At 38.7% G+C, this 70,811-nt stretch overlaps 6 protein-coding genes and 3 long non-coding RNA genes across 10 annotated transcripts; 3 read left to right on the forward strand and 6 right to left on the reverse strand.

Annotated features, from left to right (window-relative positions):
- The first annotated feature begins 17,116 nt into the window (after positions 1-17,116).
- On the forward strand, positions 17,117-21,034 carry LOC147567855 (protein FAR1-RELATED SEQUENCE 6-like). The gene is made up of 6 exons (XM_086670100.1): positions 17,117-17,254; positions 17,696-17,769; positions 18,037-20,174; positions 20,261-20,392; positions 20,505-20,579; positions 20,666-21,034. The coding sequence occupies exons 2-6, from the start codon at positions 17,724-17,726 to the stop codon at positions 20,774-20,776; spliced, it is 2,502 nt and encodes an 833-aa protein (XP_086526226.1). The 5' UTR covers positions 17,117-17,254; positions 17,696-17,723; the 3' UTR covers positions 20,777-21,034.
- Positions 21,035-27,859: 6,825 nt separating this feature from the next.
- On the forward strand, positions 27,860-28,393 carry LOC147567856 (uncharacterized). The gene has a single exon (XM_086658619.1). It carries the CDS (start codon positions 27,860-27,862, stop codon positions 28,391-28,393), a length of 534 nt encoding a protein of 177 aa, XP_086514745.1.
- On the forward strand, positions 28,286-30,958 carry LOC147567857 (actin-depolymerizing factor 4-like). 2 transcript variants are annotated; one of them, XM_086654385.1, is made up of 4 exons: positions 28,478-28,615; positions 29,079-29,350; positions 29,422-29,573; positions 30,671-30,958. In XM_086654385.1, exons 1-3 carry the CDS (start codon positions 28,613-28,615, stop codon positions 29,570-29,572), a joined length of 426 nt encoding a protein of 141 aa, XP_086510511.1. In that variant the 5' UTR covers positions 28,478-28,612; the 3' UTR covers position 29,573; positions 30,671-30,958. The 2 variants fall into 2 exon arrangements, with proteins under 2 accessions (XP_086510510.1, XP_086510511.1); XM_086654384.1 differs by lacking the exon at positions 30,671-30,958 and having other exon boundaries at positions 28,286-28,615; positions 29,422-29,824.
- On the reverse strand, positions 29,874-33,067 carry LOC147567858 (cytochrome P450 93B2-like). Its single transcript, XM_086654383.1, has 2 exons — positions 31,118-33,067; positions 29,874-30,754 (listed from the first exon to the last, which is right to left on the reverse strand). The coding sequence occupies exons 1-2, from the start codon at positions 32,027-32,029 to the stop codon at positions 30,107-30,109; spliced, it is 1,560 nt and encodes a 519-aa protein (XP_086510509.1). The 5' UTR covers positions 32,030-33,067; the 3' UTR covers positions 29,874-30,106.
- A 1,250-nt stretch (positions 33,068-34,317) lies between these two features.
- Positions 34,318-34,806, reverse strand: LOC147567859 (uncharacterized). The gene is made up of 2 exons (XR_015230880.1): positions 34,745-34,806; positions 34,318-34,633 (listed from the first exon to the last, which is right to left on the reverse strand). It is a non-coding gene; the product is annotated as an uncharacterized LOC147567859 (long non-coding RNA).
- Positions 34,807-36,044: 1,238 nt separating this feature from the next.
- LOC147567860 (uncharacterized) lies at positions 36,045-37,011 on the reverse strand. The gene is made up of 2 exons (XR_015230879.1): positions 36,538-37,011; positions 36,045-36,261 (listed from the first exon to the last, which is right to left on the reverse strand). It is a non-coding gene; the product is annotated as an uncharacterized LOC147567860 (long non-coding RNA).
- Positions 37,012-44,807: 7,796 nt separating this feature from the next.
- Positions 44,808-45,698, reverse strand: LOC147567861 (uncharacterized). The gene has a single exon (XM_086658623.1). It carries the CDS (start codon positions 45,696-45,698, stop codon positions 44,808-44,810), a length of 891 nt encoding a protein of 296 aa, XP_086514749.1.
- Positions 45,699-57,909: 12,211 nt separating this feature from the next.
- LOC147567862 (uncharacterized) lies at positions 57,910-59,605 on the reverse strand. Its single transcript, XR_015237925.1, has 2 exons — positions 59,388-59,605; positions 57,910-58,198 (listed from the first exon to the last, which is right to left on the reverse strand). It is a non-coding gene; the product is annotated as an uncharacterized LOC147567862 (long non-coding RNA).
- An 8,988-nt stretch (positions 59,606-68,593) lies between these two features.
- Positions 68,594-70,710, reverse strand: LOC147567863 (cytochrome P450 93B2-like). Its single transcript, XM_086670113.1, has 2 exons — positions 69,756-70,710; positions 68,594-69,466 (listed from the first exon to the last, which is right to left on the reverse strand). Exons 1-2 carry the CDS (start codon positions 70,665-70,667, stop codon positions 68,819-68,821), a joined length of 1,560 nt encoding a protein of 519 aa, XP_086526239.1. The 5' UTR covers positions 70,668-70,710; the 3' UTR covers positions 68,594-68,818.
- Between the last annotated feature and the right edge of the window lie 101 nt (positions 70,711-70,811).

Here is a 70,811-nt window from a genome sequence, read left to right on the forward strand (position 1 = left end):
TCCTTCCATCCCCAAAGATTATAAGGAGAAGTTCCTTTTTGTTCGTCTTGCTCTTGCTACCGAGGATTTCGGTTTTGCTGCTCGTGCTACCAGTATTTCCCCTGATCAAACCCAAGTGATTCCCTCTCTTCCATGTATGTCAGTTAACCTTTCGCCATGTTGTTTTAACTTGTTGTCTCTTTTTTCTATAAAAGTGGTTATTTCCGGAATTTGTTTTTGTTGTTAGTGTTTTTGAAGAAAAGGGTCAGGACTAACGACCCACCATCTTCCTCTACTGCCAAGAAGTCTCGTATTAAGTCGATAGCCGGTCGAAGTTCCGCCAGTATCATTATTCGCGAACTCGGTAGCCCCGCTACTCCTCTGGCTCCTTCATCCTCCTCGTTTAGGACGACGCCTCCACTTGGTACAGTTGCTTCTCGGACCACGGCTGGGATCCATTCCTCCCCTGAAAAGGGTAAAGCTCTGCCCGTCCTGGGTTTGTCGTTAAAGATGGCTCGTTGGCCTAAAGGTGTTCCTCGTTTCGTGGTTTCCTTGATTAACGGTCTTGATCACTATTTTTAGGGCAAGGTACTATGTTTTTTCCTCCTTAGCCCCTGCCCCCGACTCATTATTTATCGACTAGTTACCTTTTTTCTTTCTCTTTCAGGGCCCCCTAGCCAGCCAGGATCTTGCGTCTTACCTAAGCAAAATCGAGCGTCTGGAAGTTCAGTTTTCCCAGGCTGAAAGAGAAGCCCTGTCATATAAAGTTGAAGCCAAAATTTTGACCAATGATTTGAAAATTGCTGCCGCCGACCGAGACTCCTAGAAGCTAGTAGCGAAACATTCTCAGGTTGGTGCTGAACTCCAATCCTCCAAGTCTACTGCTCGCGTTTCTGCTCTGGAAAAGCAGCTCGAGGCTCTTAAGGAGAAGGAGACTGCCCTGGAACTTCGGAGGGAAAAGGTCAAGGCTGCCCTTAAAGATTCTCGCCGTAAAAATTTTGAGCTTGCTGAGTTGAACCGGGCAAAGGTGGTGGCAACCTTCAAATGTGGAAACGAATTTTCGGCCATCATAAGGTAGCAACGCAAGTTGGGGTTCCAAGTTGCCTGGGAGGCAGCTCGGCGTGTTTATGCTCCCAAAGACTATATCCCTTTGCGGCATATCGACAAAGACAAGGTGGCCATGTTCGTTAATGCTATGACCGCTGACTGGGGTTCCAGGGAGGACTTCCCCTTTAAAGATGATGAGTGGGATAGCGAAGTAGCTGCTTCTGTGGTTCTGGTGGTTGACGATTTTGATGAAGGCTTTCTTTTCTCTGTCCCTCAACCCAATCTAGACGATATTCTCTACCCTCCTCCTTCTGAAGAGGAGCTTTAGTTTGTTTTGTTCCCTGTCATTCCTTCCGTATTTTGTTACAGACTTTGATTGTTCATGTATGGATCCCATTTGGGTGTTGACTCTACTTTTGTTTTTATTTATTCCTGCACTTCCTTCGTTTAATGATGCATAAGAGATCTCACCAAACTGATATTAGTGTATCCTAGGCTTACTAATGTAATTCTCCTATGTTACTAAGCATGCTCCGCGGATGATCGTTCCTGCGCCAAAGAAAAGTTAGACAAATTCTAACATGACCTAACTGACTGATTCCCTCTGTAAAATATGGCCCGAATTAGCCCTTTGTAATTGTTTTTGAATCATTTTCGGATCTGAATTCTGCCCTTGGTCGTGGCCTTAGCTAGGAGGGTTGCTTCGTCGGCGTGAGCACGACTAGTTTTGCTAGGACTTGTCCTTAGGCCTCTGGTCGTTGCTTTCGCTACCAGGGTTGTTTTCATTGGCTTGAGCTCAACTAGTTTTGTTAGGACTTATCCTTGAGGCCTCTGGTCGTAGCTTGGGCTACCAGAGTTGTTTTCGTTGGCTTGAGCTCAACTAGTTTCGCTAGGACTTCTCCTTGGGGCCTCTGGTTGTGGCTTGGGCTACTAGAGTTGTTTTCGTTGGCTTGAGCTTAACTAGTTTCTTTAGGACTTCTCCTTGAGGCCTCTGGTCGTGGCTTGGGCTACCAGAGCTATTGGGGCTACTAGATCTGCTTGAGCACGACGAGTTTAGTTAGGACTTCCCCTTGAAACCTCTGGTCGTGGCTGGGGCTACTAGATCTGCTTGTTTTTCACCGGCTTGAGCATGACTAGTTTAGTTAGGACTTCTCCTTGAGACCTCTGGTCGTGGCTTGGGCTACTAGAGCTGCTTGTTTTTTGTCGGCTTTAGCACGACTACTTTAGTTAGGACTTTTCCTTCAGACCCCAGACGAGAGGTCGCCTTTTAGTAAAATGAGGTTAACTAGGTCTCCTCGTATTTTTAAATAAAATATCATTTTTATTGGAAAAGTACGCAGCTGGTAACGTTCCCGCCTAATGTCTCTTATGGTTAGGTAAAATTATATTTTGAAAAGTATTGTGGTGAGGTCCGTTGTACCTGCATGTCCTCCCTATGTTCCTGAGGGGTGGCCTTTTTTCGCCCATGATGGTTTGGACAACCGTTCTTTTGCTGCAGTTCCGGGCGGGTACGACATAACATTCCCTAGCCGTTGCCTGATCTCCCCTCACGACTCCCACGAGCTTCATTCCTGAGATCGGGAATTTCATCATTAGGTGGTTCATGGATATGATCGCCTTTAATTCCCTCAGAAAGTTTCTTCCTAGGATGATCTTATAAGCTTGTAGTCTGTCGACTATTACGAAGTTCAGCATTATTGCTTTGTTGGTCGTTCCTTCTCCGATGAGTATGGGTAAGGCGATTATTCCTCCGGTCTCCACCCGGTTCTCTCCGAGTCCTGTTAGGTATCGCTCATAGGTTTTCGTATGTTATGCCCTTACTTGGAGCTTTTGCAGGCATGGTCTGCTTATGATCTCGATGGAGCTCCTGGTGTCAATTAAGATGTGTCAGATGCTCCAATTAGCTACTAGTGTTGTTATTACCAAGGGGTCGGTATGAGGTGTGATTATTTCTCTTAGATCCTCATCCGTAAAGACCACTGAGGATATTTTCTCGACGCGGGGCGCCGCAAACGTTATATTTCGTTCTCCTGTTTGCCCCTTTTGTTTCCTCCTCTTACTTCGTGAACCGGGCCTCCGGCTATGACGTTGATGTCGTCCCATATCCTTGGCTCTCATTCTGCTATTTTTCTCTTTTGGCTTTCCTCTTGGTTGACTTTTTTCTTTCGTTCGAGGCTTCGAGGTCTTCTACCAGTGTTTTGGTCGTGTCGTTGAGATGTTGTATCAAATCCGATTGGCGTTAAGCCAATGTCTCGGTAAGTGTTAGGTTACGTATCCGTTCGAGGTTCGCCTCTGCCTTTTGGAAAGCTTCTGGTCTGACCATGGTGTTGTGATTGTTGAAGTTTGAGGCTCTGTGATCGCCATGGCATCCTCTCTTGGGGGCGTTTACTCGTCCTTCGACTTGTTTATCCATGAAAGCCCTGAGAAAGGCTTAGGCGAGTTCTTCGAACGACTTTACAGACCCGGGAACCAACGACTGATACCACACCTGTGTTGGCCCTATCAAAGAGGTAGCGAAGACTGCGCGCTAGAAGTCTTGATTAATCGTGTAGTAGCTCATTACCGCCACGTAGTTCATGAGGAATCTCCCTGGGTCCTCCTGTCCTTGGTACTGTTCCAGACTGGGAATCTTCAGGTCTTCGGGGCTCCTGGATTGCAACGCCTCCTACTCAAGAGGGGACTGGTCAGATTCCAGTGCTACCCTCCTCATTATCGCCTCGACTGTGCGGAGGTCTTCTCGCAGCCGTGCAATCTCCCTTTCTTGTTGCTGGCGCTCGACTTTAAGTCGCTCAATAGTTGCTACGAATACAGTCTGGTTAAGACATCTTCTGGGCCCTGCCAGGTGTGTAATCTTCCGACTACATGTCTACCTGGTGGACTTTGAAGAAGCGGTTAGTTCTGAAAAAGTAATGAAAAGAGTTCTGGTTACCGAAGTGGTGATTTTGCTGGCGAGATGCGCCTCAGTCTTGCGCCAAATGCTGATGTCAAAAAATGACCTTCTGATGCACCTGAAAAGGTTGCAAACCCAAGCGGAGGTATCAAGTAGTAATCCGGCAAAGTTGGGATCGATCCAAGGATGGGAAGGTAGTTTGGATATCGAAGGGTTTTATCTACCGGTTTAGATATTAAATGTTAACTTAGAGTAAAAAGTAAAGGAACAAAGATAAACGGGGGTGTTGGATAGATTAAGTAACAAAGGAAATAACTAAACTTAGACTATTAACTAAATCTTAGTGTGAGGCTAGGGTTGTATTCTAAATATGAGAGAGGTCAAGGATTCCGGAAAGCTATTTTGAAGTGATCATGCATACACTTATATTGGTCCGAATTCGAATTCGAGTTATTCTCGACTCTAAGGTAGGCAACCTAAATACTAGCGTATATCTCTTGATGATACCTAGTTAGAGGATGACATGTTCACGTAACATTGAGTCTTCATCGAGAATAATGCCTAACGAATAACTATGATGGATGCATGACATACAACATGAAATGGGTTTAGACATTTAATCGAAAATGAGATGTGAATCGAATTCAAGAATCATACCAAAATAAACACACACAATAGCATATCAAAATTTCATACCTAGACCTTAACAATTTGATTAGCTACTCATGTTCAAGCACATATTGAGATTCAAAGTTAAAGAAGAAACCACATACATGATTTTGTAATTTTGGAACACTAAAAAATCTCAATTAAATTGATATGAGTAACTTAACAAAACTTAATATGCTCTTGGAGTAATTGAATAAGATAAAGAACAAGTAGAAATGGAAGAAAAAAAAAGAGTGAAAGTTGAAGAAGATGGGGTTTCCTAATTGGAAATTCGGTTTCCTTGTCGCAGCCAAACAACTCCTTGAAGAAAAGTGATTTCCTAGCTCAAACTCCAAGCCAAACAACACCCTTCTTCTAATAACCAGCCAAGACCACCTCTAAATGTAAGCCAAAACCAGCTTTTAATCTCTAAAACCACCTTAGCAAGCCCACCTAAATCCTCCTGGTTCCTTCTCTCTCGGCCTCCTTTCTCTCTCCACAATCTTTTTGTCCCTGAAGCACCACCACACGAGAGATGTATATGTGCCGGCCAAGCTTGGCCGGTCCTTGTATGATGGCCGGCCAAAGCTTGGCCGGTTCCTTTCTTTCTCTTTCTCTCTCTTAGTTTCCTCAAGAGCAAAAACCCTAGAGCCTCAAAAAAATGGAGAAGAAGCCCAAAGTCTGATTTTCTTTTCTTTTTAATCTTTCTCTCCCAAGTCTAAATGGAAAGCTTGGCCACTTTCATTAGACTTTGACTTGAACTACTGTGGTGCTCATAAGATATCTTTTTGGTCTTCTTCCTTGGACTCTTGGGTATTTGGGATTGGACTTGGTTTTCATTTAAAATCCAAAGGGTGCTTGTAACTTTGTCTCTACATCCACTACTTCCCGGAAAATACAAAAATGACCATAGACTTCTTTCTTTGCTAATTTCTTCGTCCGAGCTCCGATTTGACTCCTGATTTCACCGTTGGGTTCACTGTTGACTCTACTTTCCACTGATCCACTAAATTTACACAAGGTTACTGAATCACCCTGGTCCAAATGACCAAATTGTCCTTCGAGCGCATTTCTTCTATCTCTACCCGTTTTTTCTTGTTCAACTCCATAGATAGTACCTAATCAAGAGAAATCTATAACTTATCAAAATAAAGGTGTAAAATAGACTAACTCGTTTAAATTAAGTGACATAAATGTGGTGAATTCCATATCACCTTTCGTTCTGGTTCTCTGTTTCTTTGCTCCTGCTCCTCGCTCCTTGTTCTTGCTCTTAGCTCCTTGCTCCTGCTCCTTGATCCTGCCTACTGCTCTTGTTCGTCTGTTTCCAAAGGGGGAAAAACCTACAAAGGGTTCGAAAACCGCTCCGACGCTCAAGACAGTCAGGGTGTTCTTTGCAGTAAAAGAATGAATGTTGATCGATCTTTTTGGGGGCGAGTTGTAAGAAGTCAGAGTTTCTTGTGATCTTCTCGAGTTTTCAGATGACACAATCCATTCTTGTGCTCTGACTCAGCTTTATGTATATCCTGTCTTTCCCAGTATCCGCTTTTATAACCTCCTTTTATGGCGCGACGTTTGGTGGAACCAAAGTCAGACATTACTTACATAAGATGAGTAAAACACTCATGTTTTGAGGAATCTCTCCAACCTTGTCAACCAGAAGTGTTTTGACGTCCATCACGATTGATGTACTTCTCGTTTTGAGGTTTATCCCGTGTATATTCCTAATAGTACACTCACGTAGTCGATTAGAATACTCCTATTCCTATAGCCCATGAAACATAGTTATCTCCTCGACTCACGTGCTAGTCTTCCTAAGTCATTGTTGTCCATGCAATGACCTGGATTAAGGAGATGATAATTAAATATTCCAAGTTCACTTAATAGGGTTTCATTCATCAGATCACGTATCTGACAAACCTATTCGGAATGTTTTATTATCTGTGGACTGTCATTTAAATACTAAACCAAATTTAGACTAATGTGAAATAACTAACTTATTTTCGATAATGAGAGTTGGTAAATTTGAGTTTCTTTCGTAAAACACCTTTTACATACTCAATCTTACTAGTCAAGGTTATTTCCGAAATTACCTTATGCCTTGGACATTGTGTATGATTCTCATACTTTTGTCAAGGTTATTTCCGAAATTACCTTATGCCTTGGACATCGAAGGTTGAATCTTTTGATTTTCCATTGATAGTTTCTAGTAACCCTTTACTAGTGTCAAGGCTTCCTGTTGTTTCTTTTTTAGAGTCTGCAACAATTTCCGGTTAGAAACACTTTCTACCTACTTTCCTTCCATGTCTATAAGTTTGCATTGACATGTTCAACTTTCTCCACTCTAACTTATTCTAGCAATTTTACAAACCTTTCAGGATGTTAGTTGTGGTTTCAGATTATTTTATTTTAGTTCGGATGTTTACATCTCTTAATACTCTAAGTATTCACGATGTCTCGGGCAAATGCTAAATCATGTCTTAAACGATCGATTTTATGCATATAGCATAACTATCTTTCTCATGCATGCTTACTCATCAGAGTCCCCCGACTCTGAGTCTTGCCTAGCTATGTGTCATGAGATTTGGGTCGAATATCTCTTCTAGAGTTTTTCGTCTTTGAACTTACAAGAGTCCCAAGTTTTCATATTTTAGTCCTATCATCTTTTGATCTATACTCATAGACCTTTGATCCCTAATAGCATTTCATCCTTTTGTGGTCTTTTCTTAATTGATTCCAACATCACTATGTTGTTCTCAATTTTGGTGTGTACACTGCACACCGGACCTAAAAAGAGTTTCTCCCACTAACCTTCTTGAAATCCTGAGATTCAAGATTTTCTTCATTCCTTCAGAGTCAAACGCCTTTGATTTCCTCTTTTGAATCGAAAATTCCAACTCTAGCTTACTTCAACCCTTGATTGATCATTCGAGGCATGCTTGTTTACTAATCACTAAGTCGGCGACCGTTACGATTTTTGACTTCCTCGTGTTTAGTTATGGACTTAAACATAGACTAATATAGGATCTCATTCATACGTGATCTGATGAATGAAACCCTACTAAGTGAACTTGGAGTGATTCATTATCAATTCCCTAGTCCAGGTCATTACATGGACAACAATGACCCACGAAGACTAGCACGGGAGTCGATGGGATAAGGCAGTTTCATGGGCTATAAGAATAGTGTATTCGATTCGACTACGTGGTTGTGTAATAGAGATTATACGCTGGATAACCCTCAATATGAGAAGTACATCAAGAATGATGAAGCGTCAAAATACTTCTCATAAAAGACAAGATTAGAGAGATTCCTCAAAACATGAGTGCTCAGCTCATCTTATGTAAGGAATGTCCGACTTTGGTTTCGTTAAACGCCGCGCCGTAAAAGGAGGTTATAGAGGCGGATACTGGGAAGGACAGGATAGACATGAAATTGAGTGGGAGCGCAAGAATGGATTATGTCCTCCTAATTATATTAGGATACAGTGTCCTCGGGCCATTTGACGAGTAACAACTGGAAAATGCATGGCCGTGCTCAAATGTATTAAAAGTAAATCATTTGTTTTAACAGTTGTACTCGAGATCAAGAAAGTCTGAATGACGTGACGTATCAGATAGGATACTAAGTGACATGGGAATCGAGCATTGCACTTGTTCTAAGTACAAGTGGGAGTCTGAAGGAGATGTCCTTCGACCAAGGTTACAATGCGATCAATTTGTCGGATAGGAAAAATTTGAAGAAGATCATCAAGTCCGGTTGATTTAGGGGTCGTGGAGTTTAAGCTAGAAACCAACTAGAACGTCGAATTACGAAGTAATTCGCGGCTAACTTCAACCGGATCCTACAACGGGTTAGATACAACCATGGGAGTGTCCCATAAACATATCTCATAGGCCTAAAGAGAAATTAGGCAAAGATAGTACAAAAAGCCCAAAAACGGGGTTTTGGGCCTAAACCGATTGGAGCACTTTTAGGACTCGGATTGGGCTGAAAATTGGAGGGTCGGTTGCTCATGTTAGGAACATTAAATCTCACAGTTTTGGCTTGTTTTGGATGTCACATCCTCAAGGAATTGAGAAAATATCAACTAGTTGCTATTTTCGGCAATTTCCTTAATCTTATTCTAAAGGGTCTTTTAGGAAACCAAATTAGAGGTGGACTCTTATTAGGGTTCTATATAAAGACTCTTAGGGAAGAGAATAAGGTGTGGAAATTCTCTCTAAGCTTTCTTACTCTACCACATCAGTAGAGAGGAGAAAGTGAGCTAATTCCCAACTATCTATCTAGTCAAAGAAGAAGTAGTTCTTCATCCAACCACCATTGGAAATCTAACTGACAACAAGGTGGGAGATCTAGTTGATTGCTTGTGTCTCAAGTAGAGGAGCTACGTTTGAAGCTCTTGGTATTCTCAAAAGCGACTGGAAAGGTTCGAGGGAAAAACTAGCGATTAAGGTAATCATCGAACTAGTTTTACTTACTTAGTATTATTGGCTTATGCATGTAATCCTGGGGATACTAATGTTAGAAATATGATGTCTTAATTCCGCTATAAACATTAGTAGACGGGTGTAAAACCCAACAATTGGGTATGGAGATACGGAGAGACAGATCTGTTGGGAAACTGTTCTTGTCTCAGAAAACGTACATCGAGAAGGTGTTGGAACGTTTTGGCATGACTGAGGCAAAACATGTCGGTACTTTGGCAGCACACTTTAAGCTTTCGGGGGAACTGTCACAACTGATGAAGAGACAGAGTACATGTCTCGGGTGCCTTATGCAAGTGCAGTAAGTAGCATTATGTTAGCTATGGTGTGCACAAGGCCGGATATTTGACATGTTGTTAGTGTAGTAAGTAGATAGATGGGCAGACCTGGGAGAGGTCATTGGCATGCTGTGAAATGGATACTGCGGTATCTGGAAGGAACTCCGGAAGTTGGTCTTGTTTACGACAGAAGGGCTGAAACTTCTAGTTCGGTAGTTGGATTTGTAGATTCGGATTTTTCAGGGGATCTTGATAGGAAGAGATCGTTGACAGGCTATACGTTCACACTCTGCGGGAGTTCCATTAGTTGGAGAATAGTGCTACAGTCGGTAGTAGCCCTGTCTATAATGGAAGCTGAGTACTTGCCAGCAACAGAGGCGGTGAATGAGGCAATGTGGCTGAGTGGTTTAGTAGGTGATTTGGGCCTGAAGCAAGAGGTGACAGAGGTCTACTACGCCAACCAGAGTGCCATTCAAAAATTGAATGTATCACGGGATAACTAAACACATTGACGTCAGGTATCACTCTATCAAGGACGTGATTGAAGAAGGGAAGATCACGATGAAGAAGATGTGTACGGAAGATAATCCAGTGGATATGTTGACCATCACACTAACAACTTTCAAGTTTAAGCATTTCTTAGACTTGATTGGGATTTCCAGATGTTGACCCCTGGCAGGGGCTGGAGTGACGAAGGCTCAGAGGCGCTGAGCTATGATTGTGGCAGGTTTAACTCAAGAGGAGTTATTTCAAGTCAAGGTGGAGAATTATTGAAAGTGTCTTGAACATTGGTTGATATCGAATCGGTTTCGTTTCGACGCGGAATTTTGGACCCGTTCGCAAAGCTGATTGCTGAGACAGGGCTGGTATGCGAAGCAGCACTGTGAGACAGAGCTGGACTCCGAGACAGAGCTGGAATGCGAAGCAAAGCTGGAATTTAGAAAGAGAGTCGGTGAGGTGGTGGGGTTAGGGTTTTAGTGTCTATATAAACTAAAACCCTAGGAGATATATTTGTCTTATTCTCACAAATATCTTGTGTAACTTGTTTGCTTATCATAATGGAAATCATCGCGCCGTTGTCGTTGTGGACTAGGTCTCACCAACCGAACCACGTAAATCTCTGTGTTGCGTTCTTGATTGTTCTTTATTTCTTATTGCTTTTCTTGGATTACTCGTTACTGATCACATAAAACCCCAATTGGCATAACAATACTTTTAGACATGGCTATCTATCTAATCAATCATGGATTAGTCTGAAACTTAGCAAAAATTGGATTTTTCCAAGAGGCTCTGATACCACTGTTGGGTTATGGTGTCACCTAGTGTTCTAAGAGGAATCTCAGACATCTCATGTCTAACACTAGTATGGTCTCAAGATCATCATGCATAAACTAATTATCAACTACGAGTTTAGGATTACCTTAATCGCTAGTTTTTCCCTCGAACCTTTCCAATCGAATGCGAAGACCAAGAGCTCCACATGTTGCTCCTCTAATCAAGAAACCCAAATGATCTATTGATCTCCGACCTTGTAGCTATCAAGAACTCTAATGGTGGTTCGATACGAAGAACACCTTCTTCTTTATTGACTAGTTAGATAGCTTGGGAATAGTTCACTTTCTCTTCTCTACTCGATGTGGTAGAGTAAGAAAGCTTAATGAGAAATTCGACACCTTATTCAAAAACCCTAAGAGACATTATATAGAACCTTCAATTAGAGTCTCGCCCTAATTAGATTCCTAAAAAGTCCCTTTTGAATAAGATTACAGAAATAGTTGAAAATAGAAACTAGTTTCTATTTTCTCAATTCCCTTAGTTGTGGCCGTTACATACACATGGGAATATCCAGATCTAGCCGGCCCCTTATGGGCAGCCCATTGATCATGGTCGGTCACTCTTTTGGGCCCAAAACACCCTTTTGGTGCCCCGGCCCAAAAACCCTTCTTTTGGGCCTTTTGTGTTATCTTTGTCTAAACTTCTTTTAGGCCTATGAGACATATTTATGGGACTCTCCCATGATTATATGCCTCATTCCCACTAGTCATATCATCCGATCAAATAGACATTCTTATGTGTAATCCGATGTAGGATCCGGTCGAAGTTAGCCGTGAAATATTTCGGAATTCGACGATCGTAGTTGGTTTCTAGCTAAGCACTACGACCCCTAAATCAACCGAACTTGATGATCTTCTTCATCAATTGTCCTATCCGAAAAATTGCTCGCATTACATCTTTGGTTGAAGGACATCTCCTTCAAGGACATCTCCTTTACAAAGGAATATCCTTCATATCTATCGTGGGATCCTCGTAGATAGTTGTCGCGGGATCCTCGTAGAAAGGTCCACCTTCCTCCGCTTCCACGGATGTGAATTTTTTCTTTTTTACAGTTTCGAATCAAAATCAGGTAGCATTCCCGAGCTACCTCCTGATTTCCCCGGACTGTTCCTACCAGGTTCATCCCCGACAACTTCATCATCAAGTGATTTATGGGGAAGACAACTCCTGATTCTTTAGGAAGTTCCTTCCCAGGATGACATTGTAGGCGTTCAGCTTTTGGACCATGGTGAAATTCATGTCTCTAGGCTCGAACTCCCCTCTATCGTCGTTGGGATTTGGTAACTGTACTTCCTCCTTTTTGACAAGGATTCGTAGGATTTCTTCTCTTTTTCGAGTTAAGGAGTGAAAGAAGTAAAATCGGGGCTCCCTCGCCTACTTCGATCCCGTTCTTTGATAGGCCTGATTTCTCCACGTTCTTTCTTTTTGGGCTGATCGATTTTGTATGAGATTCTGGCGACCTCTTTCATCTTTTTGTAGTTGTCTTCTTTCCTTGTGAAGTGTTGAATTTCTTTTATGAGTTCCCCGAGAGTAATGGGTTCCATGTCAGAGATTTCTCGGACAATTAATGACGTCTTACCTGAGGCATCTTTTGAGGGCGACGAGAGTAAGTTTCTGATCAAGATCGAGAACTTGCACCATAAGGTTTTGAAAGCTTTGCCAATAGTCAGTTAGGAATTCACTTTTTCCTTGGACGACGTTAAATAGATCTTCAATTTTTCTTCTTATAGATTACTTCATTTACAAGCAACACAAAAGGTATGTGCCAATTCGTCGAAGGACCTTATCGAGCCGGCTTCCATGGTTTGGTATCATGATTGCGTTAGACCTTTCAGGACCGTAGCGATACACACCACACGTTCTGGTCGAGCGTGTTCAAACTCATCAAAGAGACGTAATTATTTATGAAACCACGTTGGTCCTCTATGCTGTTGTAGTGCTCAAGGTTGGGGCAGTTGAAGTTTTTGGGCTTCAGAGCTTCCTGAATTTTCGTGCTTAGAGGCAGGAGGTTATTATTGCTCTTGTCGAAGTATCTTTTCCTTCGCATATCCTGGTTAACTCCGCCACCTGGTGTATGAGTACGTCACTGATGATTGGATCGCTCGTGGCTTCTGGCCCATCCCCTAAGGGCCTTGGGATGTATTGTCGTCGCAGGTCCAGCATGCCCGCTTGTTTAACTCTCTTTCCAGATAAAGTTGGGTGAGAGTGTCTGCACCGTTCGCGTCTTATCGGGTCGAGAAGGCGCTGACTAGTGTGGAAAAAAATTGGCGGGAAAGACTTTTTATCCTCTCCATGTTTTCTTCTGCCATTTGTTCCTTCTCGCTTGAATATGCCTCTTCTTCAGCCTTGCGGAGGTTTTTCGAAACTACTGCGTCTCCTCGTCTCACTATAACTTATCGGCCTTGAGTTGCTCCATTTCAGCCATTAGCTCTTCTAAAGAGGGGCTTCTGGCCTGAGACTCACTAGGAGTGTGATCTTCTGAGGAGATCGTCGCTCGAAAGAGTAAAAGCGGTTTGTTTTAGATAAAGTCAGGTTTCGGGTTACCGAATGGATGATATTGCTGGAGTTCTGCCCTCCTTGTAGCGCCACTTGTTGATGTCAAAAATTGGTTTTCCGTTAATCAGTCAGAAAAGCGAGACTTGATGCATGACAGTGTCTGCTATGAATGAATATTCCATCTGGGTGATTGATACTCCTTTCTCCTGCTCCTGCGCCTTGATCCTTAGAAACCTAGAGGAAAACTCATAAAAGATTCAGAAACCGCTCTGTCGCTCAAGACAGTCAGATTGCTCTTTGCAATTAAAGAATGAATATTGAGTGATCCTTGTGGAATGTATTGAACTTACTCAACTTGTCTTGAAGGAGGCAACCTGATGCCCTTTCATAGGCCTAATTGGACCATTTGTGATAAACGGTGTAAATGAGGCGGTTGTGATCCACCGTTAGGGAAGTATTCTATTGTTCGTAGTTAGGGTTTCCCTTTTGGTTTATCTCGTATCTAGGATAATTAGAAGTTCGTATGTTCATGGAGACTTCGTAGATATCCTACAGAGTTGATAGATATTCTAAGAGATGTTTCCTCTTTTAAGGCTCTTGAAGACCAAGTTGCTTAAGCACTTAGTAACCGACTGAGATCTTTAGGAAGATTCGGGATTAAGTCGGTAAGCGTGTAGCGCGTTTCTGCCTTCCCAGTTTAGGGCGTACGACATCGACCTTGCTTACGTGAATCCCCTTACATACATTCTAGAGAATCCAAGGGCTAACCTGATTGTGTTTTAGGCGAAACAGGGCTGGAGCTCCTTAGCTGCTCTTTGCCGACCTCCCAGTTTTGGGCTTAGGTGGCGGATCGTTACGGCTCCAACAATCCTGTTGTCTTAAGCCAGGTTGACCCGTCAGACTTCTGGTCTATTATTGACTTATTGACGTTAGTCAACGACTGAAGTTTTGTGCATCATTAGTGGGGAAACCTAGTTGGGTTTGGTCTAGTAAACCAAATTCGGGCTTAAGTCCAGTTTCTAAGGGTCGGGTGGAATTAGGGTTAAAGGAGAGTCTATAAATGTTATGCCCAATCGGGGTTAATGTGAACAATACGAGTAATCAAGACAAGCAATAGGAATAGTAAAGAACAATCAAAGAACAGAACACAGAGATTTACGTGGTTCGGTTAATGAGCCCTACTCCACGGCGACAACAGCGCGATGATTTCAACTATGATAAGCAAACAAGTTTACACAAGAGATTCGTGAGATTGTGTCTTACTGATATCTCCATAGAGTTTAGTTTATATAGCCACTAAACTCTAATCCCACCGCCTCACCAACTCTCTACAACCGACATTATACACAGATAACACTAATCACCGACATAAGCCTAGCTTCCGCATTCCAGCTCTGTCTCGGAGTCCAGCTCTGCCTCACAGCCCTGCTTCGCATACCAGCTCTGTCTCAGTAATCAGCTCCGCTAACAGGTCCAAAATTACCAATCCATATTCGAGTCACTTCTAAAAATAAATACTACCGTAATCTAATTTCATAGTGTCTGAGAAGCACCAAGAGAACACAATTAGAAACACACAAGAGGAGAGAGAAAGAGGTCTGCCGAGAGGAAGTTGTCAGCGGGGCGGAGTATTTTTAGCACGTACAGTCGTCGGTGTTACGGACATCCGACTGTGAGATCTTCTCCGATTGAGCGGAAATTTTGCAGAGGTATTCCTGGCTTTTTTTATCTAGTATATGGACAGAGGGATTGATATTTGGTTGCTAGAATCCTAGTGAATTTAGAATCTCTTTTGGACTCATATTTCAGGACTGTTTTACTCTTTCTTGTGAGGTTTTCTTCGTGTTTGAGATTGATTCTTTTGGAGTCTGAGTCTCGGGTTTTGTTCTATTGATACAAGGAGGGCGTAGTTTATAACTCAATTGCTTATTATAGTTGATTTGGAGTGGACTACTTGTCCCGTGGTTTTTACTTCTCATATTGAGGAGGTTTTCCACGCTAAAAATCGTTGACTTTTTTACTTTCAGTTCTTCGTTTATTGCCACCACGATTTTACATATTTTTCTCATAACTAACATAAAAGAGGAAAATTTATATTTCGCTGCGCCAATGCGTCTATTTTTCCAAACAAGAGAATCAACAGGAGAGAAACAAAGATAAGAGAGTGGATGAGGAGGGGAGGTAGAATAAGAGAGAAGTAGATGAAGATTAAGAGACAAAGTGCAATCAAGTGAATGTTTATGCTAAAAAAATAAATATTCTCTCCTAGTCAAAGATGAGGCCTATAATTTCCTACAAAAATTTCCTACTTTGAAAAGGTATTGCGTGCAATTGACGCCCATCCAAGAGCCATCCCATTGGATTTTTCTCTTTTGTAAAGCACAAAAGAAAAGGAAGCTTCTCTTTTCTCCCTTTTGATCCCTTTTCAATGTTCACAATTTAGGATGCCTCACTAAATGTTCGGTTGACTTTCTTGGTCTGTTATTAGGCAATTCAAGTCCGACTTTGGCCCGTTTTGATGACGTGACACCTCACGTCATCAAGTCAGACTATTCACGTGATTTTGTGTTTAAGAAAATAGAGATATTCAAATTAGGTCCTTCAAGAGTTTGAGTAATTGACGTGATGTCCCTATGTTATTATACCAATCAAAAACCGGTGCAAACCATTTGAGGGTCTCCTTTGGCCCTGGTTTTTTTTTTTTTTGCCATGGTTCTTTGTTTACTATTCCCTGTTATTGAAAGGGTTCTTTGTTTACTTAACTACCAAAAAATATTGGGTCTCTTTTGCCCTTGTTTAAGTAATCTATAGCTCCAATTTCTTTTCGAGATGATTTCTTACATTTTTTCTCGTCGTCTAGACGATTTTTTTTATTAAACTCAACCGATATAACCGATATAATTGGGGTTGATTTGTGTATCCAAGTTATGTGTTCACATATTTGGGCATATAGAGATAAAATATACTCAAATTCCAGCATTTTGATTTGTAAATGATCTGGTAAATTTATTTATTTTAGTCATTCTCATATCTGACTTCTAGTAGAATTTCGAAATAGCTCACCATTCTACTGTTAATTTACTTTTATTTCTATTGATCTCAAAAATTGCTAACAATTTATGTACATAAATACATGGATAATGAACATCCAATTTAGACATAAACATCTACTATCTTGTACATATTAAAAATAACGGATACTTCAAAATACAAGGTTCATAACTCCAAATAAGATCCAAAACTTTCTTGAGCAAAAGAAAGAAAAGAGATAATGTAGACCAAGAGATTGAAACAAAATGTTACAATGACCATCATCTAATTCAAATATCACCCTACATGTAGGTTCCCAAGCAATTGCAGAAGTCCCTGCTTGGTAACAAAATGTTACAATGACCATCATCTAATTCAAATAATCTTTTGTCTTCTTCAATTGGGAGGAAGAAGATATCAGACGGGAGAGTGAGAAGAAGTTGGAGCTTTGAGTTACTTAAACTAGGGCAAAAGGAGACCCTCAAATATATTGCCCTAGTCAAGAAAAGATCCTGATCATTGAATGGTTTGAATGGTTTTTGATGGGTATAATAACATAGGGGCATCACGTCAATTACTCAAATTCTTGAAGGACCTAAGATGAATATCTCTATTTTCTTAACAAAAAGTCTATTGAGGGCGAATTGGAGTCCGACTTTGGCCCGTCTTGATGACGTGGCACCTCACGTCATCAAGTCAGACTATTCACGTGATTTTTTGTTAAGAAAATAGAGATATTCATCTTAGGTCCTTCAAGAGTTTGAGTAATTGACGTGATGCCCTTATGTTATTATACCCATCAAAAACCATTCAAACCATTCAATGATCAGGATCTTTTCTTGACATTTCAACAAAAAAAAAAAAAAAAAGGATCTTTTCTTGACTAGGGCAATATATTTGAGGGTCTCCTTTTGCCCTAGTTTAAGTAACTCAAAGCTCCAACTTCTTCTCACTCTCCCGTCTGATATCTTCTTCTTCCTCCCAATTGAAGAAGACAAAAGATTATTGGGTCTATTTTCTATCCTACAATTTTCTTCATCATCCTATCTAATCATCAAAAAAATCTGGTAAATCAATTTTATATTCAGTTTTCTCACTTATTTTTTTTTTGAAGATTATTATTATATTTGCATATATTGTATCAATTGCACCAAACTTGGTCTAATCAAATTGATGCACACAACAAAAATGGATATTAACATTGTTTGCTAGAAGTAGATATTAGCAATCATAGAATAAATAATGGGTACTGCAATCCCTTGTTGTTCCACTTGAGTACCCCATTACAGTGTAATTTAATAATGGCTAAAATTTTATACTCAAAATTATATGTAATTGAGTTTAAACCAAAAAAAGATTCAGGAGTTAGCCTATTCAAGATTTTACTAATCTTTCATGATTGGTATGACTATTTTCTTTTTTTTTTTGTATATCTATTTAGTACAATTCATATTTGTTATAATTTTACTATTTTTAAGATCTAATTATGGTTTCTTCTTATTTTTTAGGTTATTTTGTCTGATTGTTTCCTTCATAATGACTTACTCATCTTCACCGGTTTGTCATTCATCCTCTACAGCAGGTGAGATTCATATTTCATCTTATTATGTTTTATATTGGTTTAACCTAGAAAGTATCCCACTCAAAGTTCGAAAAACAAATTAGATTGTCAGTAACTTATAGTTTTTAGCAACATCTAGTGAACTATAAGTACAAACATAAGCATTAGTTATTAATGAAATGTAGGTACAAGTTGCTTTAAAAGTTTTAGTGAATATTTTCTAAAATTTTGTTGTATTTTTCTTTCAATGTGAATTTATGTTTGGTTATGTTATGTTGAATATAAAAGTGCATCCTAATAATGAAGACACTGACGCTTGTGAGTTAGTGTCCGAGGGGGAACCAAAAGAAGATGTTGCAGGGGAAGCAAAAGATGATCAAAATATAGAAGTGCCTACAAAAGGGATGGAATTCAATAGTGTTGAAGAATTTTATGATTATTGTATTCGTTATGCTAGAAAAGTTGGATTTCCGGTGAGAAAGAAATCTTCGAAAAAAATCGATGGGGTTTTAAGATATACATCAATAGCATGTGGAAGAGGTGATAAGAATAAATCCCAACGAAATAATCTAGTTCGACCACAACCTACTATTAAAAAAGGGTGTAAAGTTAAAATTAGGGCTAAGGTAGAAGATAATGGAAAATGGACTATTACTGTCGTCCGTCTTGATCACAATCATGATCTTAGCCCTGGAAAAGCCCGTTATTATAGATGTAATAGGTCAATAAAGCCACATATTAAAAGACAACTTGAAATCTCGGACTTAGCAGGGATTAGAGTTAATCAAAGTTATCGACAACACGTGGTTGCAGCCTGTGGACATGAGAATATGACATTTCTAGAAAAAGATGCAAGGAATTACATAGAAAAGGTGAGGAGGTTACGTCTTGGTGAAGGTGACAGTGCGGCAATCCAACAATACTTTCTCAGCATGCAAAGACAAAATAACGGGTTTGTATTCAGTATAGATTTAGATGAGGATGGTTGCTTACGTAATGTCTTTTGGGCAGACAGAAGGAGTAGAGAGGCATATAAAGAATTTGGAGACGTTGTGACATTCGATACCACTTATCTTACAAATAAATATGGACTTCCTTTTGCTCCTTTTGTCGGTGTTAACCCTCATGGGCATTCCATTCTACTTGGATCTGCATTATTATCTTATGAAGACAAGGAATCTTTTATGTGGTTGTTTAAGACATGTCTTTCTTGTATGGATGGTCGTGCTCCAATCGGCATTATTACCGACCAAGATAAAGCTATGAAAAATGCTATTGAGGAAGTATTTCCTACTACAAGACATCGGTTGTGTATTTGGCATATAATGAAGAAGATTCCTTTAAAATTTGGTAGCCATAAGCAGTTTCACTCTATAAGCTCTGATCTTCATGATGTTATATACGATACATTTAGTCCGGAAGAATTTGAAAGTGAGTGGAGAGGTATGGTAGAGAAATATGGATTGAAAGATAACACTTGGTTGAATGATCTCTATGCTGAAAAAGAACGATGGGTTTCCGCGTATGTGAAAAGATATTTTTGGGCAGGAATGTCTAGTATTCAACGTAGTGAAAGCATGAATGCTTTTTTTGATGGATATGTAAACTCTAAAACCACATTAAAGCTTTTCGTTGAGCAATACAATGTTGCTTTAAGAGACAAGATTGAAAAAGAATCTAAAGCAGATTTCTTGTCATATTCGTTTGAGCTTGAATGTGTGACTCCTTTTGACATTGAAATACAAATTAAAAGTGTATACACACTTGAAAAATTTAAGGAGTTTCAAAAGGAAATGATTGGAAAATTGTCATGTTCCTTGGACTTTGAACAAGTTAGAGAATCTGGGGAAGTTTCTGAATATGTCATTGTAGAGTGGAAGAAGAATATTCGTGGAAAAAATAAAAAATATACTTTCAACGTCTCATATCATCCGGGTACATGTGACATAAAGTGTGAATGTACTTTATTTGAGTTCAGAGGAATATTGTGTCGACATTCACTTGTGGTATTATGTCGAAATGAAGTAGAGGCGATCCTCGATAAATATATTCTAAGGAGATGGAGAAAAGATGTGAGAAGGTGTCACACCAAGATTAGTGTGAACTATGGGATTTGGGATACTACACCTGAGCAACAACGTTATGACATTTTGTGTAATGAGTTCACAGAATTGGCCGATGATGCAGTTGTCGATGAAAAGAGTTTCTCTCATTTACGACAATGGATGAAGGAATATAAGTTGAACAAAAAATGTCATGAAACGTCAACTAGTAAAGTTAAAGACTCGGGATCCCGGAGATCGAGTTATATTGTCGACTGTGAAGCCAATGCACGACCAGACATCCGTGATCCCGTGTATTCTAAATCAAAAGGGCGTCCTCGAGAAAAAAGACTACAAAAGAAGATTTACAAGCCTCGAAAGAAGGTATAGTGACTTAAAATTTTAAAATTTTCATTTATGTTATATTCATTAATCATTATTTAATAACTTGTTACTTTATATGTTTATAGTGTACAGTCTCTTCAATGGCAACATGTGATCCCATGCCAAGAAATGATCCAGTCCAAATATTTGACCCGATGCCTATTCAAGAAAGTGTTACGAATATTGGATGTACCTATAGACCAAATGATCAACAAGTGGTAATTTCTATTGCTTTTTTATATATTTTTTAGTTCATCATGATAATTAGATCCCGTAATGATATTCTTTATTGTTATATGTGATCTCGTGTTCACATGTGATGCGGTTCAGATATTTGACCCGATTCCTACTCAACAAAGTATTATGAATTTTGGTTGTAACTCCATACCAAATAATCAACAAGTGGTAATTTCTACCGCTTTTCTATATATTTCTTACTTCACCATGATAATTAAATCTCGTAACAATTTTGTTTGTTGATATATGTGCAGTCTAATATGGAGTTGTTGATGGGAGTTTATCATCCTGACTACAATTATTATATTTCAAGTGAAGCAATGGCTGATGGTAGTACATCAAAGTCTCAATTGAGGGAAGAATAACAGTTGCCTAAAATTATATAATGTGGATTTGTCTTTAGATTCTAGCCTTAATGCATTAGAGGGTTAGAGTTCGGTTCAATTTATTCTTTAAGTTTTAGAATATTTAGATGGAGACAGTCGATTCAATTAATTACTTGGTTCAATTCATTTTCATTATTTTAGTTTTTTTTTTATGAAAGGTCTTTCATTATTTTACTTGACATTTAGATATACAAGTTTTCTTATTGAATAATTAGTTGGTTCAAATTGATGTTCATTCATTTTAGTTTGGTTCGATTTAGTGTGCAATATAGTAGAATTAAGTTGACTTACCGTTACACTTATTAAATTGTCACCAAGCAGGGACTTCTGCAATTGCTTGGGAACCTACATGTAGGGTGATATTTGAATTAGATGATGGTCATTGTAACATTTTGTTTCAATCTCATGGTCTACATTATCTCTTTTCTTTCTTTTGCTCAAGAAAGTTTTGGATCTTATTTGGAGTTATGAACCTTGTATTTTGAAGTATCCGTTATTTTTAATATGTACAAGATAGTAGATGTTTATGTCTAAATTGGATGTTCATTATCCATGTATTTATGTACATAAATTGTTAGCAATTTTTGAGATCAATAGAAATAAAAGTAAATTAACAGTAGAATGGTGAGCTATTTCGAAATTCTACTAGAAGTCAGATATGAGAATGACTAAAATAAATAAATTTACCAGATCATTTACAAATCAAAATGCTGGAATTTGAGTATATTTTATCTCTATATGCCCAAATATGTGAACACATAACTTGGATACACAAATCAACCCCAATTATATCGGTTATATCGGTTGAGTTTAATAAAAAAAAATCGTCTAGACGACGAGAAAAAATGTAAGAAATCATCTCGAAAAGAAATTGGAGCTATAGATTACTTAAACAAGGGCAAAAGAGACCCTCTATTTTTTGGTAGTTAAGTAAACAAAGAACCCTTTCAATAACAGGGAATAGTAAACAAAGAACCATGGCAAAAAAAAAAAAAAAAAAAAAAACCAGGGCCAAAGGAGACCCTCAAATGGTTTGCACCGGTTTTTGATTGGTATAATAACATAGGGGCATCACGTCAATTACTCAAACTCTTGAAGGACCTAATTTGAATATCTCTATTTTCTTAAACACAAAATCACGTGAATAGTCTGACTTGATGACGTGAGGTGTCACGTCATCAAAACGGGCCAAAGTCGGACTCCAATTCGCCCTCAATAGACTTTTTGTTTTCTTAAACACAAAATCACGTGAATAGTCTGACTTGATGACGTGAGGTGCCACATCATCAAGACGGGCCAAAGTCGGACTCCAATTCGCCCTCAATAGACTTTTTGTAGGCAATTACAACTCACCAATGCCATCTTGATCCTTCTGTTAAAAGTATCTATTGACTTCCATTTATTTTGATTCTCATCACATAATTCTATTGGCAAAAGAATTAAATAATGATGGTTGGGAACTTGGGATACTATCCGTATAATGAGCCTACAAAAATGAGATTATGGTAAATAAAACTTTTCCGTAAATATACTACATGATATTAGCCTTACATATATCAGTAATAAATTACGTAAGCGTACAACGCATCTCTGCAAATATTAAGATGGTGTCGTCTATTACCAGGGGCGGACCCAGAAATTTTCACTTGTGGGGGTACATTTTAGTAGGAGATAAAAATTTAAATGAACAGGAATAATTCGTATCATATATATAGTGTACATATATAGTTGACCACACCGAATTTTTATTTTTTGACACAAAACTAGATTAGAAAATTATGAGTTTATAAAAATTTAGTACTATATTTATTTAATTTATTCCAATAGGAATGTGAAAAATATTAATTCGCCCGAGAGAAAATGAAATAAAAGTAAAAAACATAAATTAAAAACGAAACAAATTAAACAATGATAATTATATCAATGATCGTTAGTTCATTAAAGAGATGTGAGTGTGATTGGAAAAAAAAAGTGTATGTTACCCTTATGAAATAAAAGTAGGTTCAAAGAATTGAGTTTAGAATAAACATAAATTCATTGACTAAAAAGAACCCGCAATGGGCAGAACAGGATCTTAAGTCAATCCTGACCAACTTAAAATCAGTAAAGTGTAAATTTTCACTTGTCATGTAGATGCATTTGTAAACTATAACTTAAAAATATTTTTTTGTGCATATACTATCTCTCTATCATTATTCTAACATATATTTAAAATTTTAAATTCAATTTCGTAAACTTTATTAATGATTAAATCATCATACAAACGCATGAAACTAACAATTTAAGATCTGTTGATAAATAATAGATGTCATAGATAATTTTCGGACAATAATATAACAGTAGCAAAACTTAAATGAACAAAACTAAATTACAAAAAAAAATTGGCCAAAAAGTTGAAAAGAAGTACGACATGTGGGACTTGAACCTGAGTTATGTAGTGTGTAGAACATTTAAAGAACCACTTGACTAACTCTAATAATTGTTATATTTATCACCTATTAAACGTAATATAATTTTATTCTGGCCAGAGCTAAGGACTCACGCATCATCGCGCAGCTACTGGAACCCAGCTTTGTGCCGTGGGGGCACGAGCTCCAACAGGCCCCTTGTTGGGCCCGCCCCTGTCTATTATTAAGGAACTTGTTTTCTTTATCCAGATCCACCCATGTAATTTGTTTGTGTTAAATAACTTGTGCAAATCTCTCATATTGCATCATGGTCTGGATGACAAATAATTTCGCGACAGTTACATATTTTTAAAAAATGAAAAAAATACTGCAGAAAGTAACGCCTTGGTTACCGCTTCAAATAAGACACTGTAAAATGCAATACCGCCCAAAGTAACGCCTTTCAACAAAAAAAACTAAGAAAAATGTGCAAAATTATCACTTTACACATTGTCTTATTTGAAGTAGTCATAACGTGTTACTTTTGGTCGGTTTACTGTATCAGCTCTACATACTTTTTGTATCTGCAAGAAGGTATAGTTAATGTCACAAGGATGTATGAAGTTAGGATGTGTTGATATGTGGCATAACATTTTGTTTTGGTTTTTTCTTCACGCGAATCCATATTTCATTCATAAGTGATACAATCACAGATTTACATGGATATAATTGATTATTCCTCTCGGTCATCAACATGAGAGTTACATAAGTAAATTCTCAGAACTTTGAATGTAAAGTACCTCATGAAGTGAAAGAAATTGACTAGACACTGACGAAAAGAAGAAAGATGAAAAATGAAAAGATCCTAAAGATCAAAGATGAAAAGACCCTAAAGATCACCACAAAACACTAAGACTAAACTACTCCAGCCGATTGAGCCACCGCCGCCATTACCAGGAAAGTCGCCGCCGACACTGAAGAACCACCAATTTATTGTACTAAGTATATAGAAAACTAATAACTCTCTCTTCTCCCTTGCTCCGCAACACCACCACCACTTAAAAGACCCCACAAAACCCACCATCACCACCATAACCTTCAACTTCTTCTCCACCCCACACCACCACCACCATCACTAAACACCAACACCCAACACCATCATTAAACACCAAGACCCAACACCATCACTAAACACCACCACCGCTGCCACCGAACCCTCCACTAGAACAAACCACCATCGCTAAAACACCACCGCCCACACAAAGACAACAGGACCCGCCACCACCACCATTAAAACCCTCTTGTTTTCAATTCCCCACACTACAACCACCACACCACCACTAAACTACAACTCCACCGCCATCACCATTAAAACACATCTGTATTCTTCACTTCTCCACACCACCACCACCACCACTACCACCGACAAACAGAAATCGTCACTAAACACCACTTAGCACACCACCAGATCCAGACACCAACACCACCTCTAATCACACCTAACAACCAGATCATGTCATTAAAGCAGAACCCTCCACCACCATATCCTAACCCCATCATCACTGCCACTAAAACACCACTAGATCTGCAACCCAACATCGCCCCTCAATCCACCGCCACAGCCAGATCTAATCAACGATAAAAGAGATAAAGAGGGAAAGAAACGAAAAAGGAAAGCATAAAAGAGGAAAATCCGGCGAAGGGAGTCCTTTTGCCGGATAACTAGATCTCGAACTCTCTTTCTCTCTCTACGTATAAACGGTTATGCCGAGTCCCTCTATATTTTCTCTTCATGATCTATATTAGAAGATTCTTAACATTTTGTTTTGTTAACCACATGTGGCATAACATTTTGTTTTGTTAACCGCATGTGGCATAACTTGCGAGAACCTATATTTACCCGGAGTGGGTTCTGATCACACTCCGATTCTCTTAACCACTCAGGTTCCCTCGAACCTGGAAAATAGACCTTTTAAATTCCTCAGGACCTGGATGTCTCACCCTGAGTGTAGTGAGTTCATTCAGGACCACTGGCCTCCCACTTCCAACTCTATTCAACCCAAATTGAATCACCTAGCTATTCAGCTAGCCAGGTGGAACAAACGGGTGTTCGGCAACATCGATCATCGCATTCGCAACCTTACTGAGGCTATCCAAACCACGGACAGTCCGGAGCGCTACCAGGAGCTTAACAACAAGCTCGAGGAAGCATACATTCAGTTGGAGAGTCTCTGGAAAGAGAAATCCAGAAATGATCATATTCAACTTGGAGACCAAAACACTAAATTCTTTCACGCCAAAGCCATTAATCGGAATCGGAAGAATCGTATATCCGCCATCAAAGACAACAATGACCACTGGATCCAAGAAGCCTCGGACATAGCCAATGTTTTTTCGGCCAATCTGCGTAACATCTCCACCACTGACAACCCTTGCTGTCCTAATGAGATCCTCAACCTCTTTCATGCTCAGATCACCGATAGCCAGAATCTTGTTCTCACTAGCACCCCAACGGAGAAGGAGATCCACAATTCAGTCAAATCCCTGAAACCAGAGGCGGCCCCGGGTCCGGATGGTTTTCCTCCGTTTTTTTACCAGTCTAACTGGAATACAATTAAACCGGATATCATTCGGCTGGTCTCTGAGTTCTTCCATCATAACCACCTGCCTGAGCAAGTCAATCACACTCACATCTGCCTTATCCCCAAAACCAAAACCCCCCAGTCGACGGCCGACTATCGTCCCATTAGTCTGCTTAACACCACTTACAAAATCATTACTAAAATCCTAGCTAATCGGCTCAAAACAATCCTTCCTCACATTATTTCCCCGTTTCAAGCGGCCTATGTTCCAGGTAGGCAGATCACGGACAATGTTATCATCAGTCAAGAAGTGGTCCATTCGTTCAAGCTTTGTAGAGGAGCAAAAAGTTTCTTTGCTCTCAAACTCGACATGTCCAAAGCCTTCGATCGCGTTGAATGGTCGTTTCTTTCAGACATCATGAGGAGTATGGGATTTGACCCAAAATGGATTAGTATGATCCATACGTGTCTCTCCACTTCCACCATGGCGGTCCTCATTAATGGTAGGCCAGGCCCTACCTTTAATGTCAGTAGAGGCATTAGGCAAGGTGATCCCCTCTCCCCCTTCCTGTTCACCTTGGCCATGGAAGGCTTGAGTCGTCTTCTGGAATCAAATCATCTGAACTCGCCTTTCCATGGCTTTCCCATTCCTGGCACTAACATCAATCTCAAACATCTCCTCTTTGCCGACGACTGTATTATTTTTGGTCAGAATTCGTTAGTCAACATCTCCTCGCTGCAAAATATCCTTGATATCTTCTGTCGGGCGTCGGGCCAGATGATTAATTACAATAAATCTACGATCTTTTTCTCCAAAAATACCCATCCAAAATTCAAGCGTATGATCATTCGCAACTTTAAAGTGCATCAATCCTCCAATCTCGATAAGTACCTGGGTACTCATCTGTTCATCAACGCCAACAAAAAGAAAGTCTTCTCGACCCTCACCACTCAAATCCAAAATAAACTCTCTAAGTGGCAATCCTCTCTCCTCTCTCCGGCTGGCCGCTCTGTTGTTATCAATACAATAGCAGCGGCCGTTCCCCGATACCAAATGCAATGCTTTGCCATTCCGAAAGGCATAAGCAATCGCATTGAAGTTCTGCAAAGAGCTTTCTGGTGGGGAAAAACTCGTTCCATCCATACCATTAACTGGTCCACCATCTGCCTCCCAAAGAAGCCGGGAGGTTTGGGTTTTCGTTTCCCGCACCTCGACAACCAAGCCTTTCTCAGTAAACTAGTCTGGCGCCTTTTGACTGATTCGGGCTCTCCTTGGGCGGGAGATCCTCAAAGCCAAGTACTTCACCAAAGAGCACAGACCAAAAACCGCGAAAAATCATCACTCGTGGCTCTGGAAATCACTAGCCAAACACGTTGAGAAAGTAACCACTTTAACTTTTTGGGACATCAATAAGGGCACGAATATTAATATCTGGCATGATTACTGGATTCCCAATTACCCTCCTCCTCTCAGTAATCCTATGAATAGTACCCTCACGATTGTCTCTCAATTAATTACTAATAATACCTGGAACTTAACGATCTTAAACCAATGTTTTACTCGTGATATATGCAATGCTATTTTAAGTATCAATTTACAGGAACATATGCAGGATATCCCCAGATGGTCACTTACCAAGACAGGTAAATTCTCTATCAAATCTATGTATTACTATCTCCGCACAGAACATTACCCGGTTGAAAATAAGGAGAGGGCCTTCATATGGGATATGCAAATACAGCCAAAAATCAAACTATTCCTATGGAAATGTTGTACGAACAGCCTACCGGTTAGAGAGAAAATTGGTAAGTATGTGGGAAACAAATTTAATTGTGAATTCTGCCCACAGACAGAAACTCTGATTCATATGCTTTTACACTGCGATTTGGCTCAGGTGATTTGGTTCCATTTTAATATCTTATCCACTAATATCACTAATCTTGTTGATTGGATCATTTCGTGGAAATCTCTTGACGATCAAATCGGAAATCTTTTTGCTAACATACTTTGGCAGATTTGGAAAGCTAGGTGTGATAAATGCTTCTCCAACATACAAATAGTACCAATGAAAATCATAGACCAGATTAAATGTATGGCCCTTGCCCCTCTGACTCAATCCACCAATAGCAAGATTGATAGAACTACTCCTTGGGTTCCACCGGCTCCACCGTTCAAAAAAATCAATGTTGATGCCTCCTTCATCACAGCCCAGGAATTTGCAGGGATTGGTCTTATCATGCATGATGACAGAGCAAACTTTGTCGCAGCAATGGCTTGCAATGTGCGGGGTCAAAATGCGGAAGAATGTGAAGCTTGGGCGATCTTTAAAGCTCTCCAATGGTCGAGAAAAAAGAACATTCATTATGTACATATCGAAAGCGACAACAGTTGTCTAGTGAAGTGGCTCAACAGGGAGGCTTCGGAGATATCCTGGCAATCAAGCAAAGTCCTCGATAAAATTCTTCAGATGGAAGCACAATTCACCAGGGTGATCTACTCTCACATCCACAGAGAAGGCAACTACAAAGCAGATCAACTAGCCAAGTGGAGTAAGATTTATATAGGCTCCTGGGTGTGGCTATCTTTATCGGACCTTCCAGCAGTGTTGTACCAGTGTTGGTCGTAGTTCTGTCGGTCGGCTTGGTGTTCGTTTATGCTCAAAAAAAAAAAAAAAAAAAAAAAAAAAAAAAAAAAAAAAAAAAAAAAAAAAGAGCTTCAGCCGGTCCCAATTTCTAGTTGAATCGTCTCTATATTTTCTCCTTCTCTTTTCTAGTGCCGTACTTCATCTCTCATCATCTAATCCGTTTCACTACTGCTTCTCCTCTCCGAACATCTCATCAAGAAAATGGTGAGTTTTTTCTACTTCATTTTTTTTTTGTTTCCTTCATATGGTTGTCATAGTTTATCTAGGTTTAATTAGTTAACTTATTGATTTGATTGTATAGGTTCACATGGTTTTTACTTTTTAGCAAGCATCATATAGGGACCTTAATTGTTTCAGACCCTAATTTTGATCACAAGATGATGTTTAATTTGTTGTTGGAAATAGAATGTAGGGTTTCCCTCTAGCTCGTCCTTTTCTAGCGGCTACTTGAGCTGTCATTTGTTGAAATTTGTACTATTTCACTGCTATCACTTTCATTTTTAGGGTTTTCTTATTCTTAGCCATTTGTTTCACTTCAGACCTATTTAAGTAGTAATCTTGATCATGTTTGAAATCATAACTCTAAAGGGTGATATGATCAGATGCCTTTGGATGTTGATATGTTCCAATTGCTGATTGTCTGTGATTTTGATTCAATCTTTCATAGGCCAATGCATCCTCTGGGATAGCTGTTCATGATGATTGCAAACAAAGGTTCTTAGAATTGAAGGCGAAAAGAACTTTTCGTTTCATCGTATTCAAGATAGAGGAAATAGACAAGCAGAAGCAAATCATTGTTGAGAAGCTTGGTGAACCTGCAGAAAGCTATGATGATTTCACAGCTAACCTTCCTGACGATGAATGTCGATATGCCATCTACGATTTTGATTTCGTAACAGAAGAAAACTGCCAAAAGAGCAAGATTTTTTTCATAGCTTGGTAATTTCGACTATCTACATATTTCTACGAATTCCCTCTTTCATTGTTCTTAGTATTTTCTTATTATATAGGTCTCCTGATACATCGAAGGTGAGAAGCAAGATGATTTACGCCAGTTCAAAGGACAGATTCAAGAGAGAGCTAGATGGTATTCAAGTGGAGTTGCAAGCAACTGATCCCACTGAAATGGATCTCGATGTTATTAGAAGCCGAGCCACTTAAAGTATGTTACTTACCTACTCCATAATGGAAGCTTTTTGCTCTATGCATTTGCTTAAGTAAAATGTTTATCATGTTTGAATGGGAGATTTGGCTCGATAGAAATTCGCATGTCAGTCATGTTTAGCATATAATCATATATAATTGTAGAGCATCAGCGATTTTCAACTATTTTCTTGTCATCTGTTTTCTCTGACAATTATCTCCTTGTATTCTGATCTACAATCTATAAAATGTAAAAGTTTGTCTGAGTAAGACAGTAAGTAACACCCTTTGTTTGTTTCTATAATTTAGAAGATTTCACTTCACTCGTGAATCATGATTTCTTTATTTAGTATGAAGGAGTTACATTTTTGTAATTTTTTTTTGTGAATGATATTGGATGTGCATTTCCTGCAGTCCTGTTATCATTTATAGTGCATCCAATAAGATATACACTTACAAATACACATGATATTTCAAGTTTTAAATCATAGAATTTCGACCATTGGATAAGTCTGTGATCCTTGTATATATTCTATTATTTCATGTTCATCATTAACGAGCACTTTTAGGGAATGCTTCGAGGCGAGTAATAGGAACAAGCCAGAGAGGATCAGCCATAGGAACACTCAATCTAGGCCGTTCATTCATATTGACTACATTGCGATTGCCATCGCCCATGATCTTCCAATCGAAGCATTGTATCATTGTAGCTAACACGGTAGGAGCCTCTAACAGAGCTAACCCAATACCAGGGCACCCTCTTCTCCCAGTCCCAAAAGGCAATAAATCAAAGTTTTGGCCCTTAACATCCTTAACAACACCTTCATTTCCACTTGAATTTATGAACCTCTCTGGTTTGAACTCTGAGGGGTCTTTCCAGTACTTAGGGTTCCTGTTAATGGACCAAACATTGACATAGAGCCCAGTTTTCACTGGGATATCATATTCACCAATCTTGCAATCTTGGACACATTCTCGTCTAATTAGTGGTAGAGGAGGATGAAGTCTAAGTGTTTCTTTGTAGATTGCTTGAAGGTAAGGAAGATTTGGAAGATCAGACTCATCAACTAATCTCTTCTTCCCCACAACTAAATCAATCTCCCCTCTTGCTTTCAGATATATATGGGGATGGTTTAGAAGCTCTCCTAATGCCCATTCTGCTGATGCTGCTGATGTGTCGGTTCCCGCATTCATGATATCCTAATTAGCAACAGATTAACATTGCAATTAAGTTTATAAATTAGAAATAACATTTAAGGATTAAGTAAATATTTGTTTTTTTGGACAAAAAAAAAGTAATTATTGTTTTTATCTCATGTTATGAATCTGACTCGTCTGAGTGTAACTTGCTTGAATCTGAATCATCTGAATTTGACCATAGTCATGGGTACAATTGTCATCTCAGACAACGTGTCTTTCGTTCATACTGAAAGTAGACGGCGGTTAAGACAACTTAGATAAAAACAAACATTTTGATGAAATTAGAATACCGTTGATATCTTGAGTCAGATTTTATATTTGATTTGAGGAAAATGAAAAATAACATCAAATAAGAGATAGTACCAAAAGGAAAGCCTTGATGTTATCTCTGCTCAGTTTGAGCTCTGACTTCTCATCTTCTACTGCATCGTATAAGATATCTAGAAAATCTTTTGACCCATCACTCTGTATATCTTCCTTCAACTTTCTTTCTTCTTCTCTATTCTTCATTATCCCTTCCAGTACAACATCATATCTTCTTCGTAAATCAATTGCCTTCTTTAGAAATCCTTGAACATCAAGATTTCGTAAGAACCCAAAAGAATCTGAGAGGTTAAACTGACCAAACATCTCAGTAACCTCTCTTATAAGTTCTCCAAGTTCCTCAGCCTGATCCTTCCTGCCACCCTGCCTAATACTCAACATCATTCGAGTAACTATATTATTTGAAAGCTTCAGAAGCTCATGGGAAACATCAACTGTTTCCCCGTGTTTTGCTTTAGTCATCAATAGTTGAACTAATATATCGATCTCATCTCTTCGAATATGCTGATGTTTAGAAAGAACTTGACCACCAAGAAGTTTAGTGATAAGAACTTTTTTCATGAACTTCCAAGTAGGTCCAATAGGAGAAACAGCAAAGCCAGATGTGTTATAAGTGACATGGTTAATGACTCTAGAAATGGGTCTAGAAGTAAAATTCAGTTCTTTGTTCATGAGAAACTCTTTGGCTAGGTCAGGAGAAGAAACAATTACACAAGGAGTCGAACCAAGACGAAGATGAATCAGAGAACCGTATCGAGATGAAAGCTTGTGGAAGGATTTATAAGGGACTGTATCGATGAGATGCATATGGCCAATTATTGGTAAACTTGGTGGACTAGGTGGAAGATGGTATTTAGAACTTGACCTGTTCTTATAGAAAGCCAAGGTGAAAAGCAAAACTAATGCAGAAATGAAGAAGGCATTAGTGGAGAAGAGGATGTCAACTGCCATTGTTGTCAGGTTATAATGACTAATAGACAAGAGGATGTCAGATTATATAGTGGGGTGAAGAGGATGTCATTGGCATACAGAGAAAAACCAGGGAGAAAGGTCAAATGACAAAACAAGTCCGCAACTAATTTAATTGAAATAAACACTAATTCAATACAAGGGAATAGAGAGATAGATAGAAGGGGAAAAGGTTATAGAAGGAAGAGAAGAGGAAAAATAAGGATTGGTGGGAGTTACAAGGATTGGTCGGAGTTACGTTAAAAAAAAAAATGACAGAGATAAATGAAGGGGTGAAACAAGACAATCGCTCCGGTGAAAAACAAAATCTTTAGGATACAAAGTTTTGGGTTGAAAATTTTAGTCAAAATTTAGTTTTCCTCCGAACAAGAGAGAGAGACAGAGAGATTTGTAGGTGCAAGTAAGAAGGAAGAGGAGAAAGATAGCCAATGACGGCATTGTCAAATGGTTTTTGATCTATTCCAGAAATTTAAAACTCATAAGTTAAATTTGCAGTGGAGATATAATACGTCATTTATTGATTTTTTTTTGTTAACACTTCATTTATTGACTTGTGATACAAACAAAATCACATCCATGCAGCAATGCAGCGGAAAACAATCAGGTGAGAAGGAAGAGGACGAAGATAGATTCGTGCGGCGTTTGGTGTGCGAGTATTTCAAAAGTGTGGAGATATTCCTTTTAATGTTAGAAATAATATACAATAACAAATGACTCTTAGATAGCATAAGAAATATAACAAAAATCAAATCCATGCAGCGGAAAACAACCAGGTGAGAAGGAAGAGGACGAAGTTAGATTCGTGCGGAGTTTGGTGTACGAGTATTTCAAAAGTGTGGAAATATTCCTTTTAATGTTAGAAATAAAATACAATAGCAAATGGGCCTTTGCTCAGCATTTGCATTCTTCTCTTAAATAGTATAAGAAATATAACAAAAATCAAATCCATGCAAGAGAATACAATTTGGTAAGGAGGAAGAAGATAAAGATAGACTCGTGGGAGTTACGTGCAAAGAAAAAGAAGGGAATGAAATAAAATCGTGTACGAATATTTCAAAATGCGGAGAAATTCCTTTTGCTGTTAGAACCAAACTACAACAGCAAATGGGCCTTTGCTCCCGTATTTGCATTAATTTCTTAATATTCATGCAATCATGCCATTTGCTTATAGGCAATGAACAAATTGCATGTTGTTCACGTTTAGTATATAATAATATCCCATTCTAGAAACAACATCAGTGTTTCTTTCCCGACAACTTTCTTCTTAAATAGTTTTCCGTGGCAAGCATGAAGCATCATCTTGTATTTTTTGGGGGGAATTACTAAAACCCCCACTTTTTCATAATGCAGATTACTGAAACCCCCACCTTTCATTTATAATTACAAAAACCCCCACCTTTTTTAAAATTCTGTTAGATTTAACTTTATACTTTTAAATATTACTTTGTTACCCCTCTTACTAAAACCCCCACCTTTTCATAATAAACTTACTAAAACCCCCACCTTTTCTAATACACTTACTGAAACCCTCACCTTTTCTAAACAGACTTGGACTCTTACTGAAACCCCCACCTTTTCAATATGCACATTACTGAAACCCCCACCTTTCATTTATAATTACAAAAACCCCCACCTTTTGACCACTTTTGACTGCTTTTTGCTCCTTTTTATGCAATTTTTTTTTCTATTTAAACCCAAGTTTGAGACCACCATATAAACTTCACCCCTTCCATCAACAAGTTTTACTTTAGTTATTTAATGGCTTCTTCAAGCTCATCAAATATGTATCAAAATGCAAGATCACAACAAGAGGTAGTTTTTTTTACTTTAGTTCTTTTGATTGATTTATATAATTACTGATTTTTCAATATTCACTATGTTTAGGTTATTTGTCAACTTTGCGATCAACAAGGACATTCGGTGTTAGACTGTTCATGGATGTATTCTAGATGCACAAACGACAATTGCAATGGAATTCGGAAATTGATGGTATTCGGCAAACCTAATTCATTTGGTGAAAAATTTCTTACTCGCCAATTTCCCGAATGCGGTGGATTTTGGTGGTTCAAGAATGAACTCAACAAATTTCTCTGGTTGTCCGATGTTATATCGAAGAAAAACAAGTCCAAATTAGATATCACATTAGATGATATATGCGAAGGAATTGCACAAAAACTTAAATTTAGGTTTTAATGTCTATTGTGGTAGTTATGTCTTTTAGGTTTTAATGTCTACTTGTAATTTCATTTTATGTCTTTTAGTAGTTGTAGTTCTTATTGTGGTAGTTGTAGTTCTTATTGTGTAGTTCTTATTGTGGTAGTTTTAATGTCTGTGGTTTTAAATTTAAGTTTTAATGTCTACTTGTAATTTCATTTCATTGTGGTAGTTGTAGTTCTTATTGTTGTAGTTCTAAGATCTGAATAATGCGAGTTATGATGCCGAATGATAAAAAGCCGAGCTTATCTGATCTCAAAATGGTCAAAACAGTTTCACTGTCTGTGGTTTTCCCAACCACCAAAGCTCTCGCCAGGGTCATAGTTCGTAAACAGCCGGAACTCGATTCCTAGCTTGTTAGAGTGATTAGGCCTGAAACAACATGGATACACGCCCAATAGTTCAGCAGCTCTCTCCTCTTGTACTGCCCCTGAATTGGTAAGTCCGGACAAAGTGTAAATATAATATCTTCTCACCACTCACCAGATAAGGAGGATCTGCTACAATGACCTGGTAAACTATGCTTCAACTCCTCTGGTAACTCTTCTGGTACATTGTAATCGTAAAATGTAAAATCACTTCCGTATTGCTCAAAACGTTTGTCATACTCAAAGAGCCGTGCAGAAATACTAGGATCACTTTTCTGAAATTCAGGTAGAGTATAACCATAACTTTATTGGAAATATCAATAAATGAAGGCAGAGGAAGAAATTTCATTGACCAAAAAGGATAGAGTAGATTCAAAACAACACAATGAGAAATAAGTATTATTTTGTACATAGAAAGTATGAATGCCGAAGTCCTATTAACTCCCTCCACTTTCCTTCAAATCGCAAGTTAAAACTTCCACTCGAATCTCTCCTAACTACACCCTCGGTTTGATATCATATCACACTAAGTCTTAGTATGCCAAAAACTAAAGTTACTTCGAAAATAGTCAACCTTTTATTATATTAAACAGAAAGATTGAATGTACACAGGCTTACCTTAGAAAAGTGTAGATGTAGGATTCTCCAACTTTGTCCTCCCCCTATCTATTAACTATGTGAGCATCCTAAGTTACCATATGGTATGTAACAAAAACTCGGAGAGTCAAGCTCTTTGGAAGTCCATACAACACGTCATCTTTCGGTGTATTTGGATATCCCACAACAAAGCGATTTTAAAAGGGAAATCAGTAGCCTTGAGTTCGATCATACACCTAGTCCAAAGGGCGCTGGGGAAGGATTGGGCTAAACTTTTAATCTTTACGAGGTCATGGTAGCACATGACGCGTTGATGAAATTCTTCTTTAGGGCGTGGACAACTACAAAAACAAAATGGAGGTAGACAATACAATAACAGGGGTAGGCAACTACATCAACAAAACCTTCTTGCGTCTTAACGCGGGTGTTTTTTTTTTCTTGTCCTCCAGGAGGGGTGTTGCCTGACCTCCAAGAGTTTTTCTTATTTATATTGATTCAAAGTTCCAAGAAAGAAAAAGACCCAGAATCAAGAGCATCAACTTAGACAAGTGAACAAATGGGTTCAGCTGGATTTAGTACGAAGCCATTGTCGGGCTATACCCAATAAGAATCGGACCCGAACTACATAAAACCATCATAATAACTACAAATAGTACTAAATCCGATCCGATCATTGGTCTACCTTCGGGGTTTCTTTCGTTAATCCATCTTATAAACATGGGTAGTATCTTAGCAAAGAGAATAATGATAAGGATTAACCCGAGTAATAGAAGAAGATGAATTACAGTGAAGTAATAGAAGAAGATGAAACACAAGAGTAATAGAAGAAGATGAATTACAGTAATAGAAGAAGATGAATTACACTATGTTTTAGCTTAATACCCTTAAACATAGCAACCCCTAATTTCCCATAAGAAGATGAATTACAGTAATCTGGAATTTGAATGACAGCCGTGTAACCCTAATTTCCCATTTCATTTTCCTTTTTTGATTTCTCCATCATCGTCATCAAGCAAGCAAGCAAGCAAGCAGATTCTAAAAAAAAGAAAAGAAAAACTGGATTTGTGGACGAAGTAGTAGTAGAGATATATAAATAATACCTAAGAGACTTCAATCTTTCAACAATTGGTACTGATTCATCATCATTATAATCATTCGTGTTTTCTCCATTAAACATAGCAACCCCTTTCAATTCTGAGTTTTAGGGTTTTGATTTCTCCATTAAAATCGGTAGAGTTGTTAAAGGTAACACATTTACCATTAAAGATTCTGGAATTTCAGAATTGAAATCTAGAGAGAGAGAGAGAGTACCTTCGGTTAAGGGAGAGAGAAAGAGAGAACCTTCAAAGGAGGATGCCTTCGAGAGAGATAGAGAACACCTGAGAGATAGAGAGAGAGAGAGAGAGAACACCTTCGGTTAAGGGAGAGAGAGAGAGAACCTTCAATGGAGGATGGGAAGAGAGAGATGGAAGGAGAGAAGATAGAGCTGGTTTAACCGTGATTTCCCTGCTCGGAAATCCATTTCCCGTGGGGGCTTGGTGGGAGAAGATAGAGCTAGTTATTAGCCCCCACAGGGTTTCTCGAAGGCGCCCAGATTTTTGACTTTGTAAAGTATGGGCTTGTTTAACAAATGGGCAATTCGGTCAATACACATCACTAACGGCCCCATGCTGTTAAATATGACGGAAAAATTCAAAAAGGTGGGGGTTTTTGTAATTATAAATGAAAGGTGGGGGTTTCAGTAATCTGCATTATGAAAAGGTGGGGGTTTCAGTAATTCTCCCTATTTTTTTTTTCTTTTTGCATATTATAAAGTGGAACCATTTCTGTTGCTAGATAATGTTAAGGAAAGAGTTACTTTCTTTTGTCCAAACAAAAGAAATAGGAAAGAAATTATGTAGTATGAAATCTACTTTTTTTTTTTTGTCGCGTTAAACAATATCTTCATGTCCCTATTTACTTTTCATTTTTTTGAGAACTCTACTAAGAGTTAGTCATTACAAGGCATTGATACATTATCAAGACTAAGTTCCCGCCGTGTACCGTGGACGCAACAGATTTCTCTTGGCTAACACCTTCGAGGAGGAGAAAATTAAATTTAAACTATAATTAAAATGAGGAATTTATCTCTGACATTCTCAAATTCTTCCGTGCAAATTAACAACAATCTAACAGAAAGTACACTTAATTTATTTAACTTCACTTAATTCTTAAAATATCAACCTCATTTAAACAATTTTAGTCATCTTTGTAAAATAGATTTCAAAATTAATAAGAGTTATTTCCTTTTTGGCCCCCTACTTTGGGACCAGCTTTCCTTTTGGTCTCCTATTTTTCGTAAATTCAAAATTGACTCCCTTTTTTAAAAACCGTCAGTTATCTTTAACTTGTAACTATTTTGTTTCCATAATTGCCCCCGGGTAACCCTTTGGCGTATTTCTAGAAAGAGAAATAGATAAGAGAGATAAACTCATCTAATCCTACACATTTCTCCTTAACTCCCTATCTTTATCTCTTCCACCAAAACCATTACCTATATTGACTAGGAAGGTTTAACAAAAAGGCAATAAATCTTCATCCCAACAAAATAGGAAAAAAGTAGGGTATCCATTTTCATTTGTAGAGAACAATAAATGACCATTACCGTCGTGAGAAGTTAACATTGAAGTCTAAATATCACCAAGGCCAGTACCAGTGATTAAATCAAAGAAATCAGAGATTCCTAAGTGTAAAACTCTGGGTCTAGATTGGATCTGATCTTCAAGCTTCCTGATAATATCTAAGGTTATCTTATCAAGACCCATCACTTTCTCTCTCTAAAACTGAATGTTTTTTTTATTTGGTTATTGATTCAGAGAGATTGAAGAATTTAGATGGAGTATGGGAGCTTATTTATGATGGATAATGTTGATGTCAAAAAATGTTTGAGTTAATTCCTGTATGGCCCCCTACTTTGTGACCAGCTTCCTTTATGGCCCCCTTTTTTTCGTAAATTCAAATATAGCCCCCTATTTTCAAGTAAATGTCATTACTACCCTTCTTAATTCTAAATTTAAAACATTTAAAAAAGGTTATTTCCACCTCACCCCTCTCTCTCTCTCCACCTCATCTTTCTCTACAACTCACCCCTATCTTTCCAACTCACCTCTCTCTCTTCCCAACTCACCTCTCTCTCTCTCTCCAACTCACCCCTCTCTCTCTCTGCAACTCACCCCTCTCTCTCTCCAACTCACCTTCATCTTCTCCGATTGAAGTCGCCGGCCGGAGATTTTTCCGGCCGGCGACTTCCAAAAAAAAAAAAAAAAAAAAATTTCTCTCATCTCTCTCTCTCTCTAAAAATCCGGCGAAGGGGGTTTCCCTTCGCCGGAACCGCGAAGGGGGTCTCTCTCTCTAAAAATCCGGAGAGGGGTGAGTTGGAGAGAGAGAGAGAGGTGAGTTGGAAAGAGAGGTGATGTGGAGAGAGAGAGTTGACATGGAGAGAGATGTGTGGTGGAGAGGTAATGAGGTGGAATTATAATTTTATTTTTATTTTTAATTTTGAAAAAAGATTTAAAGGAAGGGTAGTTAGGACAATTACATCAAAAAAGGGGGCCATATTTGAATTTACGAAAAAAAAGGGGGCCATAAAGGAAGCTGGTCACAAAGTAGGGGGCCATATAGGAATTAACTCAAAATGTTTTTCAGTTATATCAACATGAAATTGGGATTTGACGCATGACAACGTCCGTTATGATCGAATATTCTGGTAAGTTGATTGTGATTCGTGCTTCCTGCTTCTATTCCTCGCTCCAGCTCTGGTTCCACGCTCCCGCTCCTTGATTCCTGAGGGGAAAGCCTGCAAAGGGTTTAAAAAACCGCCCGACGCTCAAGGCAGCCAGGTTGCTCTCTGCAGTAAAAGAATGAATATTGATTGATCCTTTTGGGGGCGAGTTATGGGAACTCTGTGTAAGTGGTGATCTTTTTGGTCAAGAGATCGTGTCTTGTGGAAGACGATGGGGGGACCTTTTATAGATTGAAGTAGACCGACTATTTTTAGACGGTCTAGATTAGGCGGTTGTGATCCACCGTTTAGGGAAGTTTCCCACTGTTCGTGGTTATGGTTTCCCTTGTAGTTAGCTCGTATCTAAGATAAATAGAAGTTAATAAGTTCAAGGATCCTTCGTAGATATCCTGTCGAGGTGATAGATCTTCTGGGAGATGTTTCCTCCCGTGAGACTCTTGAAGTCCAAACTTACTTAAACACTTAAGATCTGTAGCCGACTGAGATCTTTAAAGAGATTCCGGAATTGAGTTGGTAAGCTGTTGGCGTGCTTCTGCCTCCCCATTTTAGGGTGTGAGGCATCGATCTAACTTACGCGGACCCCCTCATTCCTTTTAGAGGCCCAGAGCTGATCAGTTTGTGTCGGGGGCCAAACAAGGCTGATACCTTTAGTTTACCTCCCAGTTAGGGGTGTAGGTAGTGAAGGATATATCTCCTTGGAGTCTGAAGGTATATCCTTTTAAAGGAATGTCCTTCGACCAAGATGGCAATGCGTATGATTTGGCTCATAGGATATTGATGACTTTATTGGAGGATCAATCAATCCTGTTCAATTAGGAGTCGTAATGCTTAGCTAGAAGCCACTTACGATTGTCGGATCACTTCGGTTATCCGCGGCTAACATAGACCGGATCCTACAACGGGTTATACATAAGAATTGGTAACTCGAACAGTGAGGATAGACTAATGGAAACATGTAAACAGATGGATATGATCCAGTCTGAAAGATAGAAAGAATCGGGCTTGAAAAGGAGGTCTGAAAAGGTTAAAACCCGATTTTAGGGGCAGCCGGGGATTCCCTTAAGGGGAGATCTCCTGGCCGGCCACTAATAAGGGTTGGGCCGAACAGAGCAAGCCCATTAAGGGCTGCTCTGGACGGCCATATGGGAAGGAAACCCTGATTAGGGTTTTCCGCATAAACAGAGTCCAGATTGGTTTAAACACTTGTACTTATCTTTTCTGAAAGAGACTTTTTAGGATTCCTTATTTGAGTAGGACTCTACTAAGGTAATGCCTATATAAAGTCTCATTAGTAGTTCAGAAAAGGTGTAGAGTTTCTCAGAAGAAATCATCTCTCTCACACATCTAAGAGAGAAGAAGATTTTAGAGAAAAGCTCCCATTCTTTCTATCAAGTCTAGAAGATGCATTTGTTCATCTCAACCTTCAAGAAGGTCCTAGCTGACTCAATCGAAGGGAGTTCGAGTTATACAATTCGGTGTCTCAAGTAGAGGAGCTTCACTTGAAGTTCTTGATCTTCCGAATCTAGTTAGAATTTTGTTCGAGGGAAGCGAATTAAAGTTATTCTTCTTCATTCTAGTTCATTGATATGTCCATGTATAGATCCTGGACAACCTAGTATTAATCATTAGATGATTGAGATTCTGCTACCAATACTCGTAACATGATTAGGTTATGTATTAGATACATGTAAACCCCAACGGTGGCATCACAAGCCGTTTGCATGAAACTATCTTTGGCCAGAACGAATTAGATTCGAACTTTAGATTGATAGATAGAATAGTTTGAATATAGATTCAGACAAAGTTTTGATTAGTTTAAAAAGTTTTAGAACAATTTCAAACATGTATATGAAAGGGTTTCAATGCATAAAATAGTCAAAATTATATGTTTTTGGAAAGAGTGTTGGATTTCAAAATCATGGATTTTGGGTGGTGAATAGGGCAAAAACAGCAACTAAAACACCATTAAAACAGGGAAAAGAAAGAAGAAGAAGGTTGGAGGAGATATTTTTGGAAATACCCAAAAATACCTCCAGCCGGACCGACCAGGACGCGTCCGGACGGTCCAGCAGGTCTCGGGACAGTGTCCCGAGACCGTGGAACACGGAACTGGAAGTCCCGGTCCTAATAGGATCGCGACCCCTAGCCCCATCCGAACTGGGAGTCCGAGATATGCTCCGAGCATATCTCGGATATCCCAGACGCGTCTGGGAATCCTAGTCCGAGACGGACTAGGATTGTCCGAGACATACGCGTCTTGGACATATCCAACTGGTCTCGGTCTAGGACCAAGACTAGGGACGCGACTCCAGGCGCATCTAGATGCGTCTAGGACGTGTCTGGCGCGTCCGAGTGTTGGGTATTGGTGGTGTCTACTAATGTCGTATAAGCGGAATTTTCTTCAACACTTAACCTTTTCTTCAAAATCTTTCGATATTCTCCTTCAACTCCCATTTTGTTAGAAGTTTCGAGATGAGACCCTTGTTTGAGTTTATATTTGGTACTTTTTTTAGAGACGTTTTTTTAATGATGGTGACGGCTAAAGGTGGGGTTTCCAATAATGGGGACGGCTACCCCCATGGGTCCTCGTCGTCCGAAGTTACTCCGGTTGGTGATGCTCATGTTGGCGTATGGAGGTGGTTACCCTTCCTTGTTGTGCGTCGATCAGCGGTTGGTGATCCACTCGGGTAGCGGTTGGGTATCGAGTTTCTATCGATCGCCTGACTTCTGTCCTCTTTTTCTGCTTTTCGGAAATGTTTCCATCCCTTGTTCTTTATCCCCGTAGGGGACTTTGGATGTTAATCACGTTTTTTCTCCAAGTATCATGTTTGTAATTTCTGCATGTTGTGGGTGTTGGTTGATTTGACTTCGGCGGGTCCGTCACCCTCTTTTATGTGACCATTCTTTATTTTTCTCTTGAAATTTCTTTTGTAATTGACCCGAATGTCGGTGCTGGATTTGGTGTCCTTAATTGTAATTTCTTCTGTAATAGATACTGTTTTGGAATAAATAAGAACTTGGTTGTTTCTTTTTAAACCTTGTTCCTATCTTGTTTCTTCGTTTTCTTGTGTGTTAAAACTTCGTCGGTTCATAAGAGCCCCTTGGTGACCGCGCTTATTCGTTCCAACTGTCTTGTCCTTTAAATACCTAACTTGGATTGAAAGATGATCCCATCATTTCCCTCATGGCTACCTTGTTGATTCGGCGGGTTCTCCCCAGAGATAACCTTAGGGTTAGTTTCTACTTAATTCTCGTTACTAATGATTTCTTTATTCCTTGTTTCCGTATTGAAGTCGAAGGCGAGGGTTTCATCAGGAATCCTCGTTTTATGGGCCTGACTATCTTCAAGAATCTGGAGACGGCACTTGCTGGCGACCCCTTTTGTTCCCTGCATTTTACTCAGAGAGGGGTTCTAAGTGACGGTCGACCGGTGACCTTCGAAGTGATGGGGTATTTGATCCATCTGGTGGACGGCGGCTTATCGCGGTGGTTATGACCACTTCTGTGCAATTAGTTCCTTCTGATGTGGTAATTCTTTTTCCTTCGTCTCCCTGTTCGTCTTCTTCTAATGTGTAGTAGTTTTAAGTTACTTATTTTTGTTTTGGGTTATTTCCCTAATAGCCCCCAACTTTGTGACCAGCTTCCCGCCTGGCCCCCTAAATTAGCAAAAATACCCATATGGCCCCCTTTTTAAGTTATCTTTAACTTCCGTTACTCTCTCTCCTCCATCTCTTTTTCTCTCTTTACCAAGTCACGCCACATCATCATCTTCTCCGGCATAAGTCTCCGGCCGGGGACCTTCAATTTTTTTTTATTCTCTCTCTCTCTCCAAAAAAAAAAAATTTTTTTTTTTCTCTCACATCTCTCTCTCTCTAAACTCCGGCGAAGGGGGTTTCCCTTCGCCGGAGGTCTGTTCGTGATGAGAAAGAGAGAGATGTGAGAGAAATTTTTTTTTTCTTGGAGAGAGAGAAAGAGAATAAAAAAAAAATTTTGAAAGTCCCCGGCCGAAAATTTGGCCGACCGGCGACTTATGCCGGAGAAGATAATGTGGCGTGACTTGCCAGAGAGAGAAAAAGAGATGGAGGAGAGAGAGTAAGGGAAGTTAAGGATAACTGAAAAAGGGGGCCATATGGGTATTTTTGCTAATTTAGGGGGCCAGGCGGGAAGCTGGTCACAAAGTTGGGGGCTATTAGGGAAATAACCCTTTTGTTTTTCCTCTCTACTGTACATGTGTTTTTGTCAAATGAACTCCGTTTTTTTTCTTTGTTCCTGAAAATACATAAGAGTTTTGACCAAGGAAGTCAATTACTTGTTAGTATAATCCCAACTTACTAATGCAATTCTCCTAACTTACTACGCATGCTCTGAATGATCGCGCATGCAACAAAAAAGGAAGTTAGACATGTTCTATCATGACGTAGTCTTACTAATTCATTCTGCAAAACAGAACCAAGTTAGCACTGCATAATCGATTACTGAACAGATTCGAAGTTTTGCTAGGGCTCCCCCTTGGCCCCTGGTCGTTGCTTTCGCTACCAAGGTTGTTTCGTCGGCTTGAGAACGACTAGGTTAACGAGGAGTTCTCTGTGGGCCCCTGGTCGTTGTTTTCGCTACCAAGGTTGTTTTGTCGGCTTGAGCATGACTAGTTTAACTAGGACTTCTCTTTGGGCCCCTGGTCCTTGCTATCTCTACCAGGGCTGTTTTGCAGGCTTGAGCACGACTCGATTAACTAGTACTTCTCCTTATTTGTCGGCTTGAGCACAACTAGTTTAGACTGTGACTTTTCCTTGTTCGTCGGCTTGAGCACAACTAGTTTAGATTAGGACTTCTCCTTGTATAATATTTGTTTTGAAAAAGTATTATTTATTAATAGATATTACAGCTTGTAGCGCAACATTCCGGCCTAGCGGCTTTATTTTAAAAGAAATTGAAAAGAAATATTTGTAAAAGTTGTTCGTCGTACCTAGACGATTCTCGCCTTACTCCTGCATGTCTGCTGTGGGGTCGTCATAAAGGACTCCATCCTCTCTAGCGTTGATTGGAGTAGTCATCTCCTTTTTGCAGTTTCTGGTTGAGATTAGATAGCATTCTCATGCTGTCTCTTGGGTTCCCCGAACTGTTCCCACCAGACTCATTCCCGGGATTGAGAATTTCATCATCAAGTGGTTCATAGAGACGATCGCCCCAGACTCTCTCAGAAGTTCCTGCCTAAGATGATGTTGCAGGCCTATAGCTTATCGACTATGGAAAAATTTAGCATCATAGTCTTGTTCGTTACTCTGTCTCCGATCAGCATGGGTAGTGATACGATCCCGTCGATTTCAACTTGGTTATCAGCGAATCCTGTCAAGCAAGACTTGTAAGGTTTGAGATATTGAGGACTTACCCCGAGTTTGTGGAAGCATGTCCTGCTCATGACTTCTGTAGAGCTACTTGTGTCGACTAAGATACGTCCCACGTTCCAGTTGGCTACCACGGCTGTTATTACCAGCGGATCGGCGTGTGGGGTAATCACCCTTATTAAGTCGTTGTCCGTTAAGACTATAGGCGGCACCTCCACGCAAAGTTTGGTCAACAGGGCCGACAAAGTCTTTGCTTCGTTAGCATACCTGCGTTGCTCGCCCTTAGTGTTCCCGCTGAGGGTCAGGCCTCCAGCAATGGTGTTGATGTTGCCTATTATTCTTGTGTGCTCCTCGGATCCTTTAGCCACTTTCTTGGCGGACGTGGACTGTGTATTGGTGTCAAGACCTGATCGGATTCCACCTTTATTCGCGGACCTTTTGTATTCATAAGGATGGTGTTATTTCTTGATATACTTATCTAGCTCTCCTTTCCTTACGAGCTCCTCTATCAAGTTCTTGAGGTGTCGACATTTATCAGTTCTATAGCAATATCCTCGATGGAAGGCGCACCAAGTCGTCATGTCCCTAGGGCCAAATTCTTCCTTATCATCATTAGGTTTAGGCAGCTGCACTTTTTCCTTTGAAACGAGGATCTGCAAAATTTCCTCCCTGCCTTTCGTCAAAGGGGTGAAGGTGGAGAAGTCAGGCATCCCTTGCCTGTTTCGATAAGGCTCTCTGGGGGGCTTCGCCTCCTCGCATTCCTTCCTTCTGGGCGGTTCTGCTTCGTATGGGATGTTAGCCACTTCCTTCATCCTTCGATAGTTCTCTTCTTTTCTTATGAACTGCTGAACCCTTTCTATAAGTTCTCTAAGGGTGTCGGGTTCGTTGCTTGAAATGTCTCGTATAATAACATCCTGTCTGAGACATCTTTTCGGGGCCGAGAACGCGACTTTTTGCTCGAGATCCGGAATTTTCACCATGAAATCCCGGAACCTTTGCCAATAGCTTGTAAGAAACTCACTCTTTCTTTGGACGATGTTAAATAGGTTGTCGGTCTTTCTTTCGATTGTGGCACTGCCGCGGAAAGCGTCGTAAAAGGCTTGTGCAAGATCTTCAAATGATTTAATCGAACCAGGTGCTAGCGCTGGTCCCTTCAGGATCGTAGCGAAGACCACGCACCACACATTTTGGTTGGTCGTACAGAGATTCATTACCGAGTCGTAGTTGTTGACAAATACCACTGGATCTTCTAGACCGTGATAATGCTCGAGCGCGGGGCACTTGAAGTTCTTGGGCTTCTCAGCCTCTAATATTTCCTTACTAAGAGGGGGTTGATTCATTATCGCCATTCACGATAGCTTTTCGTTTTCTCGGGTCTGGGTCAGTTCCGCCACCTGATGTATGAATACCTCACTGATGGTCGGGTAATCTATGCGTCCTTCACCAACTTCCACAGGCTTAGGGATGTATGGTCTGTTCGGATCCAACACTCTGGCGACGTCTAGTATTATCTCTAGGTACATCTGGTCACCAGGCCTCAGTTATCCGACCGTTGTCCTAGGCGAGAAAGTGTTGACTAGTGAGGAGAAGAACTTGCGAGCTCGAATCTTGATTGCCCCCATTCATTCCTCTGTTGGGTCCTTCCTGGCCATCTCCGCTTTGCGAAGGTTTTCCTGTAATCGCTTCATCTCTTCCTCCATTTGTAACTGATCAACCTTAAGTTGCTCGATTTCGGCCATGAGTATGATCGGATGAGGAAGCCTAGCTTGAGACCCTTGAGGGTTATGGTGATCCGAAGACATGGTTGCCTGAAGGGCTACGAAAAACGGTTAGTTTTGAGATTGAGAGAGAATTTGGGTAACGAATTGATGATATTGCTCGAGAGATCCCCTCCTTCTAGCGCCAAATGCTGATGTAAAAAAATGGCCTTCTGTTGTATCAGCATGAAACTGGGACTTGATGCATTAAAGCGTCTGTTATGATAGAATATTCTGTTAAGTTGATTGAGATTCCTTTCGCCTGCTCCTGGCTCCAGCTCCTGCTCCTTGCTCCATCTCCTGCTCCTTCCTTCAGCTCATGATTCGTGGGGGAAAACCTGCAAAGGGTTCGAAAACCGCTCCGACGCTCAAGACAGTTAGGTTGCTCTTTGCAGTAAAAGATTGAATATTGGTTGAACCTTTTATGGTGAGAGTTATGGGAACTCTGTGTAAGGGGTGATCTTTCTAGTTGAGAGATCGTGTCAAAGCTTGTCCTCTATAGAAGACGATGGGGGGCCCTTTTATAGGCTGAAGTAAACTGACTGTATTTAGACGGTTTAGATGAGGCGGTTGTGATCCACCGTTTAGGGAAGTTTCCCATTATTCATGGTTAGGGTTTCCCTTGTAATTATCTCGTATCTAGGATAAATAGAAGTTCCTAAGTTCAAAGATCCTTCGTAGATATCCTGCCGAGGTGATAGATCTTCTTGGAGATGTTTCCTCCTTTAATACTCTTTGAGATGTTTCCAGGATAATTTGCATGAACTAATAATGAACTAGAAACATAAAGAGGAATACCTGAATTCGCTTTCCTCGAATTAGATTCCAACTCCTTTATCCCGAAGATGAGAGATGTAATTGTCGCTTCTCTACTTGAGACACCTAAGTAAATAACTTGATCTCCCTTCTTTGTAGTCTGCTAGAACTCCATTGAAGGTTGATAAGAAGAACCATTCTTCTTTTGACTCCATAGATAGATTGAGAGCTTTTTCTCTAAAACCCTCTCTCTCCACTTAGTTGTATATTGTGAGAGAGATGAAGTTTTCTCCTGAGAAAAATCCAACAACTTTTTCTAAACTCTAATGATCCTTATATATAGAAACCCTAATAGGAGTCTCACTCAAATTAGGTTTCAATAAGAGTCTCAAAAAAGATAAACACCCGAATTTTCCTTAATACCCTTTTAAGTGAAATTAGGGTTTGTCCCCTTAACATGGTGGGGCCGGCCACTTAAGCCCATTAGTGGGCTTACCCTGGCCGTCCCACCCACCTTATAAGGCCGGTCCTGACCATTCCCTTACCGGGCTTGGTCAAGACACCCTATTTGTGGGTGTTACCACTTTTCAGGCTTCTCTTTCGAGCCCGATTCTTTCTATCTTTTTGGCACTATCAGACTGGATCATATCCATCTATAGGCAAGCTTCCATGAGTCAACTCTCTCCGATCAAGCTACCACTCTTTGGTGTGACCGTTTGCAGGATCCGGTCTATGTTAGTCGCGGATTGTCGAAGTGATATGACGATCGTAAGCGGCTTCTAGCTAAGCATTATGATCCCTAATTGGACCGGACAAGATGATCTTACGGATAAAGTCATCTAACTGAAAAATTGTACGCATTTCCATCTTGGTCGAAGGACACTTCTTCGGAAGGACATCTCCTTCAGACCAAAGAACTATATCCTTCAGCTTCTGCCTCCCCAGTTTAGGGTGTGACGCATCGACCTAACTTACATGGACCCCCTCATTCCTTTAGAGATTTAAGAGCTGATCTATTTTTGCCGGGGGCGAAACAGGGTTGATACCTCCAGCCGACCTCCTAGTTAGGGGCGTAGGTGGCGGAGTGTTGAGGGCTTAGCTGTTCTGTTACCTTAAGCCAGGTTGAGACGTTGGACTTCAGGTCTGTTCTTGACTCTTTGACGTTAGTCAACGTCTAGAAATTTTGTGCATCATCAGGTTTAAATTCAAGTGTTTATGTTTATCGTGGTCCGTGAGTGGTTATTCTACCTTCCTCAGTCCAAACATGCACTTTAAATTATCAATCATGAGTAACGGTTCAATCTGGAAGAATACTGGGATCATATTTTCTAGAACTCTCCTTTATTCTTGACTAATAACGTCTGTTATCTTGAACAAATGATTCACCGTTGAATCTCGTTTCTTAGTTTAGGGTTAAAAAGAGAAGTTCTTTCTGTTTGTGTTTTTCAAGATTTGTTGACTGAATTCTTAGTTAGAAGTTTACTTCATCACTTATATTCACATACTTGATTTCGTAATTTTGTCACAGCTGAATGAATATAATTATAGTTCTTAGTTCAATGAAACCATATCGACGAAATTTCTTTTTGGCTAAATCTGGTTTCTGAGGTACTCCCTAATTTCCCTCTTCCCACGTCTTTATGATGTTATATATTTAGGAGAATTTCGAGACTTTTATGCCATTTATTTCTTTATAATTGGCTTTTCGGTTCCTTCTCGGTTCCCCCACATTTCTAGATTATTGTCTTTTAATCATCAACTTGGATGGAATCTTATAATACATCGTATAGGGTACCATCTAGATACTTAACAATATCTGTCACCCCAGTTCTTGGGTAACCAGTTAATTCTCCTTTTTGAAAAAACTATTTTCTTACACAACTCCTTTAGTGTAGCGTTCATAAAATGATAATTTATGATCATTAGAACCTTTCAAATTTAGCATAGGTGAGTTTCTTTTTAAACTCTTTTCTTAAGCTATATGTCTTAATATATATACTTGCTTGAAAAACTATCACATGATCACCAAAGTTATCATTCCATATTTTGTCCTTCTTCGTCTCTAGATTCCGTTCGCACTCTTGAACCGAAAATCTTATTAAGACCCTTGAATTTACTACTCGAGTCAGGTCTAAACAGAATGACGTAATATTTATGTCATATTAACCCTAATCCACTTATCTATCTAAGAAGACTAGGTTTCCTATGAGGACTTATAATGGACCATTCTGTGAATTATACAGATTTACCGTTTGAATATGTTAGGCGAAATAACTTACTTTCTGGAAGATAAGTTTAATTTCAGAATTGTACTTTGTCTGCCAACTTTGTATTGGAGACCGTTTCACGTAATTTTCATTATCTCAGACCGATGAATTCTTTCGAACACTTCATCGTTTTGTAACTTTTTGTATGACGAGAACATTCTTTCTTCGGCCTTGTCTAACCGTTTAGGTTTCGAAATTTCGCTTGACACACTTCTCCGCTCGCCTTTGCAGTTGTCTTCTTTAATTCATCATCGAATCGAATCTTTAGGATCAAGTATTCAAGACTTATCTTAACATCCTTGATGTCTGTCCATATTCTTGATAGCCGTTTTCACACCCATATTTCCGTTCATACATGGTGGTCAGGGTGTGCTTAGCTCTTCAATATCTCTATAATCGAGAACCTTGTGTTGAACCTTATTTCTACCCATGGCTAGTGATAGCCTTTAGTGAAATACTTCACAAGACCCAGCGAGATTAGATTGATCATCGTTTTCAATCTCCACTGATTTATCCCTTTTAGCATTCTGTTCTTTACTCTGTTATACCAAAAGAGTCACCGTTTGATGAACTATACCATTCTTGGCAAAAATCTCGGCGAAAGGAGATTCATACTCTCCCCCTCGATCGTTTCTCAAAGCCTCCATATTTTTCTTAAGTTGAGTTTCAACTTTGATTTTATAAAGCTCGAACTTTTCGATTGCTTCATCCTTACTCCTTAGTAAGTAATATAACAGAACCAAGTAGAGTCATCGATAAAGGTGATGAAGTACCTTTTGCCACCATCTTTAAGTCACAGAGATCGCTGTGAATTAAGTCTAAAGATTTGAATGACGTCTTAGTTATTATTTACTCTACACATGTTCATCTTGAGTCAATTTCAAGTTTCGGAATTAACCCCAATTTGATTAATTTCTTTAATGACTTATTATTCACATGTCTTAGTCTTTTGTGACAAATATTGGAGGACTCAACAATATACACAAAATTATTAATTTCATTAATAATAGGTGCCTTCGGCATTACAGTGGTAACATTTAGTTGAAATAACCCCCCACAAAAATCGCCCTTCCCAATATATATCCCTCTCTTAAATAAGATCAAGATATCTGACAGAAAGACTAGTTTGAACCCGTTCTCACTTAGAATAGAACCAGAAACCAAGTTGTTTTGAATGTCTGGAACATGAAGTAGATCGTTCAAAGTCACTTTTATATCTGAAATGAATCTCAGTGATCTCCCACTTTCCTTTGACTGGGATGGTCAAGTCGTTTTCCTTGAATAAGGTCTCTCCTTCGGCTACCTCCATATAGGAAGAAAATAGGCTTTTGTCACTACAAATGTGACGACTTGCCCCGGTGTCGACCACCATTCTCTCTGGTTGTTAACCAAGTTAACTTCATATGCCATTACACAGAGGTCCATCTTTTGAAGTTTCTCAGACACTTTGTCAGCTTCAGTAATCATAACACACTGATTCTGATTTGCGGTGTCTTTTACAAACGAAGCCTCGTTCTTCACTTTTCCTGGTCGATTGCCATCTGTGAAGCGGCAATCCTTGGCGAGGCGGCCTCGTTTGCCACAGTTGTAGCATTCACCGAACTTCTTATTTTTCTTCGACTTGCCTCTGTTTTGAGAGGGATGCTTGCGCTTCGGGTGAAGTCAATTCCCTTGAACTTCTCTGATTTTCCCCGTAAAGTTGTTCTTGTTCTTGCCATTTTTCTCAAAAACAAAAAAACCAAATCAAAATCTTATAACCAGAGAAATAATTGTCATAAAATGTCTTAAGATTGTTGTTCCTCTAGTTATGGTTTGAATTCATTTTATCTTTGTCTTGTCTTCATTAAGACAGAGTCTGGGTTGAAATAGGGAACTTTCTTTCTCTAAGTTATAGAGAGATAGACATTCAACAGATTATCAGTAATCCTTCTTTCGGATTAACCGAGATAGACAAAATTAATGGAGTCGAGGCGAGAATAAATTCTCTTTCCTTAAGACATTTACACCCTCGTAACAGTACCAACGGTTAGGGTGTATGCCTTCGGGATACAACGACTATCCTTTCAGAATTTAAGATGGTACTTCTATGTTCTGAAAGCGGACAAACCTTTGTAAATAAATGAGCTCTTGGACTGATGCGAATAGATCTTCTATATACTTGAATATTATAACTTCATTCGGATACTTCTCTCTTTGGAATTCCAGACACACCAGAATAATTCTAAAATCAGAATTATTTTCAAGACACACCAGAATACTGATTCCAAAAGAGAAGAGAAGAAGAAAATAGATGGAATTTACTCAGAGACTTCTTTCTTCAGAATTCTAGATATACTAGAATATTTCTAAAATCAGAATTATATTCCAGACACACCAGAATACTGATTTAAGAAGGGAATGAATTGAATGATGAATGAAGTGGGTTTGGCTTGTTTAAATAGGATTCCAATAGGTACATATGTATTTTGGGGTCAATGGTCATATCTATTCAAAATGGCGGACTCAACTTGGACCATTGGATTTCTCTAGAAAACTCGGGTGGAATGGCTACCGTTGGATGGTGTTCGATGTAGCTCGACAACTGCCCAACAAAGCAACCAGATGACTGTTAGATTGAAGATTCGGGATCAGTCCTATTCATGCCCGACACGCGGAATACGCGGACCGTTAGATCGTAGTCGATCAAACGCTACTAGCCATTATCCGAAGCAATCCTGAACAGATTAGAGCCCAACCGTTGGATCTCCTTCTAACACGCGGAGTGAATGCGAGCCGTCCTGATCTGGACGCTCTGGTTTCGCTTAAACAGTCCACAAATGGATTTGTCCTATTTTCCGTTTAGCCCTTATATTAACTGAACTACGTACGAACTTCAAAGTTGAATTTCTCATTCATCCGGAATCGGATTCGAGTGATTCTTGGTTCTAAGTTTAAGAGCTCGATGAGACAAATGCAATGGCGCATTCTGTGTCTGAGTTTGATGAGTCAGGTCGAGTCAAAATTGGCTCCAATTCCAACACGACCTACATCTCACGGAGAAATAATTGTTTCATTCATAATCACCGCATATATTTAGGGTTTCCTAGTTTCTCCTAATTAACTAGGAAAGAATGTAAAATCTATCTAATATTACCATTAGACAGTTGCAAGAGATATTCTAAATATAAGAAAGTACATATTATGGATCTTCATATATCTTGAAATATATTCACATATCTTGAGTTATTCTTGATCGCCAGATCTCGTCTTCTCAAGCCGTCACGTACATACTTGTTACACACGTACTTCTTTTCTTGAACTCATCTTGATCGTTGGATCTCTTATTTTCCATCCGTCTTATATCATATATCCTGTTACAAAGAACTGTATCGAGATGAAAACTTGTGGAAGAATCTATAAGGGATTATATCGATGAGATGCTTATGGTCAATTATTGGTAAACTTGGTGGACTAGGTGGAAGATGGTATTTAAAATTTGATCTGTTCTTATAGAAAACCATGGTGGAAAGCAAAGCTAATGCAGAAATGAAGAAGGCAATTGTGGAAAAGAGGATGTCAACTACCATTGTTGTCAGATTATAATGACTAATACACGAAGGGGATGTCAGATTACATATAGTGGGCTGAAGCGGGTGTCATTAACAAACAAGTTGGCAACTGATTTCATTGGAAAAGAACACTTACTCAATTCAAGGGAGTAGAGAGATAGATGGAAGGGGAAAAAGGTTACATGAGAAGGAAAACGAGACAAAGATAAATAAAGGGCGAAGCAGTTACGTTAGAAGGAAGATGAAAAATAAGGATCGGTGCAAGTTACGTGAATAGAAAAAAAATGAGAGAGACAAATGAAGGGGTGTAAAGAAAATTCCTTTGGTGAAAAAACAAAATCTTTCGAAATACAAAATTTTGGGTAGAAAAGTATAGTCAAAATTTAGTTTTCCTACAAACAAGTTGTTGCGTTCCACGAAAAGAAACCATCGCCTCTGTCGGAACAAATAAAAAGACAGAGTGGGAGGAGGACAAAGGGAGATAAGAAAGTGGAGAGAAATTATCGTGGTATCCGAAGGTGGTGGTGGCCGGAATCAGTAGTCATACATGGGAGATTATGAGGAAGAAGATGAAGTTTTGTTGTCCCAGAAAAATTGACAAAATTCTCTTTTCCTTTTAAAATTTTATACTCAAAATTTTTTTCTTGTTTCATCAAGCGCCGGCCTAAAATAATTACTCGAGAAAGAAAATAAGAGAGAGAGAGATTTGTAGGAGTCAAGTAAAGAAGGAAGAGGGATAGCCAACATCTGCTTGGACAGTTGGTTGTCCATCTATTCTGAAAATCTTGGGGTCACAAGTTCGATTCACAATAGAGATCAAATCGGTCATTTATTGACTTGTGTTGAGAGATATAAGTGAAATCAAGTCAAAAGTTGGTAGGCCAAGTGGTTCTAAGGTGTTGACATAAACTCCAGAAAACCTTGGAGGTCCTAATTTCGAATCCCAAAGAAGGTGGAATCTTTGGTTATTTGAATTGGGATTATTAGGGTATAAATAATGTAGTTGGGCTTTAGGCCATAGTTTAGTTGGGTTGTAGGCCATAGTTGTTGGGAATTACATGTATCTATATAACAAAACAGAACTTGTTTTGCTGATTGGGACAAAATGAATGCTCGCTGACTGGGACAAGATGACTAAGCAACCACTTCACTCTTCATTTAACCCTCCGTAAAAGCTTCCATCTAATGACATTCCATAATGTAACGCCTTTATTCAAGTTATTTGGAATTACGAAGGGTTATAAACCTCCTCTACTATCTCTTCAACTACTTCATCTATTGATTCTCTAGAATATAAGAGCAAGATAATTGAATCATCAAAACTATATGTTTTACCTTAATTTGGATGTTCTTGTTTTGTTTTCTTCATGTCTTCATCAATTCCTTCCGAATTTCCTACAAATTCGCATTGAAACTCAATTAAAACTCAAACCATAGAAACAATGAATTCTAGAGAGAGAAAAAGTAAATCTCTTACCAAAATTTCACAAAAGCCATGCTTAGATCACTTCATGAAACTTAGATTCAACAAAACAAGTTTTCCCCTTTGAATCTCTACCAATTTCCTCTCTTTCATCGAATTTTCTCTTGACCCACGAAACCCCAACATACTCATGGACTCGGCTGGAAGAAGAAGGAACTCGGATCTGATTTTCTCCTCAAAACAACCGATTTTACACTTTTAGTCCTTGTAGTTGTCCTAATTGCACATTTAGTCCCTGCGTTTAACTTGGCCTGAGTTCAGAATGGTCCCTCATCCAACTTAACATCTTGGAATGTTACAATCTTCCCCCTTAAAAGAAGTTTTGTCCTCGAAATTTGGAATTACCTCGCGCCTAATGAATCCCTCGAATCGACTCATTTTCCTTTCACGACTTAACCAAATCATGCTGCACCACTTCTTTATCACTCCACATTATATTCGTAAACTTTTGACTATACTGACAAATCCTCTAAGAGTTTCTCTTGATGCCGTACTCATGAGCTTATTCAGCTAACATACTTGATTTGCTACCAAACCCACTCTTTTCATTCCTGACCACCAAGAGCTTCGTTTCAAATCCTTGCACATCTTTGTAGTCCGTGAATGTACTGTATGACAAGTCGTACGAGCTGTATCTAAAACCTCTTTTCCCGTCTTCCTTTCACTTGGTACCCATAGTCTCCCTTTAAATCTAAACTGCCATATATTTGTTTGGATTTACACCCTTCTACTAATATTTATAGCGGATAAAGACATCATATGTCTAACATTAGTACCCCCAGGATCACATGCATAAACTAATAATGCTAAGTAAATAAAACTAGTTTGATGATTACCTTAATCGCTAGTTTTTCCACTCGATTCTTTCCAATTGCTTTTGAGAAGACCAAGAGCTACAAACGTAGCTCTTCTAGTTGGGACACGAGCAATCAACTTGATCTCCCACCTTGTTGTTAGCTGGCACACCAATGGTGGTTGGATAGAAGAACTCCTTCTTCTTTGACTAGATAGATAGTTGGGAATTAGCTCACTTTCCTCTCTCTACTTGATGTGGTAGAGTATGAAAGCTTAGAGAGAAATTCCACACCTTATTCTATGCCCTAAGAGTCTTTATATAGAACCCTAATAAGAATCCACCTCCAATTAGGTTTCCTAAAAGACCCTTTAGAATAAGATTTAAAGAAATTGTCGAAAATAGCAACTAGTTGATATTCTCTCAATTCCTGGAGGAGGTGACGTCCAAATCCAGCTAAAATTTGCAGATTTAATGTTCATAACATATTAAAACGTCCTCCCAAAAATCAGCCCAATCCGAGCTCAAAGAGTGCCCGAATCGATTTAGGCCCAAAACCCAATTTTTGGGCTTTTTCTACTATCTTTGCCTAATTTCTCTTTAGGCCTATGAGATATGTTTATTGGACACTCCCATTATTATATCTCACTCCCACTAGTCATATCCTAGATCAAATTGACACTCTTATGTGTAACCCGTTGTAGGATCCGGTCGAAGTTAGCCGCGAATTACTTCGTAATTCGACGATCGTGGTTGGTTTCTAGCTTAAACTCCACAACTCCTAAATTAACCGGACTTGATGATCTTCTTCATCAATTATCCTAGCCGACAAATTGTTCGCATTGCCACCTTGGTCGAAGGACATCTCCTTCAATACCTTCAATATTTGTATATTCCAGTCCAGGTTCTCACTGTCCTCTGCCTGCCTCTAAATTTCCGAGTACAGATGATCAGTGATTTACTTGCCAACCACTACTCAAAAAATCTGAGAGCGATCTGGTAAAATTTCACTGGTATTCGATACATCTTCTCTGAGGTTTCCATCTCTTTATAGTTGAAACTATACTCACCCACAATACTTAACATAGCGAATAGCTTGGTTGTATCATATATGACAGTTTTTTCTTTCTTTTGGCTCAAGGCATCAGCTACTAGATTTGCTTAGCGCGTGTGACGAAGCAAGTCAAAGTCATTCAGGAATTCCAACCACCTTATTGGTCTCATATTCAACTATTTATGTGAAACTAAGTATTTCCACCTTTATTCTTCCCAAAAATACGGGTGCTCTTCATGGAGGATTACTAGGCCCGATGAACCCGCAATGTACCATTTCCTGATTTTTTTGTGTTCAAAATCAAAATCACAAATACTTACTCGCTTCTCCAAAATAACTATCACTGATCTAGTCTCGTATTTGTCGAGTTATTCCCAACCCAGCTCGTTGTCAAATATCTTTGTCCCTCGATATTGTACCATCGAATGACTGAAGATCTGATAATATTCTCTAACATGTTCTTTTGTTGTCCCAACCATTTTACTTGTCCTCATAACTTGCTTGAGTTGCCTATACTACTTTGACCCAAAATCGCGCAACCATCTTAATTCTTGTCGTCCTTATAACTTTCATTTATCTGAATCTCTGAGCTCTTTCAACTACTCATCTTATATGTTCTTTTTTTTTGTATAACCTTTCAGGTTGTATGATCCTTCAAAAATTCATTTGGTCATTAAATTTCTTATGTGGTTCAATCTGCAGCTTCTTTGCCACTGGAGGGCATTTCCCATACATAGGTTCACCTAGGTTAGCTACTCCTGGCAAGGCCGTCATATGAGAATCACCAGCTCGAGTGAATTAGGCTCACAAGATTTTTCCACAACTCCATCACTATTGACCATGTTAATCCTGCTTATGCATCCTTAACTGTGTTGTCTCCAAGCATTAACCATTTTTGTCACGATTGCTAACACACTTTGTTACTTAGTTTTCCTTAACTCGTTGAAAATCTCTTAGTTCACCTTCTCACAAAATTACCTTATTGATTTCCACATATCTCGTTCCCAGCTCAGGAATTCCTCAAAGTTCTTTTCTTTCTGACCTCCTTCGGAAGATACTTCCCAAATCCTCTTTGTTCCTCAACTTCTAAAATGCATCCCTCGATAAGGCACTAATCGATCCTTTGACTTCTTTCTCTGTTTTCCATAACATTCTAGCTAACTCTATCATCTTTCCTACAACCATGTACCAAATTCACTTAATGTTTGCAATTTGCCCGTATTAGGTCTTTCCACGACCCAAATGCGATTTACACCAAAAAATTCCCTACCAAAACCACTGACTAACCATGTCCTAGTCCTACTAGTTGTCGGTACGAAAACTTCGTGGACACTGGCATCATCTTGATCTCACGCCCAACTCTTATGACCAAGTTGCCCTTCCTTCGGGTATCATAATTGTCTCCATACACAACTTTTCTCCATCACTCGTAACTGTCATCGAATTTATGTCGATCTATCATTCTGGCGGATCGTAGTTGTCTTTAACCACAACTTAACCAACCTTGGAGAAAATCCCTTGCAAACCCTCCAAAGGTTCTTCCTTTTTCGCGTAAAACGAACAAGAAAAAACGAAAATCCAAGAAAAACATCGAACATATATAGCATCTTTTACTCTTGATAGTTTTTAATCTTGAAGCTTTTAGACACCTGGTCTTAACCAATTTTATCTTTCTCTAAAACTCAGAGTAATCTATGCTCTACACTCCACACGACTTATCGGTCACCAGAACTCATGCTCTGATACCACTTGTGACGCCACGTACCCTATAATTAGGCACGAGCACGCCCCGGCAATTCACAGGCGAGCCAAAAATTCGGCAGCATCTCCTCTGTAAATCGAACTGGTCGCACCTGCAAAACCTGTCATGCAAACCATAAATTCGCATACACAAACACAACGGAAGCTAAAAAGAAACATAACTCAATTAACAACTTTGGTTCCAAGCTGCACCACGAAAACTAGGTTAACTCAACCTGTACACAATCTTACATCCCTGTACAACCTATGTGATACATATATATTTACATTATATGGTGTTCAGTGTATAAAATAGTGTAACTTCGAATCTAAATCGAAACAAAAGAGAAAAGAAAATAACACCAAAGTGGCGACCCACCACAACCTCTGCAATCCATCAGCTAAACCTGCCGCTGCAGATGATTCTAACTAAGAACCTGCACAATAAGAACTGGTAGGGGGTCAGTAACTCACCGACACGAGTTAAACTGGTAGAGGATTCCCAAAACGAAACTACGATAAAACCTTTTTCGCAATTAAAACATGCACACCATAAATATATATCAATCCTACTATAGAATACAATAGCAGACTTAACTGCCCACCCATGGTATGTTCCTCAATCAACAGAGAGTTGTCCAGAGAACTCTATAGTACTTTGGCTAGTACTGTCCCATACCGGCACTAACCAAGGTACTCAAATTATCTCGAGAAAGTGTCTTACCACTAGGTAGGTAAGCTCCTCTCCCACTAGGCGACTCCACAGTCATTGAAAAGCTCACCTTGTGATAAATATATACACCTAGCTTAACTAGATACATTTTAGCTTCAGCGAAGTCGAATAGTCAAGACGTCCCTCCAGTATTCGTGTTGGGACAAAAAGCATATTCTCATCGGTACCCTAGCATGCAACTATTTATTTGGTTTTGGAAAGTATTTATTATGTCAAAAGCCGAAATAATATTCTTTTCTTGTAAAACATCCTTCACCCACCATCCCAGCAGATTCGGAACTCGCCCGTTACACCATCGACTGAGATAAAGCATTTTAAAACAGTAGTTATGTTATGACACACAGAAGTGGAACAAACAAAGAGTCATATCATAACGTGCAGAGGGATCCCAATCACCAAACCAGTCGGGTGGTTAGAGGTGTACAACCCTTAAGCCCCGAGGGTAAGAACAAACAGGCTTACAGTCCAATCGAGCGATCAAGGGTAGCAAATCCCTGAGCCCCGAGAGTCTAACCTAAACGAGAATCCTGGCCAGAGAGTGGAGCACTACAACTGCCAAGACCCTCATGACTCGTTTCAGTCCACTTCACCAATCACACACAACATACGAAATTATTTATGTTGTCAAAACGTCGATTATCATCAACCATTTCAAAACTATCAGAATGGAAGTCTTTTGCGAGTAAATATCATCGAAACAACCAATCGATAATCATAATCCACGATACAAACTTCATCGTAAAACATATTGAACTAGGCATAATCAATATTTAGACTTCATTGAAATCAACCATATTAATCATGCAATATGATTGTTTATCCATCTAAACATAATGATGCATGTTTATCTCCTACTCCTGGCATGAATCTAGGCGATAATATAAAAGAAACAAGAGGTATCCCCTACCTAGCGACTTAGGACTCCGTCGTCCTCCGCTTCGCCTCGAGCAACTCGCTCTACACTCGTTTCGGCTCCCACTCTTACCTAAACAAATAAAGTAACTATGAATGTTGGATATTCCAACAAGGACCCTGACATAAAATAAGAATCAAAAGAACAAAGACCATAAAATACTTAAAACTCAAATCTAATACGCTTAACATCGGAAGAACCCACGCGTACTCTTTTCTGTCTTCAATCCAGTTTAGACGCGTAAACCTTTTCATAGATCTACCCCTACTGTCCCGAGGTAACAGATGACACCCTGCGGAGACAGACGCACCATCGATGAACAAGGGATCAACAGGTGTCTTATTTCTGGGCAGGCTTATACTCAAAATTTCTTTTAAGGGATTATTACGTATTTTATCAAGTTTGCATTACTGTGAACTCTATCATAACCATTCGTGATGTATACGTAAGTTTTCATGTGAATTTTCGTAAGGTTTTATCTTAAAACTCTAGTATAGCCTCCTAAAAGATCTTTATCTTTTAGTTTAGTTCTTGTTCGCCTAATGGTTCGTTTAGATTTTTGTCCTTGAACTACCATTGATTACTCCCACATACTCGTTTGTGCTTAGAAACAAGAATCGTTATAACTAAAGGCTACACCACACATTCACATATATATACATATGAATATAGGACATTCATAAAATAAAGTATGTATCCTAGATTCCTTTCTAGGTTTTGCTATGTTCCGTACAGCTAATTGTGGGATATTGTGACATTCCTATGTCTAATGGGCTTCTGAGTCAATTTTCGTAAAATTCTGACTAATGGCCCACTTGGTTTCTTCCTTAATGATTTCCAAAATCAAACTTGGAAAAACTCCGTTTTGGGCTTTCGGATGGCCCGGGTCAATGTCGGAAAAATTATGTTTATGTTTTGGAATCGGAAGAAAAAGTAAGAAAATCTCCCACTCGAGTCAGGGCCCAAGTCAAACTTTGTCAAAAAGTCTTTTGACTAGTCTCGGTCAAAGCTAGTCAATGGTCCGGACTTATAGGGACAGATGCCAAGACTGTCTCGGTTGGGACGTGTTGGACGCGTCCTAGACGCGTCAAGTGCTTTGGACGGTAGGCCGTCTCAGACATCTAGATGCGTCTAGACATGCCTCCGTGGTCTCGGTCCTAGACCGAGACCAACTGGGAATCCCAGCGCCCGAGACGCGTCTGGGATGTCCGAGATTCGGTAATCTCGGACTCCCAGTCCTGCTGGGAATAGAAATCCCGGTCCTACTCGGACCGCGACTTCCTGTCCCGTAATTCCCGGTCTCGGGAAGCGGCCCCGAGACCAGCTGGTCGGTCTTTACGCGTCTGGGACGCGTCCTGGCTGGTCCAGCTGATAAGTTTTTGGATTTTTCCAAAAACCTCCAACCGACTGTCTTCCTTCTTCTTCCTACTGTTTTTCATGGAAAAGCTGTTGTTTTTCCATTATTCAACACCGAAACTTCATGATTTTGAAACCCGTTTTTCAAAATTTATAATCCTTTAGATCCGTTTTCGAAACCTCTTTTCAAAAACATCAAATCTAATGATTTCATGTATTGAAACTCTTTCAAATACATGTTTGATTATGTTTAAATCTGATTCAAAATAATCAAAGTTTTGTCCGAATCTTTATTCAAACAATTCTATCTATCAATCTCAAGTTTGAATCTAGTTCGTTCTAGCCAAAGATAGTTCCATGCAAACGGCTCGTGATGACACTGTTGGGAATTACATGTATCTAATACATATCCTAATCATGTTACTAGTGTTGTAAGCGGAATCTGAATCATCATATGATTAACACTAAGTTGTTCAGGATCCATACATGAACTAATCTATGAACTAGAAGGAAGAAGAATACCTTTATTCGCTTTCCCACGAACTAAATTCCGACCAGTATTCGGAAGATAAAGAGCTTCAAGTGTAGCTCCTCTACTTGAGACACCGAATGTATAACTTGAACTCCCTCATTTCAGTCAGCTAAGACCTTCTTAAAGGTAGAGATGAAGAACTCCTTCTTCTAGACTTTGATAGATAGAATGGGAACTTTTCTCTAAAATCTTCTCTCTCCAATAGTTGTGTGAAGAGAGTGATTTCCTTCTGAGAAATTTCCACACCTTTTCTGAACTCATAACTGGTCCTTATATAGGCATTACCTTAGTAGAGTTCTACTCAAATAAGGAATCCTAAAAGGTCCCTTAGAAAAGATAAGCACAAAAAGAGTTTAATTCTTCTAGGATTCCCTTAGAATAAATCCTAATTAGGGTTTCCCCTTTGGTGTGGCTGGCCACAACAGCCCCTTATGGGCTTGTTTTGGCCGGCCCACTTCTCGTATATGGCCGCCTAGGGGAATCCTTATAAGGGATTCCCTTCCCGGCACAAAAGTGTGCTTTTGCCTTTTCAGATTTCTCTTTCGAGCCAGATTCTTTTCTACCTTTTAAGTATCATCAGACTGGATCATATCCATCTATATACTAGTTTCCATCAGTCTATTCTAATTGTTCAAGTTACCATTCTTATGTGTAACCCGTTGTAGGATCCGGTCTTTGTTAGTCGCGGATAACCCAAGTGATCCGACAATTGTAAGCGGCTTCTAGCTAAGCATTACGACTCTTAATTGAACCGGATTGATTGGTCTTCCAAATAAGGTCATCATTATCCTATAAGCCAAATCGTACGCATTGCCATCTTGGTCGAAGGACACTCCTTCGGAAGGTTATACCTTCAGACCTTTAGGATATATTTCTATCACGAAGGTCATATCTTCAGACTTAGAATATATCTCCTTCAATAGTTTAGTTGGGCTATAGGCCCGATCTTGTAAGAGTTTTAATGGGTGGTTATCGAGCTTATCACATCTTTGATGTATAAATGCCAAATGTAATGACTATCGTCGATCGTAGTCGATTTCAAAAAAAAAAATTAAATCAAATCCATGCAGAAAAAATAATTAGGTGAGAAGGAAGATGACGGAAATAAATTTGTGGGAGTTGTGAGAAAAAAAATGCGAGAGTTAAATGCAGGAGAAAATAATTACTTGAGAAAGAAAAGGTGACAGAGAAAGAGATTTGCAGGTGCAATTAAGAAGGAAGTGGAGAAAGATAGTCAGCGACGGCATTGCCAAATCCAAAACTCACAAGTTCAATTTGGAGTCGAGATATAATATGTCATTGACTTTTTTTTGTTAACGCGTCATCTATTGACTTGTAAGAAGAGATGTAAACAAAATGAAATCCATGCAGGAGAAAAGAATCAGGTGAGAAAGAAGAGGACGAAGATAGACTCCTGTGGAGTTTGGTGCACAGAGTATCTCAAAGGTGCGGAGAAATTTCTTTTAATGTTAGAAATAAAATACAATAGCAAATGGGCCTTAATTTGCTCCAGCATTTGCATTCTTCTCTTAAATAGAATAAGAGATATAACCAAAAGCAAATCCATGCAGCAAAATACAATTGCAAGGACTAAGGAGAAAGAGGATAAAGATAGATTCGTGGGAGTTACGTGGGAGAAACAGAAGAGAAGTAAAATTTGGTGTACGAGTACTTCAAAAGTGTGGAGAAATGCCTTTTGATGTTAAAATCAAACTACAATAGCAAATGGGCCTTTGCTGCAGTATTTCCATTCTCGAAGGAACATTAATGTTTTTTCTTTTGGCAACTTTCTTGTTAATTAGTTTTCCGGGCAAGCATCATCCATTCTCGAAAGAGTTACTTTCTTTTCCAGCAAAAGAAATAGGAAGAAATATTTAGTATAAAATCTACCAATTTTGTTTTTTGAAATTATGTAGTATAAAATCTACTAATTTTCTTTTTTGTGTTAAAGTATATCTTCATGTTCCTATTTACTTTTATTTTTGTAAGAAATCGACTACGATCTACGTTAGTCATTACAAAACATTCATACATCATGAAGATGTGATAAGCACGAAAATCGCCTACTTAAACTAATAAATAATGGGACTTTAGCCCAACAACGTGGAGCCTAAAGCCCGACAAATTTATTATTGTGGGTAAGATCCACCTTAGTTTAGAAATGAGTTGGGAGTCCAAATCGTCAGTATTGGTCTGTCCGAAATTAAAAAGGTACAACAATAAATGTGCCAAACTTTCTTAATTCTTCTACTACCCTTTTTATTTCATTGTATCACGTCCCATCTTTATCTCACTGAAAAATTATAGCTTTCTCTTCTTTCTCCCTCTAAAAGACTTAGTTGTTGATAAAATCTTAAAAATCACATCAGTAATGGTTTTTGGTGAACAGTTAAATCGATGACTTAATGGTGAAGGGTTAGATCAGTGAGTTTGGTGAAGAGCCAAGAGAGTCGAACAATTTTTTCTTTTATAACGTTTTGGATTTAGAGAAATTAATGAACAAATTTTTTTGCAAATAGAGATTCATGGCTGAAAAGATTTTTTCTATAACAAAGATTCAAAATATATAACCACGCAGATTAAGGAAGTTGTCAATCTAATTTTTTTTCTCTCTATTTGTGAATCCTAAATCCAGATCTAGAAATTTGAGATTTAGGTTTTGGAGAAATTTTAGATTTGGATTCAGAACAGAGATTATAGTTAACATAGTGAAGAATGAAGGTTTGATAAACATTTAATGATGAAGAAATTAAATCTAGAGTTATCCTTAACTTGATCTGCTTTTACTATTTTTGCTTTTTTCACTTCACATATTAGTTCTGGGAATATTCAAATGTTGAGTGCACAGAATTTTTTACTGAACATCTCCCTGTTTTCTCAGATACTATACTATTTTTTGTTATATTTAACGTCATAGATATACGTTTACGTGTTGAAGTGTAGTGTACATTCCTCAATTCCCGCTACATTACCAAGTTCCTTTTACCTATACATTACCAAGACCCTAAATTTTATTCTTATTAAGTGATCTGTAGGATTGAAATTCTTTAGATGTGTGAATCAAAATTTGTTTCATATATGTAAGTGAAAATTTTTGAATTTTTCTAATCATTTGATTATGATATTGAGAAGGATTATGGTTTTTATGTACAGTGTTGTTGTTGTTGATGATAATAAATGAGGATGGCTATGTAATTTATTTGTTGATGTTAACAGATTAGATTATAATCATTTAAAATCTGTAAGAAACTTGAAAGGTTGAAGATGGAAGTATTTTGTCTCTTTTTGTGAGTATGGGGATGATGATGATGATATTAGGAAAGGATTGTACAGTAAGTTGTTAAATGTTCAGTAAAATATTATGTGTATAGTACATTACAAAATCTAGAGTACACTCTTCAGTTTTTGTTATATTTGGCGTCATAGATATACGTTTACGTGTTGAAGTGTAATGTACACTCTTCAGTTCCCGCTACATTACCAAGTTCATGTAACCTGTGCACTATACACACTACATTCTTTCTCGCGGGATTATTGAAATGTAATGTGTACAAAAATATTTACTACACATTGATAAGTTCTCGATATCATTTTTCACTACACATCTTAGAGTTCCCTACCATCTTAAAGTTCCCTACCATCTTAAAGTTCCCTTCGAATATTGTACCACTTTTTTGTTATATTCAGCATGATTGATACACCTTTTCGTCCGAATGTAAGGTGGATCATTTTATTTACAGTACATTACAAAATTTGGGGTGAAAATTTCTATTTGAAGCACATAAGAAAATGTAATGTGGATTTCAGAACGTACTGCACATTTTCGAATGTACTGTACATTTCAAAATGTACACTTTGAACGCTTCTAAACTAAACCTGGAGAGGTATATTATTTCGAATTTTACACAAGAACCTACTGTTGAAGTTTCACTTTGTACAGTTTTGTTATCATTTGATCTGAGAAGTTTCACATAGTATGTTTTGTAAAGTTCAAGAAAAGCTATGTAATGTAGGGTGCATTATCCTGTGTTCAGTACATTTCCAAATTTACAGTTGGAAGGCATTATAAACTGAGTCAGGAGAAGACTTGTAATGTATGGTACATACTTTAATGTATATTATCAAATGTACAAATAAAATGTTTTGTTAATTAAGTCTGGAGAAATCACCTAATGTGGGGTGCAAGCTTCCTTGTGGAATACATTTGAAAATGTACAGTAGATTTCAAAATGTGGGTTGCAAACTTCTATATGGGGTACATATGAAAATGTGTTGCACATTTCAGAATGTACTGAACATTTGCCAATGTACAGTTTGCAAATGTACAGTTTGAACGCTTTTTAAACTATGTCAGGCGATGTATCTTATTTCAAATTTTGCACAAGAACCTACTGTTGAAGTTTCACCAAAACATAATTGTTCCAAAACATACATTCGTGTATAGTTACATTACAAGTGTGTTAGTGCATGAGCAAAAGTACAGTAAATGCTACAAAAAGTGATACTAAACTAATGTATAAACTTAGTACAACAACAACATTTAAGACACTTCATCTTCAATTCTCTTTCTCCGCACCTCTTGAGACTCATTCATATCATGTTAGTCATACTATTATCATGTTCTTTGACGTAGTCCCAATAGAAGTAGTGGACTCCACATCTACTTACTGTAAAACGAGGAACATTTACTCGCAAATACATCTCTAATAGCACCCTCCAATGAATTATGTACAGGGAATACAACAAAGACTAACACACTTTCATTCACATTTCAAATATAGCACACGCAAAAATATTTCCCAGAAACAAACATGTGAACAGGGAACTAAATCTTGTTCAGTGAACAAATTATGTACCGTGAACAAAATAAGTAAAACAAACTGCCTAGAACATAATAGTTAGGCAAAAATTGCCTAGATCACAATAGCATACTTAGAATTATACCCGGGAACAAATATGTTTACCGGGAACAAATTGGTGTCAAGAACAAACATGTGTACATGGAACAAAATTGTGTAAACATTATAACATACTAAGTTCATGAACATATGTACATGCAACCAAATAACACATTTAGTATATGTTGTAATATCCTCTGAACAGTGGGGTGGACAGAAAAAAATCAATGATAAACTACTAAACAAATCAGATGTCAGAATGTCCTACTACGTCCATTTATTTATTATAAATTTGTTTATTAGAGGTACACGATATTATGTGTCGTAATCGAATTATAATCTTAGTCAATTGGTATATGTACATGAAACTATTTACTTGGAAGAAAACAGTTTAGAGGACATGAAACTAGGTATCGAAAAGATCATATCGAAAAAATTTGTCAGATTTAGGTTTCTCGAATAAAAATATGTCAGATTTAGGGTTCTTAAACAAAATAAAAGATCAAAGTTTTTTCAAATTTAGGGTTCTTAAATAAACTGAAAGAGGAAAGCTTTTTCAGATTTAGGGTTCTTAAAAAAAAAAACTGGAAAGTTGTTAAGTTTTAGGGTTCTTAAATAATAATCAAACACGAAATTTCTTCGATTTAGGGTTTTGAAATAAAAATCATCCTGGAAAGATTCTCAAGTCAAACGAGAAAGTTAAGAAGAGATGTGGGAAGAAGAAACGTTTTGAGAGAGAAAGATGAAAGATGTTCAAATTTAGAGGTTTTTTTGTGTAATATTGGTGAGAGAGTAGGAAAAACTTACTGTTTCGAAGTAGATTGTACATGGTAAATGGCTTTGTTGAAGAGTTATGAAGTTTTTCTATGGAGCTTTGTTGGAGTCGAAATGAAGAAGATGGATGAGAAGATATGGTTTTCAAGTAATTTGTAGATAGAGAGAGAGAGAATGAAATTTCTAAGTAGATGAAAGTTGGAGATGGACGATTGCCTTAATGAGTCTTTTCAAAACTGGGTAACATTTCTGTAAATACCAAAATAAACAAGGTGGTTCTCGTCTTTTAATTGGAAAACCTGACGCCATGGACCTGCCTCACATTCTTTTGCTAACTTAGTCTGTATTCTTATTAATGGGCCCATTTAGGGTCTTTTTCCTAATCCCTCTATTGTTTATACTTCTAATAACGCAAATTCAATAGCTATAGATTTCACCTCCTTTAAGAATTGAATTTGGGACCTCCAGAGTATTTGAGTTTGTGTCAATGCTATCAACCACTTAAGCAACTAAGTGTTGACTCGTGTCACTAATTATAAGGTGGTGCTATCAAGACTAAAGAAACTGAAGTAATTAATTTGAAAGGTGTGTTTTTTTTGTTGAAAGGATTAATTTGAAAGGTATTACTTCACTTGTGATGTCTTTATTTATGGCCGCGGCTTTGGGGAATAAAAAAAAGATCTCTGAGGCATAAAGACTTAGTCAATCAAGATTGACTTAGGGGGCATATTTATTTTTTAACTCTAAAATAAATCAAATTGGTTTCTAACCCTTAGTCTCCATCTTCACCTCACCTTCATCCACACATTCCGACCATCACCGCCATAATTTCCACCCACCGCTACCATTTTATTTTCTCTCCTCTGTCTCTTTTTTCCATCTTTCTCAAACTTATGGTGGTGGTGAAAAAACAGTGATGGATGATCGACCGTTCCTCTTTCGCTCTCTAAAAACCCTAATGTTTCTGTAGAATCTAGAATGAATTTAGTTTATGTAGAGAGAGAATATGAGAAATTAAGAAAGTAATCGACAACAAGAACGTAGAGTTTTGTTTCCATTTTGTTAGTAAAGAGAATTGCCTAAGTGGTGGTTGGGTAAATTTAGGGTTTTCATCATTTTACATCTGTTCTTTCTTCACTTTTAAAACAATTGAAATCAATACTCTAATATAACATAATCTTTCCTTTCTTATAAATTGTAATCTTACCTAAATAAACTACTAACAACACAAGCATGATCTATACTCCTTTCTCCATCTTCCATCATTTCTCTCACTAGAATAACCAGTTGTGTTATAGGGTATTACATTCGGGTTATTATCTTTAGAGAGAGAAAGTTTAGAGAGAGATAATAGGTAGAGGAAGAGTTGAAGTGAATAGGATTTAAAACAAGCTTAAGAAAGCTTGCAGGCTTTTGGAATGAGAATAAAAGAAAGAGGGAATATATGGGTAAAGGTGGGGAGATGAAGAATAAGGCTAAAAACAATCAGATTTATTTTTGGGTTAACAAATAAATATGCCCTCTAAGTCAACTTTGATTGACTAAGTCTTTATGCCCCGGAGATTTTTCTTTATTCCCCACAGCCGCGGCCTTATTTGTTTATAGGAGTTGCACTTTTCTAATTTTTTGGTGAATGATACTGGATGTGCATTTCCTACTATTGTTTATAGAGCATCCAATAAGATATACACTTACAAATATACATAATATTTCAAGTCTTAAATCATCGAATTTCGACAATTGGATCTGTCCTTGTCCTGGTACTGAAGTATATTACATTATTTAAGAAAGTTCACAAGAACCAATCTTTCCATACTTGGTCAGAATGGTCCTTGTTGAACATTTAAAAAAGTTGCATTCAATCACTAACAACCACTTTTAGGAAATGGATCAAAGCGAGCGACAGGAACGAGCAAGAGAGGATTAGCCTTTGGAACAGTCAATCCCGGTCGTTCATTCATATTGACCACATTGTCATTGCCTTCGTGGATGACTTTCCAATCGAAACATTGTATCATTGCAGCTAACACGGCAGGAACCTGTACCAGAGCTAACCATATACCAGGGCACCCTCTTCTCCCAGTCCCAAAAGGCAATAAATCAAAATTTTGGCCCTTAACATCTTTGACCACACCTTCATTTCCACTTGAATTGATGAATCTCTCTGGTTTGAACTCTAAAGGGTCTTTCCAGTACTTAGGGTTCCTATTAATGGACCAAACATTGACAAAGAGCCTAGTTTTGGCTGGGATGTCATATCCACCAATCTTGCAATCTTGGGTTGACTCTCTTGCTAGCATTGGCGCAGGGGGATGAAGTCTAAGTGTTTCTTTAAAGATCGCTTGAAGATAAGGAAGATTTGGGAGATCAGATTCTTCAACCAATCTATTCTTCCCCACAACTGAATCAATCTCTTCTCTTGCTTTCAGATATATATGAGGATGGTTTATAAGCTCTCCTAATGCCCATTCTGTTGATGCTGCTGATGTATCGGTTCCCGCTGTCATTATATCCTAATTAATAAGATTACAACGAAATTAGGTCTAAATATAAAAGGATAAAGTAAGAATTTATTTGTAGTTAATTGTTTAAATTAGACTCGTTTAGTAAGAGACAGAATAATCATTTTAGATTAATTTATTTAATAGGTTCTTAGTTTAGATTTATTTTGTCTAACCCAACATTGTTAGTGGCAGTCAGGCAAAAAAAATTATTTTGAAATCTGACTCGAGTAAGTTGATGTCTGAGTCAAATTTCATTTCTCACGTGGAGAAAATATAAACACCAATAAGAGATACTTACCAAAAGGAAAGCCTTGATATTCTCCCTGCTAAGTTTGAGCTCTGACTTCTCATCTTCTAGAGCATCCAACAAGATATCCAAAAAATCTTCTAACCCATCACTCTTTATATGTTTCTTCATCTTTCTTTCTTCTTCTCTCTCTTTCATTATCCTTTCCAGTACAACATCATATCTTCGTCGTATATGAATGGCCTTCTTTAGAAATCCTTGAAGATCAAAATTTCGTAAGAACCCAAAAGAATCTGAGAAATTAAACTGACCAAACATCTCAGTAACCTCTCTAATAAGTTTTCCAACTTCCTCAGCTTGATCTGTCCTTCCACACCGCCTTATACTTAACATCATTTGAGTAACTATATTATTCGAAAGCTTCATAAGTTCATGAGAAACATCAACCGTTTCCCCATGTTTTGCTTTAGTCATTAATAATTGAACTAATATATCGATCTCATCTCTTCGAATATGCTGACGTTTAGAAATAACTTGACCACCAAGAACTTGGGACATGAGAACTTTCTTCATGAACTTCCAAGTAGGTCCATAAGGAGCAAAAGCAAAGCCAGATGAGTTATAAGTGACATGGTTAATGACTCTAGAAATGGGCCTTGAAGAAAAGTTCAGTTCTTTGTTCTTGAGAAACTCTTTGGCTAGATCAGGAGAAGAAGCAATTATACAAGGAACCGAACCAAGACGAAGATAAATTAAGGAACCGTATTGAGATGAAAGTTTGTGAAAAGATCGATAAGGGACAGTATCGATGAGATGCATATGTCCAATTATTGGTAAACTTAGTGGACTTGGTGGAAGATAGTATCTAGAACTTGATCTGTTCTTATAGTAAACCATGGTGAAAAGCAAAACCAATACAGAAATGAAGAATGTAACACTGGAGAAGAGGATGTCTACCACCATAGTTGTCTGATCATAACCACTACTAGACGAACAGTAAGCAAGATTCAATACTTAAGATTGTTTAGTTTCTCTTATATATAGTATATCAGTTGTGCTACTGGCTTGGCCCTAGGTTTTGGCTCGAGCCTGGCTCGAGCCTGGCTC

The sequence above is a fragment of the Eschscholzia californica genome, unplaced genomic scaffold (genome assembly GCF_041429995.1).
Source record: "Eschscholzia californica isolate CP2 unplaced genomic scaffold, dmEscCali1.0.p SCAF_1, whole genome shotgun sequence".
Lineage (NCBI taxonomy): Eukaryota > Viridiplantae > Streptophyta > Magnoliopsida > Ranunculales > Papaveraceae > Eschscholzia > Eschscholzia californica.

What these genes read in the sequence shown, in the direction of transcription:
- LOC147567857 (XM_086654384.1), top strand. An exon ending in AAGATTTTTTTCATAGCTTG is followed by an intron (nt 29,351 to 29,421) that starts GTAATTTCGACT and finishes CTTATTATATAG; the next exon opens with GTCTCCTGATACATCGAAGG.
- LOC147567855 (XM_086670100.1), top strand. Translation starts at nt 17,724, where the DNA reads ATGACTTACTCATCTTCACCGGTTTGTCATTCATCCTCTACAGCAG. An exon ending in TCATTCATCCTCTACAGCAG is followed by an intron (nt 17,770 to 18,036) that starts GTGAGATTCATA and finishes TGAATATAAAAG; the next exon opens with TGCATCCTAATAATGAAGAC. An exon ending in TACCAAATAATCAACAAGTG is followed by an intron (nt 20,580 to 20,665) that starts GTAATTTCTACC and finishes ATATATGTGCAG; the next exon opens with TCTAATATGGAGTTGTTGAT.
- LOC147567856 (XM_086658619.1), top strand. Translation starts at nt 27,860, where the DNA reads ATGGCCCTTGCCCCTCTGACTCAATCCACCAATAGCAAGATTGATAGA.
- LOC147567861 (XM_086658623.1), bottom strand. Translation starts at nt 45,698, where the DNA reads ATGGCGATAATGAATCAACCCCCTCTTAGTAAGGAAATATTAGAGGCT.
- LOC147567858 (XM_086654383.1), bottom strand. Translation starts at nt 32,029, where the DNA reads ATGGCAGTTGACATCCTCTTCTCCACTAATGCCTTCTTCATTTCTGCA. An exon ending in ACATCAAGGCTTTCCTTTTG is followed by an intron (nt 30,755 to 31,117) that starts GTACTATCTCTT and finishes GTTGCTAATTAG; the next exon opens with GATATCATGAATGCGGGAAC.
- LOC147567863 (XM_086670113.1), bottom strand. Translation starts at nt 70,667, where the DNA reads ATGGTGGTAGACATCCTCTTCTCCAGTGTTACATTCTTCATTTCTGTA. An exon ending in ATATCAAGGCTTTCCTTTTG is followed by an intron (nt 69,467 to 69,755) that starts GTAAGTATCTCT and finishes CTTATTAATTAG; the next exon opens with GATATAATGACAGCGGGAAC.